At 37.3% G+C, this 57,033-nt stretch overlaps 4 protein-coding genes across 6 annotated transcripts; 3 read left to right on the plus strand and 1 right to left on the minus strand.

Annotated features, from left to right (window-relative positions):
* Window positions 1–6,846: 6,846 nt before the first annotated feature.
* Window positions 6,847–10,740, plus strand: LOC110670344 (RPM1 interacting protein 13). Of its 2 annotated transcripts, XM_021832371.2 has the most exons (4): window positions 6,847–7,707; window positions 9,180–9,266; window positions 9,375–10,357; window positions 10,450–10,740. In XM_021832371.2, the coding sequence occupies exons 1-4, from the start codon at window positions 7,381–7,383 to the stop codon at window positions 10,469–10,471; spliced, it is 1,419 nt and encodes a 472-aa protein (XP_021688063.2). In that variant the 5' UTR covers window positions 6,847–7,380; the 3' UTR covers window positions 10,472–10,740. The 2 variants fall into 2 exon arrangements, with proteins under 2 accessions (XP_021688063.2, XP_021688062.2); XM_021832370.2 differs by having other exon boundaries at window positions 6,848–7,707; window positions 9,375–10,740.
* Window positions 10,741–13,261: 2,521 nt separating this feature from the next.
* On the plus strand, window positions 13,262–16,717 carry LOC110670289 (uncharacterized). Of its 2 annotated transcripts, none has more exons than XM_021832266.2 (8): window positions 13,262–13,424; window positions 14,200–14,412; window positions 14,509–14,700; window positions 14,783–14,983; window positions 15,105–15,185; window positions 15,495–15,630; window positions 16,046–16,138; window positions 16,260–16,717. In XM_021832266.2, exons 1-8 carry the CDS (start codon window positions 13,320–13,322, stop codon window positions 16,331–16,333), a joined length of 1,095 nt encoding a protein of 364 aa, XP_021687958.2. In that variant the 5' UTR covers window positions 13,262–13,319; the 3' UTR covers window positions 16,334–16,717. The 2 variants fall into 2 exon arrangements, with proteins under 2 accessions (XP_021687958.2, XP_021687959.2); XM_021832267.2 differs by having other exon boundaries at window positions 13,263–13,424; window positions 15,495–15,627.
* Window positions 16,718–19,977: 3,260 nt separating this feature from the next.
* LOC131169748 (receptor-like kinase TMK4) lies at window positions 19,978–23,028 on the plus strand. The gene is made up of 2 exons (XM_058129072.1): window positions 19,978–22,272; window positions 22,449–23,028. The coding sequence occupies exons 1-2, from the start codon at window positions 20,142–20,144 to the stop codon at window positions 22,853–22,855; spliced, it is 2,538 nt and encodes an 845-aa protein (XP_057985055.1). The 5' UTR covers window positions 19,978–20,141; the 3' UTR covers window positions 22,856–23,028.
* Window positions 23,029–24,555: 1,527 nt separating this feature from the next.
* On the minus strand, window positions 24,556–28,241 carry LOC131169750 (alcohol dehydrogenase class-3). Its single transcript, XM_058129073.1, has 9 exons — window positions 28,071–28,241; window positions 27,834–27,970; window positions 27,160–27,206; window positions 26,748–27,073; window positions 25,850–25,932; window positions 25,650–25,725; window positions 25,194–25,351; window positions 24,956–25,117; window positions 24,556–24,853 (listed from the first exon to the last, which is right to left on the minus strand). The coding sequence occupies exons 1-9, from the start codon at window positions 28,102–28,104 to the stop codon at window positions 24,737–24,739; spliced, it is 1,140 nt and encodes a 379-aa protein (XP_057985056.1). The 5' UTR covers window positions 28,105–28,241; the 3' UTR covers window positions 24,556–24,736.
* Window positions 28,242–57,033: the final 28,792 nt, after the last annotated feature.

Below are 57,033 nucleotides of genomic sequence, written 5' to 3' on the forward strand. Positions count from 1 at the left end.
TACACATGCTGGCCGAATTTCACTCATGGTCCCTCAATAAATTTTTCTTTTATTTAAAATTTATTTACAAGTTCAATAAGTTAAAAATGTAGAAATCAAACTAAAATCATCAAGTTTGCTTACTAACCTTTTTTTTTGAATTTCTCCTCTTCAAAACTCCTTCCTTTCTTTTTTTTTTTTGTTGTCAAGCTCCTTATATAGGTCTAACAACAAGATTAAATGTTTGAGAGTAAGGTTTTTATGGTGGCATTGAAGGTTTAAGAATCTTGACTTAAGAGCTCTAATGGAGTTTTGGGAGAGAGAGTTAAGGGAGAGAGAGAAGCGAGCTTGGAAGGGAAGAAGACAATGAAATTTTTTTTTCGTTTTCCTTTCTTTTATTTATTTTGACTTATGGAAGACCCAAAAAATCAATTTACTTAATTTATTAATTATATGACTTATGGCATCATGCATGATATCATGCATGATGTCATCTTCTTACACCTTTTTAACTTTTTAATTTTCTCTTCTTTTTTTTCTATTAGTTCTTTAATTTAATTCTCGATCCCAAAGTTTTCTTTTCTCCGATTTTATTTGACAGTTAGGTCATGAGTCAGCTCTCGGGGTCAATTGACCAAATTGCCCTTCGCCGGTTCATCTCGATTTGCAATTAATTCTATATTTCTTACGGCTCCTTGACCTAATTATTTGGTAGCTTAACAGTTCTTTTTGTGATTTTCTCTTTTCCACTGTGTTCGTAATGGTCCTAAGGACCGCAGAGTCACATTTACGGTTCGAAATTTGAGTTTAAAATGGCTTTGCAGTCATTCCTGAGACGGTCACCTATCGCTGTGACTCTCGGCTCGTTTAACTTCTTATGTTCTGTTTTTCTTATTTATACTTAACTAATTGGACATTACTAATTATTTGTGTTTATGGGTTATCTAGTTGTCTTAAGTATGGTTATAATCCCATTAATTGCTCGGACCGACACCGGTCACCGGAACAGTGAAATATACCAGGCTATGCAAACGGGAGTGTTACAAATCTCCCCCCCTTAAAATAAATTTTGTCTCGAAATTTTACCTGGTACTAATCTTTGAATAGCTGTGGGTGCTGTCTCCTCATGTCCTCTTCTCGTTCCCAAGTAGCCTCCTGGCCCGAATGATGGTTCCACAGCACTTTTACCAATGGTATTTGCTTGTTCCGTAGCTGCTTCATCTCATAAGCCAGAATCCCTATGGGTTCTTCTTTATATGTGGGGTCTGAATTCACTTCAATTTCCTCTACTGATAGTACATGAGATGGGTCTGATCGGTACCTCCTCAACATAAACACATGGAAAACATTATGTATCTTCTCCAACTCTGGAGGTAGTGCCAACCGATATGCCAAAGGACCCACTCTTTCCAGAACCTCATATGGCCCAATGAAACGAGGACTCAGTTTCCCCTTTCTGCCGAATCTCATAATTCTCTTCCAAGGAGAAACCTTGAGGAAAACTTTCTCACCTACTGCATACTCAATATCCCTTCTTTCGGATCAATGTAGGACTTGATGGTACGTCTGAGTCTTAAGTCGATCTCGAATCACCCTGATTTTCTCTTCAGTTTGTTGAACAATTTCGGGTCCAATCATCTTTCTTTCACCCACGTCATCCCAACACAACGGGGTTCTACATTTTCTGCCATACAAAGCTTCATATGGAGGCATCCCAATGCTTGATTGGTAGCTATTATTGTAAGCAAACTCAATCAAAGGTAAGTGTGTATCCCAACTGCCCTCAAACTCAATCACACAAGCCCGTAGCATGTCCTCCAGGATTTGAATTACCCTCTCGGGTGGCCATGCATGCGTGGATGGAATGCGATCTTGAAGTTCAATCTAGTTCCTAGGGCTCTCTGAAGACTACCCCAGAATCTAGAAGTGAACCTAGGATCTCTGTCTGACACGATGGATACTGGCACTCCATGCAGCCTCACAATCTCATCAATGTATAACTTGGCCAATCTTTCTAAACTATAGTCCATCCGAACTGGCAGAAAATGAGCAGATTTAGTCAGTCTGTCAATAATGACCCAAACTGCATCATGACTCTTCTGTGTCATCGGAATTCCCATCACAAAATCCATCGCTATTCTCTCCCATTTCCACTCTGGTACTGGTAGTGGATGCAACAATCCAGCTGGTACTTGATGCTCTGCCTTTACTTGCTGACAAGTTAGGCATTTAGAAATAAACTCTGCCACATCTCTTTTCATACCCATCCACCAGTAATGCTCCTTTAGCCCCCTATACATTTTTGTGCCACCAGGGTGCATGGAAAAAGGAGACTCATGTGCTTCCTTCAAAATGATTTGCCTCAAATTAACATCATTAGGAACACACATTCGCCCAGTGTAGCAATAGACCATCATCTACGATTGAGAATGCGGTTTCTTGCCCTTTCGGACTTCTTCCATCAGCTTCTGATATTTCTGATCATTCTGAGTAGCCATTCTAATCTGATCAATCAACACTGGCTATACATGCCATGCAACTGCTGTCTACCCATCATCATTAATCTCTAAGCTGGCATGCAATGATTTCAACTCATGTACCATAGACAAAGGAGTAACGTAGACTTGCCATAGTCTTGCGACTTGACCACAACATTAGCTTTCCCTGGCTGATAGTCTATCAGACAATCATAGTCTTTTATCAACTCTAACCATCTCCTCTGTCTCAAATTCAGCTCTTTCTGGGTGCCCAAATACTTCAAACTCTTATGATCCGTGTAGATGTAACACTTTTCCCATACAAATAGTGTCTCCAGATCTTAAGAGCAAACACAATAGCTGCAAGCTCCAAATCATGTATTGGATAATTCCTCTCATGCGGTTTTAGCTGGCGTGATGCATAGGCAATGACATTCGATCTTGCATCAATACACAGCCTAACCCATTGTGATAAGCATCACTATATACTATATATTCTTTACCCATAGTAGGTAAAGTCAGGACTGCAGCTTCAGTCAAATATCTCTTCAATTCATCAAAACTCTGCTGGCATTTGTCCGTCCACTGAAATTTTACATCTTTTCTAAGCAGCTTGGTCAATAGAGATGCTAACATGGAGAATCCCTTCACAAATCTACGGTAGTATCCAGCTAAACCCAGAAAACTACGAATTTCTGTGACATTTCTGGGTGGCCTCCAATTAAGGACAGCTTCAATCTTACTTGGATCTACTTTAATGCCCTCTTACGATACTACATGCCCCAAGAAAGATATTTCCTTTAGCCAAAATTCACACTTGACAATTTGGCATATATTGTTTCTCCCTCAAAGTCTGCGATTACAATCCATGAGATGTCTATCATTCTCTTCTGCATTCCTCGAATAGACCAATATATCATCTATGAATACCACAACAAAATGGTCGAGGTATGGTCTGAAGATAGTGTTCATTAGATCCATAAAAGCAGCCGGAGCATTAGTTAACCCGAATGGCATAACCAAAAACTCATAATGGCCATAACGGGTTCTGAAGGCAGTTTTAGCAATACTCTGCTCTTGTACTTTCAACTGATAATAACCTGATCTCAAGTCAATTTTGGAGAACACAGCTGCACCCCTCAACTGATCAAACAAGTCATCAAAGCGGGGCAATGGATATCTGTTCTTTATTGTCACCTTATTCAACTGCCGATAATCAATGCATAACCGGAGAGTGCCATCCTTCTTCTTTACAAACAATACTGGCGCTCCCCAAGGTGACACACTAGGGCGGATAAAGCCCTTATCAAGCAATTCTTGCAATTGTACTTTCAACTCTTTTAATTCTGCAGGTGCCATTCTATATGGCGTTATGGAGATTGGGTCCACACCAGGCATAATATCAATATCAAACTGCATCTCTTTTTCTGGAGGTAATCCTGGCAATTCATCAAGAAACACATCCGGAAAGTCACATACAATAGGGATGTCCTTCAATGCTGGACTACCCACTTGGGTGTCTATCACATGTGCCAAGTATGTCTCACACCCTTTCCTAATCATTTTTCTGGCCAGTGCAGCTGAAATGCTGTTTGATGGCAGTAAATGCCTCTCCCCATGTATTACCACATTACCGTACAAAGGGAGACCAAAAGTGACTGTCTTCAGTCTACAGTCAATCATGGAATGATGCCTGGCTAACCAATCCATGCCCAAGATGATATCATACTCTCTGAAGGGCATTTCAATCAAGTCGACGGAAAACATGTCCTTGGATCACCAAAGGGCAGTCTCTATAAATCTTGGACCGGACCTCTGTCCTAATGGACTAGTTACTAGCACTTCAAAACCCATTTGCACACATAGACGACAAGTGAATCACTATGCTAGCACTAACATATGAATGGGTTGAACCCGGATCAAACAACACAAATACATCTTGATCAGAGATAGAGAATGTACCGGCTACAACATCAGAAGTCTCAGCCTCTTCTCGCTGTCTCATTGAATAAACCCTGACCAAAGCACTCCCTTGTGCCGACTGACCAACTGTGCCCTGACTGCCTGAAGCATTACCTCTACATCTGCCTCTTCCTCTGCCAATAGATTGTGAGCCTCTGGGAGTAGGACTCTAAATAGATCCCTCGGCAGTAGTAGGAGCTGGACCAAATCTCGAAGACGGAGCACTAGTGCAGTCTCTTGCTAAATGACCCTTGCCTCCACAGTTAAAGCAAGCTCCAGTGGCCCAATAACACTCTCCCCCATGAATCTTGCCACAAGTCTCACAGGGGCGGGCAGAATGTGAACCCCTGCTCGACTGTTGACCACACCTAGGGGATCTTTGTCCGTAGAATCGGTTCCTACCAAATCTTCCACCTCGACCCCTGCTGGGTCCACTAAACTTCTTTCTCTTTTCAGAGGTAGCACCAGAACTCTGTTCAACTGATTTTTCCCCCTTGTCTTTTTCTGATTTCTCAGCTTTTTCGATTTTTCTTTCACTGGGTTGCTTCTAATTCAATTCTCTCGGTTCAAGTGCTTGAGACATAAGCTCGAGAAGTTCTTTGTGTCGAAATCCCACAACTTGCATCCTTATGCTAGGCTTCAAACCCGTCTAAAATCTTTGCATCTTGCCTTGCTGGTAGTAAGGAGACTCCCAGCATAATGACTTAAGCGGGAGAACTCCCTCTCATACTCTGCCACCGATCGGTTCCCTTGTTTCAAACTTAAAAATTCTTACAGTTTCTGATTAACATATGCATCTGGGATATATTTTTGTCTGAATTCTTTAATGAAGTCATCCTAGGTCAGCACTGGTGGTTCAGCCAAGCTGTGGGGGATGGTCTTCCACCAATCATACGCATCCCCTTGTAGTAACGACACAGAATACTCAAACTTCAGCTCATCTTGTGGTCTGACTTCTTAAATACTCTGTCTATTCTTTTAAGCCATTGCTCTGCCTCTAAAGGGTCCACTGTACCCTTAAATTCTGCAGCCCCATACTTCAGTAATTTATCATATTGTCTGGCTGGAGGCAGTGATTGTGCCACAGGTGTTTGGGGTGGAGCTTGAGCAGCATACTGACCATTTGTTGAAACATCGCGACCATCTGGCACGAATGTAGGAAAGCTGCGGCATTTGCGAGGTGGTGCTCTTGATCCATCGACATTCGGTAAAGTGGGCTTCCTCTTGTGCCTCGGCTTCAGCTGCTCAACCGAAGCGATCCTTCTTCCATTTAGTCTAAAGTTAGGGTATCTCTGAACAAGTAACACATGGAGATTTCCTCCGTTAGTTCATATTCATGATGTAATGCACTGTATGTAATAATTATGGACGTTGAGCAGTTGTACTTACCAAAGAAAAATACAAATTCACAAGTTAAAACATACTTCAAAAATTTGCTCTGATACCACTAAAACATGTCATACCTTATCCCTCTGTAAAGCATAACATGATCCCATAGAATGCCTAATGAACTACCGAACTTCACCTACCGATAACTCATTAAGTACCCTACAAGGGATTTTAAAACAATTTTCTTATTTTTGATAAGTGGTGAGCATTTCTAATAAGTATTTAAAACATGTAATTAAGTTGAAACTAGTTGAAAATTTTGGCCCATTTTATTTTTTTTCATAAATTTTATAAAAATTTTGACAGAATTCTGTCTGTATTTTGAGAAAACAGTTCTTCAATACATGTAAAAAGTACTTCTAAAAATTCTTCTCAACCACCACTTCAATTTCACAATCAAACTCAATCCATTTCAATAACTCCACAATCATTTCAATCAATTTCTCAAGTTTAAAATTCAATAATTCTCAAAATGCTAATAAAAATAATCATAAGAATACTAAAATAATAAAATAATTTTTTTTAAATTATTTTTTTAATAATATCTAAAATAATACTTTTATTCAAAAAAGTAATTTTAACTTTCAAAATTCAATGCCAAACAAATCATAAGCATTGTTGACGCAGTCTAAAATTCATATATTTTTTTTTTTAAAAAAGGCTAAACTAACTTGCCAACGAAGTTAACTGTAATGGTAACGGACGACTTTGAAACGTCCAGAGACGACAACCATTTCATTGAACAAAAAGATACACAATCTTTTTCAAATACACGGACGCCCCCCTTGGAGTTGAAGTTGAGAATTGAATTTTTTTTTTAAATAATATCTTTTTCTAATGTATTTAAAAATATATTGAAAATAAGAAATTTAAATTTATATAATTATTAAATTTAAAAATTATTTAATGAATACATGCATTTTTTATTATTTTATTTTACATAAAATTATTCTATATTTTATAATTTCACTGATTCCGACACAACCAGTACACCACGCGCCACGCGGACTGCAAAAGTGCAACCTTTACAACTTTCAACTCGCGCCCACCAAAGCGCCCATCACCCGTATATTTTCCAGTCTAATTCCCTCACAATTTCATTGTATTCCATACTACCCCTGCACAATCCCTACAATTTCATCCCTATCCCACCATACCGTTTTTATCTACCACGTCCTGCCTTATGACCTGTTTGCCTATACCCATACACTCGCTCCCCCACTCTCTCTCAAATTCACATTCTCACTCTGGTCTCCTTAATTTCTCACAATTAACCCTAATTTATTTTCCATTCAGAACCCTAATTTCCCCCTCTTGTATGATTACTTGACTAGCCTCCAAAATCTCCGTAAAGCCATAGTTTTTTTTTTTTGCCTTTGTAGAAAATTTTCCGACGAAAAGAATTCTTCAATTTCTGCTCAAGAATTGTCTATTCCCCTATTTGTGCTCCCTCATTTTGAACGAATTCAAACCCTAGGTAGATTTTCTTGGGGGAGTTTAGCAAATTCTGCGCAGGCTCAATAGAAACCCGCATGATAAAGCTCGGGTATCTGAGGCCGTTTCTGTATTTCTCATGGAGTCGAATCCCGTGATTTTCGATATCAGCTCTGATGAGGAGTCGGCCTTTAATGAGCCCAGAGGTGGGGATGATGACCATGAATGGTTGACTGAACTCCTCGAGACCGTCGATAAAGAAAACGCCGATTCTGATGAGGTTCTGGTAGTGGGCGAGTATAATCCTCCGAAACCCAAGTCAAAGTCTAAGTCATCGAAACCGGTGAAAGATGTTGACGATGATGATTGTGTGGTTTTGGACGGTGACCCAGATAAGCAAGTTGATGTCGTTGATGATGCAGCCAGCGATGGTGATGATGTGCTTGTTGTTGGACAAAAGGGACAGGTGTATATATGCACATTATTGTGAACTGGATTTTAAATTTTTACCACGTTCGGTGTTTGTGTTTTATGGTTATTTGGGTGGTGCGAATTTTCTTTTCTGATTGAATTTTGCAATCTTGGTTGCTTACAAAGTGAATTAATGGAAAATTGAACTTCTGGTCGAGCTCTTTGGTGTTGATTTTCATTCCTAGGATATATAATTGCAGAGTAGAAAGAAAGTTGATTTGTTATATTGAGTTATGAGAAACTTTTTAGTAGTTTACTGTAAGTCCATGTTTTAATAGATTGCTGATGAATTATAGGTCCCCTCCACCTTTTTGTTTCAAGTCACTTACACGAGACCATAAAGTTTGTTTGGCACGGGTTTTGCTATGTTTTGCTGAGATGTGTTTTAGAATTTTATTTATGGCATTTGTGTTCCTTTTTTTGTAATATGATATGTGCATATTAGTTGGTATGGCTAGTTTAGGAAATGTATGTTAGAGCACTTTATTTAGATTTTAAGCTTTCTTCTTGTTGATTTCTGTTTCTTGATGCTGTTCCATTCCATGATATTTAGTTATGTGATCAATTGAGTGTCCTGCTGGGAAGGTTTTTTACCATCTGAAGCACTGTTCCTATTCTTCTTCTTTTGAGTACCGCATTTTGTTTGCTTATTTTATGTAGGGAATCCAATTCAAGATTTTTTTTATTTGCCTTTTCATTTTTTTTTGAAATGCAACATTAATATGTGAGCTGTTACGTGGTGCATCCAGATATCAAGGATGATATTTGGCTAAACCTCCAACTTCCATTGTATGCTGGGAGTTTTATATGCAGCTTCTTTGCAAGGTGTTGGTATATGGCATGATTTGCGCTGTTCTATCCAATTATTTGTGAAGTGCTACTGTTATAGGTTTGTTGTTCTGTCAATTGGCTTGGATTTTCTGCAGTGAATAGGCAAACAAACCAGTTTAGTTAGAATTGGTAGCATTGTTCAGTTTGGATGACAAGTTGGAAGGACAAATCTTTGAGGATAAATTTTATGTTGGTCTGTCATGTTTTTTAAACAGTTCAAATCTGCCAATCTCAACTACTGTTCTATTGATGACCCACTTTTAAAACCTCAGAAAAAAGTGATCATGTGGCTGAAGCATAATCAGATATTCTTACCTTGATATTGTTCCAAATCTTTGATATTAGTAGTGCACGTGCGATTGATATTATACGCAAGATATGGAATGCTTAAGGATATTTGAGGAGTACTAGTTTATATGGTTTTGAATGCTTTGCTTTATAATAATCGATGCTAAACCTTTTCTTATATTCCACTTCAGACTGATAATCTTTTGGCCTCATATGACTCTTGAGCTCCTGTTCTTGTTTTCTTCTACCTTTCATGTTTCTCACTTCATCTCATCTGTTTGGGATTGAAAGATCTAGTACTTATGTCTCTGATGCTTTTTCTAATTTTATTTTTATTTTTTGTTGCAGATTGCATGTAGAGACTATCCTCATCCGCGGCATCTTTGTGCTAAATTTCCTTTTGGTTCAACCCCACATGAAAGACACTGTGATTTGGTAATTTCACTTGTTTAAACTTGGGTCCTTTAAAGATACAGCATTTGTTGTTTACCATCTAATGGTTAACATTGTCCTCCTCTGATTTCCTTCATTCCTGAATTGCAGTGCCACTGTTATGTCTGTGACTCAATTGCGCCATGTGCTCACTGGGGTACAGGTGTCTCCATTGTTGACCACTGTCATGCCACTGATAAACAGGAGATATGGAAAAGTCAGCGGCAAAGTTTCAGGCTAGGGAAAAATGCTTCAGTACTAGTTTCAAAATTTCCTGATGCTCGGCTTCCTGTGGCACCACCCCAATTTAACCAAGTTGCACCCCTTGATATTATACAATTGGCACCCAACTCAGTGACACAAAATCAGATCTCCAGGCCCACTGCAATTCGTGCTTGCTCCTCTGCCCGATTGAATGCTCCAAATTTTATAAGCCAGAGTAGAAACAGACGACCAGGATGTGCTCAGGGTAGAAATGGATTCCTGCCTCACTCAGTTTCACGGCAGCCAGTCGGTATACATAATACTGCCGTTGTACGAAATAGAGGCCAACAATCTGTCTCCTCTAATACAATGTTTAAAAGGCCAGGAATCATCAGGGGTGCTTCTGCAATGAACCAGTCTGTGTATGGTTCTGTAAACAAAATGAATTGTGCTCCAGCATCACATTATACTAGGAATAGTGTTTCAATGGCCAGAACAAATGCTAAAAATCCTTCTGGGTGGCAGGATGCTTTACCCAACATGGTTCCACATGCGTATGCTCATCCAAGCCCCTCCCAGCCCAACATGGGCAGTGCCACTTTAAACATGGTGCCTCCTCGACCTGAAGTGTATAGCCAGCCTTTTCCGCAGTCAAACCATGGCCAAAACATTTATCAGAATCAAAGTCAAAATGTCGTCAATTCGAGTTTTCCTGATTTTGACTATAGTTGGATTAGCAACTTGAGTGAAAGCAATGAGCAAGTTTCAGCTGAAAATATCCATCCACATGCCACAGGGTCCAACAAAGAGCCCACATCAGTCGAGCAGTTTAGTTCCTACTATGCTGAAAACACCGAACTACACCAGAAGGACCATGATTATGAGAGCTGGTTGTTCGGCCAATCTGATGCAGTAGTCTCTGAAGATTGTGTTCCTGCTGATCTGAATGTCTTTTCTTCTGAACCTTTTGCTTTTGATGCAGGTATGCTTTGTTTCGATTTTGAAACATATTGGAATGGTCTGGCAAATGTGTAGCCACAATTGCTAATTGTGCTTATTGAAAGTTGTTAAAGCTGGGCCTTTTGCGTTTTGACAACAAAATCACTGTTGGGTACTGAAAAAAAAAAGGAGCTTTTAAACTGTACAATCATTTTAGATTACAAGTGCACAAATTATCCATGAGACAAATGATTTTGTAGAGACTAGAGAGGATGACTGTTTTGTAGTCTTGTATTTTTATGGATACAGAAATCATGTGTTGGTCACTGCTCAATTCCCCTCCACCCCGGCGCCCCCCCCCCCCCCCCCCACTACACACACACATATATATATAATTCTGATAAATGAGGTTAAGCAAGTGTTAGAGAGACCTTTCCAGAATTCCAGTATTGTTTTGGAAGTAGATTGATCTTATGGTTTTACTCATCGCAATCAAGTATATTTCATTCTTTTCGCCCTTGAGTTGATTCAAAACTTGAAAGTTACAGAAGTCATCTAAAGCATAATTAATTTATTTGGCTTCTGATAGGACAATTCCTATCATTGGATTCCTTGATACTGGTGATCTTGTACAAAAATTGACCACCCGAACATTTGTCAAGCCATCTATAGTTGATGCTGATGGTAAATCAAAACTATCATCTCAAGTTGAAGAAGTTATAAACTAGCATACTACATATGTGGCCTAAAACCGCATTCTCATTCCTAATGCACTATTCCAATAGACAATTTCGTGACTCCTTCATTAGAAACTGTAGATGTTCCTATGACCAGATTTGTTATATGTGTTAATTAGAATTAGAATTTTGTTCATAGTTAGATGAATAGGTTCTGTGATTCCTTCATTATAACCTGTTGAGGTTGTCATGAGCAAATTTGTTATATCTGCTAAATTTTGTTCAGAATTAGACTCAGATGAGTAATTCGTCTCATCTTCTGTTAAATCAGGCATTTTGACTGAAATGGCCATCTCTTGAGGTGGAGGATTAGGAGACATGAATTTTTTGTTTTAAAAATAATTTTAATAAAAAGTTAAAATTTTTATAAAAATAATGACTGGTAAAATATAGAACCATGTATTTTTGCTTTTCTCTTGTTTCTGAAAAAAATGAATATAAAATTTTCCTTCATTTTAATTTTTCACACTTTATCACTATTGAGACATGTGGAGAGACTAGAGAGGGAGGGATAGGGTAGGATGGAGAGAAGAAAAGAAAAAAAATCAATTAATAAAATTTTGATATTTAAATTTTAAGGTCGCATATCTATCATTATGATTATATAAGTTGTTTTATATTTCAATTTTTTTAAAAGAAAAAAAATAAATAGAAGTTGTCATGCTTTAAACTTCGACTTCGGTACAATGACAATTAAATTAGATTCATTTATATGTAAAATAAAAAAAAAAATTAAATCTCCATTTGCATGTAACAGTATAGTAATTACACGACTAATTTTTATAATTCATCTCTAAATTTTATCTTATATTTTATTTTTATTTTTTAATTTCAATGTATTAATAAAAAATTTTTAAATTTTAATTTTATATATTAAAAAATTTTTCTTAACGTTATTTCTGTACTGATAAATTCTCTTCTTTTTAAAGAAATAGATCGTTGAGATGATATTTGTATTTTTTGAAATAAGTTTAAATAGTAATTAGAATAATCGTTTTTTTTAATGTAAGTAAAAAATAGATAAAAATATAATTTTATTATTTTTTTAAATTAAAAACTTACTATAGTAAATAATCACTATAGTGATTATTGTGAAATAAAATTAAAATTTATAATTTTTTAATAATAAATTAAAATTATAAGAAAAAAATAAAATATAGAGTAAAATTCAATGATAAACTATAAAAAAAATTAGCTGTATTTACAAACAACTAATTAAGAAGGGAAAATATATGCTCATAATACTAAAAGAATTTGTAAAATTTCTTTCACAAAATACTTAAATTCTTTATTTTTCCTTTTAAAAAATACTATAACTTATACATTTTTTAATAATCACAGTAATATACTGAATTAAGATTTTCTTCTATAATTACTTTATTACTTTATTTTTCTTTCTACAATATACGAATTGTTTTTATCATTTAAGGGCATTTATTTTTTATTTGATTTTAATAATGAAAATTTAAAATTTTAAGGTTTTAGAAATAGTTTTAGTATTATTAAATTAAAATTTAATAATATTTAAGTATAGTTATTGACAAAATAAGATATGCTTTCATTTTAACAAATTAAGCATAAAAATCTCTTGGGTTAATTATAAAAATACCTCTAAAGATTTGTTTTTAAAACACTTTGGACCTTATTATTTTAAAAATTAATACTTTTAATTCTTATATTTGAAAATTATAAGGTTTTGATAAATTAAAAGTATTATATTCATTTATTTTGCAAAAAATATTTTTTTTATATTTTTTACAGTTTTAAGACATTATCAAAATAAATTAGTGAAAAATATACTTTTCTTATTGGAGGAAAAACCAAATCATTTTTTTTTAAATAACTATTTCTTTCTAAAAGAAAAATCATTAATATATATATATTTAATATTATTTATTAAAAATATTTTTTATAAAAAATATTTTTTTATATAAATTATTTTTTTTGTTAAATAAAGAGCAATTATGATTAAATTTTAGATTAGTGATGAGTTTTGGGATTAAAAATATTAATTTTGATGTGGAATATGGTATATTTTAATATAAAATTTTTAGCAGGTAATTGGTTTTAATATAATATATTTATATTTTCTAAAAAAAAATTATATTTTCAGTGCAGAGCAGCCGCTCCGAGTTCGCGGTGTTGGCGGACAGCGAAAAAGAAGAGCAGAAGAGAAATGGCGCTGTGGCTGGAAACTGGGTCTGAACCCAAAACGGAAAGCGAGATTGCTGACCTTCAAGCTATCGCCGCCATTAAAGAGTCTGCTGCTCTTGAACTTAAGGTCATCTCTCTCTCTCTCCCTCTTCTCTCCCCATTGGCTATAGCTATATTCTCAATTCAAGCCTACCATTGTCCAGTACTATTTCTGGGTTTGAGTTTGTTTACGATGAAATTTTTATTATTCTTTTTCTCTATTCGAAGGAACACAGCAATTCATCATTATAGGTTAATAGATAGTCATGCTTAGAAGTTCAACATCCGGAGGATTAAAAAATTGGTCCTGTTGGTCTTTACTTTGCTTTATGTAATCAATTTGATCTGAAAGCTTCTTTTTTTTTTTCTGCTTTATCAAATTTTAAAGCAAAATTGCTCTAGGGCCAATGCTTGTACTGGTTGGACGTGTAGTAATAATTTGAGTGAGACAATGGCTAACTGCGACAAGTAGAATGCTTTTACATTCTTTGCACCGTTTATATTTTGGTATTTTGGGGGGTATACTGTTACACATCAGACCTGCACACCTTTGAAACTCAAGATAACCAGAGAAGAAATAGATTGGATGAGAAAAGAAATAGAACCAGCTAACATCTTTCAACTGCTCAACTATCACAGGCCACCCTGACTATTTTATTCCTTCCACATACAATTACAGCCCTCATTCTCCTTACTAGTATTCATTACATATCCTTAATGGGTAATCTGGAAATGTTTGTTATTTGGCTGAGAAATCACCTTGGATCATGTTTTGGAAGAATTGAAATTACCCATCATTTTTAATTTACTTGTTTTTTCTTCAAGTCATTGTGCCTTTCATGATTTTCCTGTCTATCTTACAGGAGCAAGGTAATAAGTATGTCAAGATGGGTAAAAAGCATTATTCTGATGCTATTGATTGTTACACAAGGGCAATAAATCAGAAAGTTTTAAGTGACTCTGAAAATTCGATTATTTATTCAAATAGAGCGCATGTGAATCTATTGCTAGGCAATTATAGACGTGCTCTTACAGATGCTGAGGAGGCAATTAAACTGTGTGCAACTAATATCAAGGTAGTTATTTCTTTCCTCATGTTCTTAGCCATGCTTAATTTTTAAATTAAAGTCTTATGATCTTTTGTTCTATTGTGTGTCTGTTGGTTCAAAAAGGCACTATATCGAGCTTCCAAAGCATCTTTGTCCTTGAATATGTTGGATGAGGCAAAATCGTATTGTGAAAATGGACTAAAGCAAGACCCAAATAATGAAGAACTTAAAAAACTTGCTAAGCAGATAAATTCATTGAAGATGGAACATGATAAGCATGAAGCTGAAGTTTCCAAGGCTGTATCAGATGCTAAGGTTTGATACTTGTAGTTTGGAAACAAATATCTATTTATATTGATGTAGAGATTCACATCTTTTGCTTTGTTGAAACTGTCAGGACCTTCTTTCTGCAATTGAAGCTAGAGGCTTGAAGATTGGGAAGGCTATGTTTCAAGAGCTTATTGGATTAAGGAAACCGGTAATCGATAAAAATAAAATTATTCACTGGCCAGTTCTTCTTCTATATGCAGAGGTTATGTCCAGTGACTTTATTGAAGACTTCTGTGAAACGGACATGTTTTCAACTCATCTTGACATGATATCCTTTTTTCCCCCCAATGTGATTATTTTAGATCTTAAATCCCGTTTGTTAATTAATTTGACATTTGATGTGCTGTGGCCATAATTCATTGCTTGTATGATGTCCTTAACTTTCTTACATGTTTTCAGAAGGCTGTCCACCATTACCGTGGGATACAGAAAACAATTATACTCGTGAAGCTGTTGAACTCTACTATGAGGTAAGCTTTGATATATTTTCCTTATTTGGTTGGCTTTTGTTTCTAAATATGTAATCTATAAAATTTAGAAAAGAGCACTCTGAACTCTGAAGGGTATATTGTGTCAACATTAATGCAAACAAGTTTCCTTGATTTCTCGGTAAGTTACCCAAAAGTGTAGTCAAGTTACCTAGAATATTGTTAATTTACCTTAATGTTTGGTAAGTTACTACAATACCTATTGTGTTGTCATTGCCAAGCAGCAGTTTGTACCATTATCTCTTTTATATTTCCTCTTCATTTCTAACTCCCTTGTTCTTGATTAATCAGGCTGGTACTACAATATGTCTATCCAAGTCGAAAATTCTTCATTGTTTACTAGAAGGGACTGCAGGTGCTAATGCAGCAAGTGTTGGAGAAGAGAAGGAAGCATTTGAGGATTCTACTGATGGCAACTCTACTGGTAGTATGTTTTCTAATATCCTCCATGTCAAGCAACTTTTATCACTTTTTTTTTTTAAATTTTAAATTATCTTTTTTATCACTTATACTCTGGCAATCCATGTTGGAGAGTGAAATGCATCTTGTTCTTTTCTTTTCTTTTCTTTTTTTTTTCCCCAAGTCATAGCCATTTATTTTGCTGCTGGCCTTGGCTTCTGAAGTTCTACTCTGCCTCTATACATAAGATTTGGGACAGCTGTTTATATTTTAATTCTCTCTCACTCTCTCCCTCTCTTTGTTATGATTATTATAGTTACTAATTAGTTTTGGTATGCTATGAGCTACTCACTTCTGGTAAGCAAAAAAATTGAGATCTTGGGCGTGCTAACAGAATGTATTACATGCTTATTAACCTGAACTTCCTGTATTTATATTCTTAGGCACAGGCTCTTCAAAATGGGTAAAAGTAAATGAAAAGAGAACACTTCATGAAGTTCTGAAGGAACGCGACTTTGTTATCCCAGGAATTCCAGGTCTGCATTCAGTTCCTTGGTAAAGTTTTTATGCAGGTGTAAAATTCTTTTATATGCCTTATTGGAAAATTCTTTTATGTCTTATTGGTTGTTTTTCTTTTACAAATTGGCACATATGCAGTTTTTTATGTTGTTTCTAAAACCTCCTACTTCTATAAAAAGTTCAAAGCTGGTAAATGGGCTCTTCCACCATGAGAAGGTTGTGTTCAATAGCGTAAGTAGTGCAGCTTGGTTCTCTTCCAGGCAAGCTTTCTTGACAGCACCTGAATGCATAGAAACCAAATGTTAAGTACCTGAAGCACCCGTGTGCATCTGTTGGGAAGGAAAAGCAAATTTATTAAAGGAACTTTTTTTCTTTTTAATTTTTTATTATGATCCACTGTTTTTGTGTTACAAAAAAAAGGAAAATTCTATATTTTTTGGGTTTATGTAGTTGATTCAGTTTCCTTCTCTATTGTTTATATGAAGAGAGTTTAAAGAGTAGTATTATCATATGTTAGCACTTTGTACCGTAAATTCAATGTTATATACTCAACTCAATTCAACTAAACTTTTACTCCAAAAATTTGGGGTCGGCTATATGTATTTTCTCTCTCCACTCTAAACGATTTTGAGTTAAATTCTTGGAAATGTGTAATGCTTATAGGTCATGTTGTACTACTCTCCTCCAAGTCAGTTTAGATCTACCCCTTCCTTTTTTTCTATCCTGTAACCTAATGTGCTCTACTTGTTTAACTGGAGCCTCCGTATGTCTGCGCTTCACATGACCAAACCACCTCAATCTCCTTTCTCTCAACTTATCCTCAATTGGCACCACTCCTACCTTTTCTCTAATACTCTCATTATGTACTTTATGTAGTTTAGTATGGCTACTCATCCACCTTAACATTCTCATCTCCGCAACTCTTATCTTGGACACATACGACTACTTCAGTGCCCAACACTCACTACCATGTAACATGGCCAGTCATATGGCTGTACGGTAAAATTTTCCTTTCAACTTATTGGGAATCTTGCGATCACATAAAACTCTTGTGGCACGTCTCTGCTTCAACCATCTGGCTTTAATCCTATGACTAACATCCTCCTTACATCCCCCATCTACTTGAAGGATTGAGTCGAGATATTTAAAGTGATTACTTTGGGACAATATTACTCCATCCAAACTAACTCTTTCCCTATCACTAGTTCGGCCTTCACTAAATTTGCAATGTATGTATTCTGTCTTCATTCTACTTAACTTAAGGACTCTAGAGTACTTCTCTAAAACTCTAGCTTTCTATTGACTATATCATCCGCAAACATCGTGCACCAAGGGATACTTTCTTATATTAAATTCAATGTTATATAATAAGTATAATAAATGAAATGATCGTGAATAATAAGTACATATTAAAATAACCTTCAATAAAGTACATAACAAAATAAAAATAAATGCTTGATAAAAAAACAAAATAAAAATAAATATTTTTTTTTTTAACAAAAGGTTAAAGTTAAAGGGGTGTATAGAAAGCTTAAACTCATATGAGGATGAGTTTATTCACTATTAGATTGATTTTTTACATATAGATTTGTGAATTCTCTCTCTCTCTCTATATATATATATATATATATATATATATATGTATATTTTAATTAATTTTGCACATATCTTGACACAAATATTCAATCTAATAATAATTAAACTCATTCTCACATGGTTTTGGACTTATATTAGATGTACCCAAGTTAAAAAAAATAAAAGAAAAAGACATCGTTTTTTATTGCATATTATTTATATACATACTCATAATTTATTTTTTTATATGTAATTTTTTATATATAACAATAACACAATATTATCATAATATTATTATAATATATTAATTTTAATAAATATTAATGTTTAATTTTCATTGTTATACTACTAAATTAGTTTCACTATTTTGTTTCTAATGAAAATTGATTTGTATTTTTTATTTTTTTATGTGCACGTTTAATTCATGTCCTAATTTTTATATATTTAGCTTGTTTCTCTAAAATAAAAAAAAAATAACAAGAGCAATTATTATTATTATTATCTTTGCACAATTTTTTGAAGAAAAAAATTTACCATAAATTAGTAGATGATGATTGCAATCTCTTATATATTATTTTAATTATAATAAAATTTTAACCATTTTATTTTTGCATTTTTTTAAGAAAAAAAATACTAACGTAATCATTAGATGATGAATGTCAATTAACTTTTAAATTTTCATGTTAATCTTTAAAATAAAATAAATAACTCAATTTTAGTTTGAAGGAAAATGCAGTCCTCCTCAATCAATTAGTTTAAGTTTTTTTTTTAATTTTTTAATTTTAATTTTTCTATTTTACTTAAAATATATTAATTTTCATTATCATAGTACTAAACAAGTCTGTATATAAAAATGATGTAATATATAAGAGTTATTAAAATTTATTATTACTAAAAAAAATAGATATTTTCTATTAGTTAAAAATTAATCATTTATTTTTTAAAATTCATAAAAAAAAGAGGTAGCTTTTTTTTTCTCTTTCCAATAAAATTATATTTATATAATCTTGATTTAACTAAAATTTTAATCTTAATATTACTCAATATTTGATTTTTTTCAAATTACTCAAAACTAAGTTAAAATCATAGAACAGATCATCTACTTTATTTATAAAGCTATTCATTTGAATTTGAATTTTATTTTTATTTTTATTATCTTTAAAATTTAAATTATAAAATATTTTAGAAAATTAAGAATATTATGTATTATTATTAATAGAATTACTTATACGTAAAATATGTATAAATTCCCTCCCATTCATACTTTATATATATTAATTATATATTACAGATACCAATTATAATATCATATTATAAATTAATTACAAAAATAATATGTTAATAGAAAAAATTAAATTATATATTATTTTATTTATTAATATATTCTCTTATTATTTATATTTTTCATATATTATACTAAAGAAATAAATTTTAATAATCAACCTTAGAATAAAAAAAGGTTATAAAAAACAAATTTAAATTTCAATAGAGTATTCATTTTTTTTTTGAAATATAAAAATTACCCAAAAAGGTAAAATTTTGGCTTTTTAGTTAATTTTTTAAATAAAAATCTATCAAATTAAAAAAAAAGTGCATTTCTCACTTTTTTGGCAATTTTTTTTTTAAAATCCACGTAAATTTATTTGAAAACATGAAAGCAAGGATTTCTTTTACAAAAAAGAGAATATCATTTTCTCATTTTAGTTTTTTTTTAACAAAATTTTATTTTGAATTGTAATAAAAAAAATTTTATGTTAAGTATAGGGAGAATTAAAAATTTCAAATTTATATAAATTTTAAAATTAATTTAAATAATAAAATTTTAAAATAAATTAATTCTTAATCAAAATACTTTAAGAAATCAAAGAGAAAGCAACTATGTAGAGTTTCAAACATAAATATGAAAACCGCGTCGTGGAAATCATGCTTTCCAATGAAAGCCTCTATGGCACCCTCCCATCTGAACTCTCTGCCCTCTCGCACCTCCAAATGCTCTATCTCCAGCAGAACCATCTTTCCAACTATGTAGCTTATTCTAACCCAAAGTATTTGATTTGATCGATTGTAGTGAGTTGGAATCCTCATCTTCTTCATAAAAGAATATGAACATACTAATTTTTCTTATTAAATTTTTGCTTAGGCCATATTCATCATAGATGAGATTTATGGTCCACTCATTTTGTGTATACAGTTCATTTGATAACGATATTATGTTGTATTTTATTAGTCAAACTTTGAATATTGGTTGCACCCTTTTTGTTTTTCTCTCTTTTTCAATTTGTTGCTGCAAATTTCTTAAGAGTTGAGTCTTGACCTCAAACAACACGCTATGACTCTCTGCTTCCACCTCAGGCTCAGCCTCTGCCTTTTAAGTTTTCTTGTTACTCTCTGTGTTTCGAAAACACACTGGTTCAGTTCTTCACCTGGCATCTTCTCTCCCACGCAATGCTTCACCCATTCTTTTCTCTGTCATTCCTGTCTCTCCTTTTTTCTACTACCATAGCAGATGACTCCATCGCCATGTCAAAGCTAGCCACTGCCCTCGACCTCAGCGTCCCCCAGAGCTGGGCCACCGATAACAACGCTGATTACTGCAAGTGGAATGGGATCGGATGCGACGCCTCCAACCGCGTCGTAGAAATCATGCTTTCCAATGAAAATCTCTATGGCACCCTCCCATCTGAACTCTCTACCCTCTCGCACCTCCAAATACTCTATCTCCAGCAGAACCATCTTTCCGGTCCTCTCCCTTCTCTCGCCAATCTAAGCTTGCTCCAAGAACTACGTCTTGAAGATAACAGCTTTAGTTTTATCCCTCAAGGCTTCTTTCAAGGACTTACCAGCTTGACTGACTTTCGCATAAGCCAGAATACAAATTTAGATCCTTGGACTATCCCTGTTCATATTGCTGAATCTGGAAGTCTAATAATTTTCGAGGCAACTCAAGCTAACATTGAGGGGACTATACCTGACATGTTTGCCTCGCTTCCAGGATTGCAGAATCTGGACCTAGCTTACAACAATTTGACAGGAACTTTGCCTGCATCATTTGCAAATTCAGCAATCCAGAACTTGAGACTCAACTACCAGCAGATGGGGTTGTCAGGTACCATTGATGTTCTATCGTCGATGACACAGTTAAATCAGGTTTGGCTCATGGGGAATCAGTTTACTGGCTCAATTCCAGATTTCTCAAAATGCGAGTTTTTGTTCGATTTACAGCTAAGAGAAAACAAGTTTACAGGGATTGTGCCAGCCTCCTTGATAACACTTCCTCGTTTGCTAAATGTTTCTTTATCAAACAACAAACTGCAAGGTCCTGTCCCCGAGTTTCCAAGCAATATTTCGTTAGATATCGATGCTAACAATTTTTGTGTGGCGACTCCTGGTGTTCCTTGTAATCCACAGGTGAAAACAATGCTGGAAATTGCAGGTGCTGTGGAATATCAGGAGATACTGTCCGATTCTTGGCGAGGAAATGACCCTTGCAGTAATTGGGCATTCGTTACCTGCGATGAACAGAATATTAGCACCATCAACTTTGGAAAGCAACATTTTTCAGGAACTATATCTCCAGCATTTGTCAATCTTACAGCTTTGACGAATTTGTATCTGAACGATAATAACTTGACAGGTTCCATTCCTGATAGCTTGACAAAATTGACTCAACTCAAGGTTCTTGATGTCTCCAATAACAATCTTTATGGGAAAATCCCAGCTTTTTCATCTTCAGTGAAGTTGATTGCAAGGCCAGGGAATCCCTCCCTTGGGATAGACACAGGTTCAGGTGGGAATTCTACTGGAAAAGGAAGTAGAGGTAATTGGGTATTGCCATCTGTAATTTCTGGTGCTTTTATTGCTGTTATCTCCTTCATTGCTTTTGGTTTGTTGGTGCTGTTCAAGTATAATGGGGTGTCAAGGAAAGTGAACCATCAGGAGAACGTGACTGCACAAGCCAAGCAAAAGAATTGTCATGTTATTGGGGGACATGCTGATTTTTCGATGCAACTTATTCGACAAGTGACCGATAATTTTAGTGAGAACAATATTTTGGGTAAGGGAGGTTTTGGTGTGGTTTATAAAGGTGAATTGCAGGAAGGAACTAAAATTGCTGTGAAGAGGATGAAAGCTACAACAATGGCTAACACGAAAGGAATGAATGAGTTTCAAGCTGAGATAGCAATGCTTTCAAAAGTAAGGCACAGGCACTTGGTTTCTCTTTTGGGTTACTGTGTACATGGCATTGAGGGTTTCTTGGTCTATGAGTACATGCCTCGGGGGACTCTGGCACAACATTTGTTTGAATGGCGTGAACGCGGATACCCTCCTCTTACCTGGAAGCAGAGGGTCAGCATTGCACTGGATGTGGCGCGAGGAGTGGAATACCTGCACAGTTTAGCTCAACAGAGTCTGAGTTTCATTCATAGAGATCTGAAGCCTTCAAATATACTTCTTGGGGATGATATGAGGGCTAAGGTCTCTGACTTCGGTTTCGTTAAAAATGCACCAGATGGAAAGAATTCTTTGGTGACAAGAGTGGCAGGAACATTTGGCTATCTTGCACCTGAATATGCTAGTAAGTGAAGGCTTAAATATATTCAAGATGCTGAATTCTCTTCCTTTATCCTTATATGCTTCTCCATTCCAGTCTCTATAAAAAATTTTCCTGTGGCCTGCCAAAATTTTGAATTATGTTGAACTAACGAAGTTTTCAGTTTTCTTTGTTCTAATGTGAAATTAGTTACTGGACAGAAACTGGAAAAGTGACAAGGAAGGTGGATGTTTATGCATTTGGAGCAATTTTGATGGAGATGATTACAGGTAAAAAAGCAATAGATGATACAATGGAAGAGGAAGGGTGGATGCATATGCATTTGGTGACATGGTTCCGCGAGGTCCTGATAAACAAGGAGAACATCTCAAATGCAATTGACCAAGCCATCAATCCAGACGAGGAGACCTTAGGGAGCATTTGCGTAGTGGCTGAATTAGCAGGGCATTGCACCACCCCTAACCGCGACCAAAGACCAGACATGGGCCATGCAGTCTATGTCTTGGCACCTCTTGTAGAACCGTGGAAACCTACCAGCCAGGAAGAAGAGGATCAACACACTTTTGAAGTTCCACAATGTATCTTGAACTTGGAAAACAACATATAGGAAGTTTAGTACACTTATGCTAATGCTATTCAGGCATTAATTAAAACTTACAGGGTAACATTTAATTCTTAATTTTTTAACTTTTTATTAAACATATTTTAATCTAAGGCAGAAGAAACAAAATGGATTGAAACTTGAAAACATTTCAGAGAACTACTACATCATTTAATTGAAATTAAAAGAGTTCACTAGCATATTTATTATGAATTATAAAATATAATTTCATTTTTTAATTAATCATTTTTATTAATCTTATGAGTTAATAAGTTTGTATATATATATATATATATATATATATATATATATATATATATATAATGTAAAAAAAAAAAAATAGAGTGTGTTTTTATTTTTATGAATAAGTATTTTCGAATTTATTTTGAAGTTTGATGACATATTTTAATGACGACTAACTTTCATAACTTATAAATATCAAAAGTTAGCTTTTGCAAATTCAATTGATAACTTTTGTTTTTTTTATTTAAATATTTTATGATAAATTATTTAGTATTTTCAAGGTACATATAATTTCTCTTACATATATAAAATTTTATTTATTTCGCAGAAAATATTTTTTATATTTTTTTAAGTATTTGGCACTACAAAAAATTAATAAAATTTTCTGATTAAATAAAAAATTAAGTTATTTTTAAGAAAAATTACCACATTTCTCTCGTTATTTTCTATCTCAGCTGCTATTTTTCCTACACTTTCCTTCTTCTCAGTTGCCAATCAATCTATTCTTTTACTCTTCTTCTCCTCCTGAGCTCAGATGAGAACAGGTCATGACACTAATCATGGTAAATTCATCACTCCCTAAATCTGCAAAAACAGCAAATTGCCACTCTCGTTTCTTCAAGAACAATATCGTAATTGGACATGGCCATATCCCAGCTGTTCAAACATTATCCTGCTGTCAAGCTCCCATGAACAGGTTTTTAGATTTACTGAGATCAGCACCTAATAGCATTTTACTCATTTCTTCATTTCTCTCAAGATCTTCATTTCTCCATTTAATTGTCATTCGCTTCTGTTTTCCTCTTCCCTAGTCTCTCTGGGCTCATCACGCGGCATGCATCATCCTAGCTTCAGTCGTTCTTCGATCGCTTCTGTGTTCTTCCTCTGCCATCGCATGCGCGTTGGGATTGGCTTTCAAAGTTCAGTGGTTTATCCCCTCTTCTAGTGTCACATGCGCCTCTAGTACTCCACAGAGGAAGAGAACACAGCTGGTCCAGGACGAAATGGAAATCCTGTTGATTGCTGCCGCTTTTGTAAGATTGTTCGATTTAACAAATTCCTTGATTTTGTTAGCTTTACTTTTGAATTTCTTATCTTTTAATTTCTTAGCTTTGGTTTTTATTGTGTTAGTTTTGATTGTGCTTTTGTTTTCTGATTGTTTGCATCCTGTTGTGTAATCTGGATACCAGAGAGAATGGTTGAATCGACCGACCGAACCAAACTGAATAAATAAACATCAAATCAATTTGATTTGATTTGTTTTTATGTATAATTCAATTCAGTTCCGGCTCAAAATTGAACCAATCAATTGCACAGCCCGCTTTGTGATATCCAAGAATCTGCATTAAAAAATATCAGACAGAGAATTCATTTATCACTATTACAACAGTGACAAATGATGAACATGCATTCAGCTGCATATCCATCTCACCTCCACGCCAAACCTCAAAATCAGGCCAATCTTTTAATAGGTTAAAGCACGCACTTTATTACAAGACACTTATGGGCAATAGTCACATTATGCACTTTGTGTCCAACAAAAAGGGGAAATTGAAGCATTCCGTTCCACAAAACACTTGAGGGAGGCTTTAATAGATAACCTTAGACAGATAACACTTGAGCAATCCTTAATAGACAATAACCTTACACTTGGGTACTAAGCACACACCGGAGGCAACCCCCTTCATGCATCAGATCAAATGCCTTGTTGATCTCCCCAAGAGTCAAATTATGGGTGATGTACTCATCCACCTTAATTTCCTGTAATATGAGCAGAATGGATAGGGGCAACTCTGTGAGCTACATTGTTGGAGATATAAAACAAATTAAGATATATATATTGTGTAGGCATCACAGAATTACCTTTTTCATGTATTTGTCTACAAGCCAAGGCACCTGTGAACGGCTCTTGAAACCACCAAAAGCAGTTCCTTTCCAAACACGGCCAGTCACCAACTGGAAAGGACGAGTGGATATCTCCTGACCTGATGCTGCAACACCAACAATAACCGAGGTCCCCCAGCCCTGAAAATTTCCAGGCATATCAAAAGTGTTCTGCAGACCCACAAATGGTTTTGCCACCAGTTAAGGCACTACTTACCTTGTGACAACATTCCAAAGCAGACCTCATCACAGAAACATTTCCAATACACTCAAAACTGTAGTCAACACCACCATCCGTGAGATCAATGATGACTTGCTGGATTGGTTTATCATGGTCCTTTGGATTCACAAATTCAGTTACTCCGAAATTCTTTGCTGCACAGTGAAATTTACAGAATTAAGTAAACAATATAAATGCGACAAATTCCGAACAGGCACCATCCCTTCCCCCATCTCCCTTCTCACCAACAAAAGAACATAAAAGCAATAAAGGTAACAGAAAAAAGAAGAAGATCAATCAACAATAACTGAATTATGATCTCCTCATCCCAAGCATGCAGCAGAGACAAGCACCATTTTTTATAATAGAAAATTTGTTTAAGAAAGAGGAAGGTTTGCAAATTTACATGTGGGCACTGCAGAATATTAAATGGAAGTAATAAGTAGAATATACCTCTATCAAACTTCTTGCTGTCAATATCTATTCCAATTATTCGTGAAGCACCAGCTACTTTTGCTCCCTCAGCAACCTATCAAATCACAGATGGTCAAAATTAAAAAAACGTCAGCACAGAGACGATTGTTCTATTACCTGGACATAAATATACAAAACACAGAGAAAGAGAGAGCTAGATGCCCGTGTGTACAACTTACTGCAAGACCAACTGTTCCAAGGCCAAAGATAGCAACAATAGATCCAGCTTCTACTTTTGCAGCGTTCCAAACTGCCCCAAGGCCTGAACAAAAAAAGTGTTACAGATTTCCGTGTAAATACATCACAAGTTGCTCAAAGAATTTCATTTGCTAGGAAGCTGAAGATGAAAATGACAACAAAACAAGAAGAAGCAAAGATGTGATGGAAGAGTAGAAACAAGCTACAGGTTACAATTGCATTCGCTTTTCTTCCCCCTCAATCATATAAAGGTGCATAAATCATGAATATCCTTAGGTAAATCCTCGTCATATTTCTCTCATAAACTTCAATAGTCAAAACCCCCTTAGAGGCTTCAACCAGCGCAATAACATAAACCAGAAACAAACAAGGCCATACATTGAAATGGTGCTAAATATTATTAACTGATAATAATGTGTGTGTGTGTGTGTGTGTGTGTGTGTGTGTGTGTGTGTAAGCTTTTCAGAAACTTAGTTGAGGACTTTTAAATTTAAACCACAAATACCATACCAGTACATTACAGCTGAAGAAATCAACATATTAGCAACTGATTTCATCAAATGCTTCCATATTCTCAAATTAAGTAGCAATAATAGAATCCTAAACTGATGACCAGCGGGATTGCAAGTGATGAACCAATATTAGGGTAATACTTGATAGGTAACTTGAGTAGTTTTCTCTGAAGATAATGATGACAAGGAAAAAAAATTCTGACAATAAAAGAGGAAAAAAGCTTGGTACAAATAGTTTAGGCTTGAGACAGCAATCTTTTTGCCAATTGATAAGATGTTGTGTTGTAGTAAAAAGTAACCCATTCAGAATGCTAAATACAGTAGTGGAATAACCTTGGTAAAGTAAGCAATTATTAGAAATCATTACCAGTAGGAACACCACAGCCAAGAAGACAAACTTTCTCCAAAGGAGCTTGGGGATCAATCTTTGCAACACTAACATCATGTACAACTGTGTACTGGCTGAATGTTGAGGTTCCCATGAAATGGTAAATAGGCTTTCCATTTATAGAGAACCGACTCTTACGATCATTCATCATGATTCCAACACCTGTAGCTGCACGAACCTTGCCACAAAGATTTGTCTTCCCTGATCTGCAAAATTTGCATTCTCTGCATTCTGCCTGGTAACAAGGGATGACATGATCACCCGGCTGAACCTCAGTCACGCCTTCACCAACACTTTCTACAATCCTGAGCCAAAAATTCAACCATATCTCCCTTTTAGGAAAAGATCGTACAACCCATTTAATGTCAAATGATTTGCATGATATACATACCCTGCAGCCTCATGACCAAGGATACAAGGGAAAAGGCCCTCGGGATCCTAGAATGCAGATAAAGTCAGACAGTAGGTAGCAAAATCAAAAAGTTGAGAACAAAATTTAAAAATAAATAAATAAATACACAGTTACTTTTACGTTGAAAAAGTTCCCATGTCAAAACCAAAGTGAAAGGCCAGATTTATACAAAAGAAAAAAGAAAGCCCTCAAAACGCATCGTAGTGTACAGGCTTGTAGGGGTTCCCCATAGGTCAAAGTAATTGCTAAATGTTTATCTTAATTGCATTTCAAGCTATCACCGCAGATAATCACATCTCAGATGATCAACATTCAAGAACGATTTTCTTTTCTTCTTTTTTCACCCCCAAAAATGTAGAATGATGAGCACCATTTTCTGTAACAGAACCATAATTGACAATGATCGGCCAGTAAATAAAATTATCAGAAACATGAAGTGCAATGCCTGATAATATGACCCAGTTACCAATAAAATTGCATCACACACCCCCCCCCCCCCAACCAAAAAAAAAAAAAAAAAAAAAATCCAACACTATAGAACACCACCACCACAATTCATTAGAATTCAGTTATCCAACAAATCAGGAAGAAACCAATACAGCACAAAAAGCATTCACATATAAATAAAAGTATATCTAAGTGTGTATCTATACCTTTCCACTCCAAGTGTAAGCGTCGGTATGGCAAAGAGCAGTGAAGAGAATCTGGACTCGGACCTCACCGGCCTGAGGCGGAGCTACCTGCACATCCTCTATGACCAATGGCTTAGTGGGCTCCCACGCAACAGCAGCTTCATTCGAAATCCAAACAGATCAAACAAACCAAATCACTAGGGTTGTATAAACAGAAAAAAGACACACAAAACACATTAGAACAGAGAGAGTAAGTACCTTTGCAGGTGATAACCTGACCCTGAGTAGCCATGGATGAGAAAGAGAGAGAGAAAGAGAGAGAGATAGAGAGATGATAAAGGAGTGGAATGGGAGATTTTGAGAAGAATTGGGGGGTTGGTAGTGACGACAATTATAGAAATGTTGTAGGAGAAAAAATTGATTGTGGAGCTCTTGTTTCCTTCCATGGACGTGGACGTGCGTATGTGAGTGCGGCACGGTGACGGTGGGTTTGGGTTTGGGTTTGGTTAGCTCCATAGGCTCTCTGATATTTAGTGGGCTCATAACTGCCTGTGTTTGGGCTTCCTAAACCGTAGTAAAGTTGTGCAACCTTAGCTTAGCCTCCGCCTTTGCCACATAGCTTTGCCACATTTTCAAGGCTAATTTTTTTTTATTAATTTTGAAAAAATTTAATTTTTTTAATTTAACATATTTTATTTAAAAAATGAAAATATAAATAATTTTATAAAACTCAATAAAATTCCTTTTATAAATAATTTATTTCAAATGAAACTATTAGAAATTTTATTAAATACAATTAGTAAGTGGACCACAATATGAAATCAATTTTTTCAGTGGTAATATTTATAAATTAAAAAAATTTAAATAATTAAACATTAATATTTGAAAAAAAAAGTTTAAAAGTGGAAAAAAAAAACTTTTAACTAATTAATTAACACTCTGTTAAAGTAAAATAAGGATTTTTTTTGTTAGTAAAATTTTTCATAATTTCTAAATTTTCATAATTTTTTAAGCATTTGAGAGGAAGACAGTTTTTTTTTTTTTTTTTTTTTTTAGAGGTGAGGCAGAGAGCTCAAAATAAACAAACGGATCATACCGAAGATGACAGTCCCAACGCAATAGATCAATAACCAAGGATATGGTTGCCTAGTTCATTAGCCAACTCCTCAGCAACCCCATTAGCTACTCTATAGCAATGTTGCAAAACAACATGTCAAGGTCTCTTGAAAAAACTATGACACTTAGAAATCAGATTCAGAAATCGCAAATTATGATCCTTCTCGGCAAATGGTAACTGAAGGACGGCCTTGGAATAGAGCTCCACAACCAATCGACGATAGCCTAACTCCCATGCCAAAGAGAGACCATGAACAAGAGCATGAAATTCAGTTGCATCGAATTACAAATGCCCAACGGAATCGTGTAATCACAAAGCCAACCACCCATATGATCACCAAGAACACCATAGCCACCTCCTACCCGGGTTTAAAGAGAAACATTTTTAACCACTAAATTAATGAGTTAGCAAGAATATATTTTTGAAGATAAAAAGCTGGAGTTTTATTACATTTGGCCAACAATCCTCCTTTTATAAAAAGAAGGCGAAGAAAAGATAAAAATTAAATAGTATTACATAATGTGGCATTTATATTTTTTACATAATATCAAATTTGTGACAGAATAACTTACATTTTTTACGGTATTAGGACAAATTCAAATTAGGGTAGTCATACATCTTTGACTATCAATATGACAACAAATTCAAATTAGATATAGCAACAGATTTAAACTAGGATGATAACACTTTTGACTAATCACAGAAGAACATATGACTTCTGCATATGCATACGTGGTGAGTGCGGCATGTGGTTCAGCTTAATTTTAAATTTTTTTAGCATCCCTTAATACTGTTTGAGCTAAAATTCAAATTAGATATAGCAATAGATTTAAACTAGGATAATAACACTTTTGACTAATCACAGAAGAACATATGACTTCTGCATATGCATACGTGGTGAGTGCTGTGGTTCAGCTTAATTTTAAATTTTTTTTAGCATCCCTTAATATTGTTTGAGCTAAAAAGAATTCAGACAAAATCTTAAATTATTATTATAATAGTCTAAGTTATGAGAATAGATATCTTTGCCATAGAGATTTTTTCCAAACAAAGGGTAAATGAGCACTTAAAACAAGTAGTAATGGTAGCAAGTGAGAAGGAGATTACACATTGTAGACCCTTATTTTGTGATGAGTATGTGTATTGAGACCGTGGGAAACCCGATGATGAAAAATTGTATGACTGTAAGATATAATTGAAGGTATGAAACTGAATTATTAATTTTGTGGCATAATCTTGAAAAATAATAATAATAATAATTAATTTTCTTTTGTTTAAATTTAAAATGGGTAGTTCTTAAATGGACCTAATTGAGTTTAATTGGGCGTCATGGGCCTAAGAAAGCCTAGTTAGGAATTTTAAATAAGACCTATTTAATTTATTTTTTAAAAATTAAAATAAGAAAATATATTTTTCTCTATCCCTATCTTCCTATTGGTTGGAACACTTCACCCATATCCCAATCTCACCCAAATTCCTCGATTCCAGTTGTTTAAGTTATCTGAACCTTATCACACTAGGACTTCAAACCCTACCACACCTCTTCCTCACTTTCTATTGGTGCCTTCCCCTTCCCCTCTTTCTTATTGGTTGAAACACCTCATCCATATCTAAGTCTCACTCAAATTCTGTAATCCTAGTTGTTTAAGTTATCTGAACTTTATCACCCTAGTACTCCAAACCCTATCACACCTCTCTCCTAAAACCCTATAAATACCCCACTAATAAAAAATAAAAGAAAAGGAGGAAAAAAAGAAAATAAAAAGGAGGGAGAGGGGAGGAAAGAGGAAGAGAAAATTTAGAGCTATAGGAAATTTAGAGATATTCAAGACTCTTTGAGTTCTTCCTTATTTTTTTCTTTTCTTCAAGAAGATTTTCATACAAGATTTCTGAAAGCTTCTTTATTTTTTATAACAAACAAAATTGGTAAGTAGTCCTAAGATAAGTACCAAAGAGGGCATTTGCGTTGAGCTTATATGGAGTTAAACAGGAGTAAGCCAGGGATATCATTGTCATACTAGAAGAGAAGACCCTTTTTAAGGGTAACTTGCCCCAATAGCAACTGCATTTACCAACAAGTAAGTAGCTCTAGACTTCTTGAATAACCATTGGCATGAAATTGAAGTAATAATAGAGCTTTTATTTGGTAAATTAAAATTAACTTTGTGTCGACACCATATTTTGGTCGATCCCTGAAATCAATAGACTTTGAAATCGATCCCCAACACCAAGTAATTCGTTTCTCATCTCTCTTCATAGAGATCAAACCGACGCCAAGTCTCCATATCGCTCAAAGCCTCACCAATCTCTCAAACCAATTGTCAAATCTCCTGACCAGTCAATCACATTTCCGATCTCTTGTCTAGCGAAACCAAACCAACGTCAGGTCTTCATGCCACCAGTCTTATTGCCGATCTCCCTTTTAAAAGTTTGGGGATAATCGTCTGATAAAGTTAAGGTTCCAATCCGATTTAAGGATGATTCCGATCTTAAGTGTTCAAATCAAGTTTCCAATTTTAATCAAGTCCCATTTGGCGTTTGCCGATCTCTTGCTTACAATGTTTTCCGACCTCGTACACTTAGATTAATAATCACCTTTAGCTGTTGTTCTAATATGTTCAGACAATCAAGTGCTTATGCAACTTAGATACTTTCCGATCTCATCCAAGCATTGAACAAAAAAAAAGGAATTTCATTTCATTTCAAATATATACAAGTCATTATCCTCCAGCCTGTTCTACATTTTGTTCACCCCTCTATCACCTTCGGCCTCCTCCTCGCTATCCTCTTCGTCCTGGGGAGCCAGGTCCACCATCCAGGAGAAGTCCTCCTCAGGATAACGCTTCCTAAGCTCGACCAAGAGATCCCCATGAGCGTTCACATAAGCACCGGCCTCCCTTGTCACTGCCTCTTCTTCTTTTGCTTTGAGCTCCTCAGTGAGGAGAGCGACTTCAGCAGCTCGGAGCGCCCGAACCTCTTCAAAAACATGAGCCTGCTCGGCCAGCTTATCCTCATAGAATTTCATCTGCCCCTCAATTTCAGATATGTAGTTTCGAGCGAACGAAAGTTGAGATCGGAGGGAAGCAGTTTCCTAACCCACCTTCTCGACCTCCTGCCTCAAGCGGTGAGCCTTCTCCCGGACAATGTGTTGGTTCACCAAACTCTCCACGCTCAGGCTTATAGTTTGGGTCAGGATATCATCGAGGTTTTTCGGGTTTAACCTATCCCGATCCTCCCGAAGGCAGATGGAGGACCCCAAGACCTTAGCAAAGCCTGGATTCTCTCGAACCGTGCGGTTCTTCTCCAGCGAGTGGATCAGGATTTGAGCGTCGCGGGAAAGGGTCCTCACAGGTGGTTGGGAAGGACCCCCTTCCGCGCTTGAAGCAACCGGAGGAGGTGGTGGCGCCTCTTCTTGACGAGGAGGGGACCGGATCACTTCTATGTCAGGGATCGGCGGTCCCGAGGGTTGAGACGAGCCTCCTTGCATTTCCCCGGGATCATGCCTGGGCGTCTGAAGGGCCTCGGCTCGCTTCATCTCCTGCACTTTCTGGGAGACCTCTCTTTTTCGCTTCCGGCTCTCCTTGGAAGCCTCGCCACTCGCCATACCTGCACAAAGAAAAGGTCAGTGACATTACTAATGTGACACCCCTTACCCGTCTACAGTATATCCGAGTAAGATATGTCACACGGTGTACCGGAACACTCTATTTTATATTAATTAATTTTTATCATAGTTTTGAATATAACTTGAGAAATATAATTCATTTAAGTCATTTATTGACATTATAATTTATTTGAGGTTTCGAAAATTTTATAGAAAATCCGACAGAGTACCGGCTAAAAATGGAGAAAACAGTTCTTCGAAACCTGTGAAAAACACTTCCAATATTCATATTCAATCATCTCAAACTCTAATATCAAAATCTCAACATTTTTCAATTTCATTTCTCAATCATTCATCTCATGTGATAATCAAGTACAATTCACAGATAGATATTCACATTTTCCATTCACCAACACAATTTTCATTATTTACATGAACATCAAAATACATTACATAAGTTCAAATACATATGAGAAAATAGAAATTAGTTACAAAATATCAAAATGAAACCTAGTGTCCTACCAATGCACTGTGGATGGTGAGGTGACACGGACACTATGCAGAGCTGTAGGATGGACTCACCCAGTCTGCGGTCTACTGTGCTCTCAATCAGTATCTCCAGAACCTACATGTGGCAAAAGCAACGCGCTAAGTAATAATGCTTAGTTGTGCAATAATAGAATAAAAGAAAATAGCAGAAAATAAATATGTATTGAATGTATATGTCTTATTTGTTTTGTATTTGTTATATTCATTTACTTCTTTAACTTTGTCCATTTTCATTCATTTGGTTGCCCAAGTAACCTATACCGACGATCGGATCGATAAACGTAAACCGCATCGGGTATCAAGTACCTCGGGCGTCACACCATCGATCACATATGTATCTCCAGGTAATGTAACGACTAACAATGTAAATAATATTAGGCTAGAGGCCAAGTCTCAACACAATATCTAAAGGGCTAAAAGCCATAAAATCCTGAATGGTATAATGCCATGTGCGATCGCTAATCGAACCCTATTGGCATGCCAAACTATCCAAACCAATCTTGTTAGGTATACCAGGGCATTTGATACTTTTGAATTCTTCAATTTTTGACTTTCAAGTTTTGGTGTCACTATTCACTTTATTGGTCAACAAAAATATTGACTTTTGGATAGAAAATAGGTACATTGGTTTTAACACTCCCAATGCACCACATTTTGCATTTAAAACTTGTTGGAATTAATCACCAATACTATTTCCAAACTTAGAACTAAGGGGGCAGAATTTTCAATTTTTGTACCCTAATTTTACTGTTCCATTAGGGACTGTTACAGTAGGAATTTTAGGAAATGGTAAACATAAAAGTTGTTCCTTATTTTGTCTAGTTGAATTTCTTTTTTTGAATCACTCCATTTGGAGTTTTGTAGCTCCAGATATGGTCCAAAAACCACAGCTGGCCGGATTACAAAACTGCAGAATTGACCATATCTACAGTGCAGTGAACAGTGACTGCCACTGCCTTGTTGGATAGGTTCTGGTCATAATTTGGGGTAGGTTTCTTCATGAAAGTTGTTTGTCTATATCTTAACTTGTTGCTGTAAAAATTTCAGGTCAATTGGGCCATTCTACAATGAGTTATGGCCAAATGAACAATTACTGTTCATTTGGTCATTCTGCAGAATCTGGTTGCAGGGTATCCGGATTGGGGCCAGTTTTTGGTCCACTTGCTTTGGTCTTTTGGGCATGGTTTCTTCAGCAAAATTGTGCCATTATGTGTCTAGTTTCATGTCCAATTGGTCAAATACCAATTGAACTTACACAGCCAAAGTTATGGCTGTCCAAGTGGGCTGGACTCACAGCCACCCTGCTGGTTACCCTAGGCAGCATACCCAAACCAGTTTGCAATGCCATAATTCACTCCAAATTATGGTCAACTTACCTCAAATGGTCACTACTTGACCATTAGAATGTTCTTGCACAATTTCATAAGCTAAGTCCAAGTTTCACTCCCTAAACCCTAATTTCCCATTTCAATTCACACAAGATACCTTAGTTAGCACACTAATTCATTATCCATGTATATATATACCTTAAACATCATCTCTAGTCCACTCTAAGTCCATCAAAACAATCAAAATCATTCCTTCCTTAGGGCTGCCAAATTCCATGGTTTACATACACATGAGTTTTAGTCCATTTAATTTATAATTTCATACTAATTTCAAGTCCCTAACATGGAATAAAAGAAATATATGCATAAATAAGCACTAACCTCTTGTAGGGCAGATTTTTCCAAGCTCAAACTTCACTTTCTTTCCTTTTCTAGGCTGCCAAACACTCCTCCTTGGTGTGGGTATAATTTTTAGTGAAGAGAGGATAAGGTTTTGAGGTGAAATAAGGTGAGATTTGGGAGCTTTAGTGAGCTTTCATGGTGGAATGGTTATGGAATTTGAGAGCTACTGGTGGGTTTTGTGAAGGTGATGGCTGTTAGAATTTTTATGAGCTTTTGCTGTATTCTTATCCATATTTTATTGGTTAATTTAAGTGTTGATTAAATGTGATTGGTGGGTAAGTGTTTAATGACATCATATGATGTCATAATTGGTATTTTCTTCCATTTTCTTTTCTTCTTTTCTCTACTCATTTTCAATTAAATTTTTAGCAATATTTATTCATATTTTAGATCATAATAATTATTTACTTAACTGGACAAGTCGGCCAAAAATCACCTGTGAAGGCGAAATGATCAAAATGCCCTCCGTTTGGCTTAACGGGTCAAAATTGTCTGTACCGATTGAAAAATTTTTCTAAATATTTTCTTGGCATTCTAATGCCATAGGAACCTCAATGACCCTTCTCTGGAGTCCCAAAAATTATTTTATGAATTTTTTCCCGGGTCTAGGGCTCCTAGTTGCGAGAACCGCAACTTCCCTCTGGTTTACCCATCGCTTGGGCACCGGCTCATTTGACTTAGTTGTATTTTATTTCTAAAATTTTTACTAAATTTTTCTTATTAATATTTGAGTTAATTATGGTCCCTCACTTTAGTTTAAATATTTTTTCGAACGTTCTAGCTGTCCAGTCCGACACTGGTCACCGGAACAGTAGAATGTACGGAGTTGCTACCGGGAGGGTGTTACAACTAAGGCCCAAAGATCAGAGATATAAAAAGTACCGAGGCCGAGGTCAGAGAGCTGAAGCCCGCGTTCTTCGCCAGTAATCAACTCCATTGTCCAATGATGCAGTTCGGCCATTACTGCATCTAAACAAGAGAACTTATGTCGAGTCACCTGATCTTTCAGTTCCATCACCATTAGGCCTTCTTCCCTATTCAGGGTGATGCACTTCGGAATTAACGGGCCCTGATGCAGCCAGCTGCGTGGGAAACCCTCAAAGCCATTCGGAATTTTGCTCCTCAGAATAAAGAATGGATTCTTCCAATTCTTCAGGGAGGAGGGCAAATCGGTAAAAAGCCCACAATGTGGCTTCGCCTGGAAGAACCAATACTCGTCGTTCTTTCGACGAGTTAGCCTATGTAGTTCGGCGAACACTTTAGCTGTAGGATTGAGTCCTTTGGCTTGGCAAAGGCTTCTGAAGGCTACTAGGATCCGCCATGAGTTCGGGTGAACTTGGGCTATGCACACTTGGTGAAATTTTAGAACTTCCTTGAAGAAGTCATCGAGAGGGAACCGCAGCTCGGCTTTTAATTGCTCTTCGTATACCATGATCATATCATTCTCTTCGAAGAAGTGATTGGCTCGAAGATCGCCATGACACTTAATGAGTTCGTATGAATCGGGCTAAATGCTATACTCTTGGCTGAACGACTGCAGGTCGATTTCTTGAAGGATTGATGGCAGCTCGTCCATAGGGAGGTTTTCTCTCCCTAAAGAATGTGTTTGCCTCGAGGGTGCTGCTTGACCACGGGCTGGAACGGAGGTCCTAGGAGGTTCAGGTCGCCCGCTCGCTCCGACCACTTCTACCACATCTGACGACCACGAGATCTGACAAAATAAAATTTTATTTCCAAAAGGTCAAATTACATCATTTGGGCAATCTCCAGAGATCGGGTTACATTAAAAGTCGGATTACATCATTTGGGCGATCTCAAGAGATCGGGTTACATTAAAAGTCGGATTACATCATTTGGACGATCTCTAGATATCGGCAGTACATCCCATCTAATAAAGACCTGTGTCAAAGCCTAGTCTCGTGGCTGAATCAAAAGATGTGTTAGACCAGCCATCGACATCGGACAGATGTACAGCTCAGATGGGGGGATTATGACTCTCATGAGGATGAGAGAGGTCGTCATCAATGTTATCACTCGGAACCGAGCCGCTGTTGGAACACCCAGTGTGATGAGAAGCCAAAAGAGCTTCGAAGGGTGGTCACCAATAATAGGAGGGAAATTAGCAGTCTTCTCGCCCGAAATCAGTTCGCCGATCATATCGGTCGACCGACTCGAGCTTGACACGATCGATATTCTCGAGCTGGATCGGTGAATTAGTCCGGTTCTCTCACTGTCATCAAATATGGCCATAATGATTTTCTGATCACCAGGGTCGAAAATTGTCAGTCGGTGAATGGCCGGGAAAAGATCAAAAGCAGCTATCATGGCCGGGATTGTTACCGGAGCAGTTAGAACGGGAAAAGTGAGAAAGAGGAGAAAATTAAATGCGGGAGGATTTATTGATGAGGGTATATATATAAAGAAGGTCTGAGCATTTATGGCTAGCAGAAAATGAAGCGGACGTCTCGGAAATTGAAAGAATAAATGCCTTGACTGAACCGACTCGGACAAAGGAGAAGACTATGGAATGAGAGAGATTGGGAGAGGGGCCCGACATGAGAGTTCGAAAAAAGAGCATATTGGAAAGATCGAAAGGGAGGGGAGATCGGAATGCAAAGAGAATAAGACAACTTCCCATTACTGTCATCATAATCAGAGCCGAGGTAGTTAAAGCGTTGCAGACTGTCGCAAGGTGTTTTGCGGTCGCCTGAACGAACCCTCACCGAAGTGGGAAAGAGTGAGGAGTCGCCACTTTAATTTTGAGGGAAACTAAAGAAAACCGTTTGTGAAGATAAATTGAAATGAAACCACTTCAAGGCAGAGATTCTAGGTTCGGGGTCCGTAAACGGGTGGGGAAGGTGTTAGGCACCCCACCTCGTCCCTTAATAAGGGTAAGTAGATATAACTTTGCATTCTTTATAAATTAGTTAGGAGGGCTTGAATGGAAATGTTAATCCTTTTAACAAAAAGGAATATTTGATTTTTCACTAAATTTGGATTACCCAGATACATAAGTAAATGAGACAACCTTAGTGAACCGATGTCGTGTAACGGTTTTGGATTATTTTGTTGGAATTTGATTTGAGATCGGATAAGAACTCTCCTCCGATCTCTTTAAATATTTATTAAAATTTTAATTGAGAACCGGATAAGAACTCTCCTCCGATCCCTTTTAAATATTTATTAAAATTTTAATTGAGAATCGGATAAGAACTCTCCTCCGATCCCTTTTAAATATTTATTAAAATTTTAATTGAGAATCGGATAAGAACTCTCCTCCGATCCCTTTTAAATATTTATTAAAATTTTAATTGAGAATCGGATAAGAACTCTCCTCCGATCTCTTTAAATATTTGTTGAAATTTAATTGAGAACCGGATAAGAACTCTCCTCCGGTCCTTTATAATTTTGGTTGGAGATCAGATAAGGGCTCCCCTCCGATCTCTTTTATTCGAATGGGAGTCAGATAAGGATTTATCCGACCTCTTGAAATTACGCGTATTGTGGGAGCCTAAGACTAAGGATCCGACATCCAAAGATGCCGTGAACCAAAAAGGGGTCTTTTAACTCATTGGTTCCTCGTGATTAGACAGAGGATACCGGACTGAACTTTCCTGATCTCCTATGTGTTCGCCTTACCAATACCCTTTTGATACCCGGTCTGTTCCATTCATTTAGCTAATATTTAGTCTTATTTCGCTTTGTGACATTTTCCCAATCGTTTTCTATGTTAGCCTAATACTTTACTATTTTCCTGACTTGTTATCCGGACCTTCTATTATTTCAAAGAAACGCTTAAGGTACCATTACCTACATTTTATCCAACCACTTATACATTACTCGGGACTAGATGACTTGCGTTCAGAAATAATAAAGATTAACAAAAGTATGGATTGGCCGACACGGAAATAAACTAGAGCATAACCTTTCTTTGTATTTTTTTTAGCGTGATATGAACTTAAAGAAAATAACATGCATAAAAAGGACAAAGGAAATACGTAAAACAAGAACTAAACTTAATAAAATGGCAATATGAACACTGACCTGTAGGGAGTCGAATCTATTGAACTAACTACAGAATCACAAAACGTAATAAGATTGCAGGTTGATAGCCGGGAGACTAAGGTTCGCCTTGAAACAAAGAGTGCTTCACTAAATGCAATCGAGTCAGAATTGTACCCGAGTTTAAATGAGATTGAGCATGGACGATGGAAGTGGAAATAAAGATAACAGGGAACTGAAAATGTGAGCGTTACGGGATAATGAACGAGCTGAAAATGGAGAGTTTCAGGGTTCAAAATCCTTTTTAAGAAAACACTTTAGAAAACTGGTTTCAAAGTTCTTCTTATGAAAGCTTAAAAAAAATAGCAGAGTAACGAACTGAATTAAATTTCAGAGTTCTTCCGCTATAGTAACTACCACCTTTTTTCTGTCCGTCCCTCAACAGTTTTTCATGCAGGTATTTATAGGAACCGGGGGCTTCCCATGAAGGGTTAGGATTTTCCTTGAGGGAGATGGAGGGTCTGGATTTTGAAGGACATGATCGGATGCTTGAGAATTAAAGAGAATTAAAATGAACGGTTGAGATCATCCTCAGAATACTTGTCCTTTTCCCCTTTTAATCTGACGGTCCCAAACTTTGCTGACCTGGGCGATCCAAGGACTAGGAATAAAAGGCACCGGCCTTGTCGTCTTCCTCTTTGATCCAAGGGCTCCTGGCTCGTCCTTACAAGTGGGCTCAACAGTGGAGATTGGGATGTACAGGACTGTCATGACATACTCTGACACCTGTCAGCATTTGTGGGCGATTCTTAGGCGTGCAGTGGAGATTTCGTCTGCAACGCTTTAACTACCTCGGCTCTGATTCTGACGACGGTTATTGGGATTTGTCTTATTCTCTTTACCTTCCGATCTCTCCTCTTTTCTGATCTTCTTAACACGCTCCTTTTTTGATCTTTCATACCGGTCTCCCCTCTTTCGATCTCTATCATTCCGATCTTTCCCTTAATCAGGCCCGGTCCGGTCAAAGCATTAATTCCCCTGGATTCCCAAAGCGTCCGCTTCGTTTTCTGCTTAGCAATAAATGCCCGATTTTCCCCTATATATACCCCTGACAGAAGAGACTTTCCTCATTCGATTTTCCTCTCTTCCTTCTTACTTCCCTGTTCTAGCTGCTCCGGCAGTAGTTCCGGCCATGATTGTTGCTTTTGATCTTTTTCCGATGGACCTCTTTATTCCCCGATTGAAAATTATGATGACTGCACTTAATGACCGTGAGAGAACCGGACTAACTTACCGATCTGGATCAAGGACCTCGATCTTATTGACCTCGAATCGTTCGACCAATACAAACGGCGAACTGATTTTGGGTGAGAAGACTGCTAATATTCCCCTTAACACCAGCGACTGCCCCTTGGCGTTCATCCGGCTCCTCTCCACACTGGGTGTTCTGACAGCGGCTCGGTTTCGAGCGGTAACATCGATGACGACGTCTCTCATCTTCATGGGAGTCATAGTCACCCCATCCGAGCTGTACATCTATCCGATGTCAACAGTAGGTCTCCTGGTCAAACACATCTTTTGACTCAACCACGAGACTAGGCTTTGACATAGGCCTTTAGATGGGATGTTCCACCGGTCTCTAGAGATCGCCCAAATGATGTATTTTATTTTCAATGTAATCCGATCTCCGGAGATCACTGAAATAATGTAGTCCAATTTTAATGTAATCCGATCCCTAGAGATCGCCCAAATGATGTAATCCGATCTTTTGGAAATAAAGATTTTATTTTGTCGATTATCATCTTATTATTGTTGCATTAACTATTTTTCGATCTCTGAAGTATTTACCCGATCCGATCTTTAATTTAAATGACCCTTAACCGATCCACAATTCAAAATATTCATCTTAATCTGCCGATCTCTAGTTAGCCGATCTCTTTATGGAATTTCCAGAAAACTCATGAGACGTGTCAGAAACAGCTGGCAGATCCCGCTAACCGATGCACCGCTTGGGATGCCGTGAGCATTTAATGCTCGGACGAGTATAAATAGGGGTGGGGTTAGCCAGTTACTCCCTTATGTCATTTTCAGTCTCTTGCGAACAACTTCAAAATTCTCTCGTTTTCTCAAGTTCTTCCGACACCGATCAGACTCCGGTAAGGGCTTTGATCTTTCTTTTAGTTTAAATTCTTTATTTCCTTTGAAAATGAGCGGTGCCGAGGGTCAGAGAGCGACGAGCCCTCCTTCTATTCAGTTCTCGTGGTTTTCTGATAAAGTAGAGGTGGTCGGACCGATCGGGCGACCTGAACCTCCTCCATCGTCTGTTCCCGCCCGTGGCCAAGCAGGATCTTCAAGGCGAACACATTCTTCAGGGAAGGAAAATCTTCCCATGGACGAGCTGCCATCAATCTTGCAAGAAACCGACCTGCAGTCGTTCAGCCAGGAGTACAACATCGAGCCTGATTCGTACGAGCTCATCCGGTGTCACGGTGATCTTCGTGCCGATCACTTCTTTGAAGAGAATGACATGATCATGGTATACGAGGAACAGTTAAAGGCCGGTCTACGGTTTCCTCTGGACGACTTCTTTAAGGAAGTTTTGAAATATCACCAAGTGTGCATCGCCCAAGTTCACCCGAACTCGTGGCGGATCTTAGTAGCCTTCCGAGGCCTATGTCGAGCTAAGGGGCTCCGACCTACAGCTAAAGTGTTCGCTGAACTGCACAGGCTAACTCGTCGAAAGGACGACGAGTATTGGTTCTTCCAAGCGAAACCACACTGTGGGCTTTTCACCGATCTGCCCTCCTCCCTGAAGAATTGGAAGAACCGCTTCTTCATTCTAAGGAGTAAAATTCCGAACGGCTTCGAGGGTTTTCCTCGTAGCTGGCTGCACCAAGGCCCCTTGCTCACGAAGCACATTGCCTTAAATAGGGAAGAGGGCGCAATGGTGATGGAGTTGAAGGAGCAGGCGTCCAGAGAGAAGTTCTCTTGTTTGGATGCAGTGACTGCCGAACTGCATCACTGGACAATGGAGTTGATCACCGGCAAAGATCGCGAATTTCGGCTCTCTGACCTCGGCATCGGTATTTCCTATATCTCAGATCTTTGGACCTTAGCGATCTCACTGACCTCTTCTTTGTGCAGGTATGGCAAGCGGCGAAGCTTCCAAGGAGAGCCGGAAGCGAAAGAGGGAGATCTCCCGGAAGGTACGGGAGATGAAGCGAGCTGAGGAAATGCAGACACCCAGGCATGAGCCCGGGGAAATTCAAGGAGGCTCGTCTCAACCTTCTGGACCTCCGGTCATAGAAGTGGTCCGATCTCCCCCTCGCCAAGAAGAGCCGCCTCCACCTCCTCCAGTTGCTCCGAGCGCAGAAGGGGGTCCTTCTCAACCTTCTGTGAGGCCCCTTTCTCGAGGCGCTCAAGTTCTGATCCACTCGCTGGAGAAGAACCGGACTGTTCGGGAAAACCCAGGTTTTGCTAAGGTATTGGGATCCACCATCTGCCTTCGGGAGGACCGGGATAGGCTGTCCCCGGACAACCTTGATGACATCCTGACCCGATCCATGAGCCTGAATGTGGAGTGCCTGGTGAACCAGCACATTGTTCGGGAGAAAGCTCATCGCCTGGGTAAGGAAGTCGAGAAGATGGGTCACGAGGTGTCTTCTCTCCGATCCCAACTCTCATCCGCTCAGGATTACATATCTCAAATTGAGGGGCGGATGAAGTTCTATGAGGACAAGCTGGCCGAACAGTCTCGTGTTCTGGCCGAGCGAACCCGTGTTCTGGAAGAAATTCAAGCACTTCGGACCATGAAGTTGCTCACATCGCTCACCTTACTGAGGATCTCAAGGCGAAAGAAGAAGAGATGGTGACAGGAGTGGCCGGTGCTTATGTGAATGCTCACAGGGATCTCTTGGCTGAACTCAAGAAGCATTACCCCGAGGAGGACTTCTCCTGGATGGCAGACCTGGCTCCCAAGGGTGAGGGTGAGGATAGTGAGGAGGAGGCTGAGGGTGAGAGAGGGAATGAGCAGAATGTAGATCAGGCTAAGAGTGATCCTCCAGCCGAATGACCTGTACAAACTTTAATATGAAATGAAGTCTTCTTTTTGTCCAGTGAATGAATGTGATCGGAAAATCTCTAAATTATTTAAACACTCGATTGTCTGAGTATATCAAAATAACTAAAAGTAATTATTAATCTAAGTGTAAGAGGTCGGAAAACACAATAAGCATGAGATCGGCAGGAAACCAACGCTCAACGGGACTTGATTAAAATTGGAAATTTGGCTTGAACATTTAAGATCGGGATCATCATTAAACCGGATTGAAACCTTAACTTGATTATTCCTAAACTTTTAAAAGGGAGGCCGGCAATGAAACTGGTGACATAAAGATCTAGTGTTGGTTCAATTTTGTTTGACAGGAGAGATCGGGAATGTAATTGACTGGTCAGGAAATTTGACAATTGGCTTGAGAGATCGGTGAGTGACTTGAGAGACCGGTAAGGCTTTGACTGATACGAGGACTTAGCATTGATTCGATTCTTTGTGAAGAGAGATCGGAAATGTGGTTAAATGGCAATGAGAGATCGGAAATGTAATTGGCTGGCAAAGGGAGACTTAGTGCTAGGGATCGGTTTCGAAGTTTATTGATTCTGGGGGTCGGCCAAAATATGGTATCGATACAGATGAGATCAAATCTCCTCCGCACGCCTCATTTGCAGAATCGCCCACATTGCTGACAGGTGCCAGAGTATGTCATGACAGTCCTGTACATCTCAATCTCTACCGTTGATCTTACTTGTAAGGACAAGTCCGAAGCCCTTGGATCAAAGAAGAAGATGACAAAACCAGCGCCTTTTATTCCCAGCCCTCGGATCGCCCTTGACAAGGAAATTTTGGGCCGTCAGATTAGAAGAGAGAAAGGACAAATATTCTGAAAAGGATCTCAGCTGTTCATTTTGATTCTCTTTGATTCTCAAACATCAGATCATGTCCTTTAAGATCCAAACCTTCCATCTCCTTCAAGGGGAATCATGACCCTTCATTGGGAGCACACGTTCCCTATAAATACCTGCATGAAAACTGTTGGAAAAAAAAAGAAAGAAAAAGGGTGGTGATTATAGTGGAAAGGCTCTGAAAATTGATTCAGTTTTGCTACTCTGCTATTTTTAAGCTAGAAAGACTTTAGAAACCAGTTTTCTAAAGTATTTTCTTTGAAGAAGTATTGGACACTGAAACTCTTGATTTTCAGTTTGTTCATTGCTCTGCGATACCCTTTCTTAAGTTTCAATTCTGTTTTCACCACTTTTATATCCACTTTTATTTTCTGAGTTCAATCTCATTCATTATCATTCCGGTTTGATTACATGCTAACTAGGCATTCGTCATTTCAAGGCAAGCATTAGTCTCCAGACTATTAGCCCGAAACTCTGCAACATTCGTAACTCCATAGTTAGTTCAATAGGTTCAACTTCCTACAGGTGAGTGTCTGAACCATTGCCTTATCCAGTGTTTGCTTTTATTTTCTTTTTACACTCATAATTTTCGTTAAAGTTTGTTTTATGTTAGAAGGTCCCACGTGGGTGGTTACTCTTGAGTTTATCTTTGATATATCAGTTCATGTTATTTATTTGTTCTTGGTCTTTTATTATTTCCTAATGTAGGTGTTCTGGTTACGGGTAACGTATAGGTAGTTTGATAAAATGTTGGTAGCAGTATCTTACATAAGAGTTTTTTTTAATAAACGTTCAGATAATAAATCAGAGAATTATGAAGTCGAACCACTAGACTAGCTCGAGAAGATGACTGGGTAAAGGAGGGGGGTCGGAGCAAAATTGAATTTTAGACTAGCAAATGAAATAGAGCAAATGTTACCTGCCGAAAGGTATTGGTAAGGCGATCACATAGGAGGTCGGTAAAATTCAGTCTGGTGTCCCCTATCTAGTCACAAGGTACCAATGAGTTAAAAGAAGCCTTATTCGGGTCCTCAGCATCTTCGAATGTCAGAACCCTTAGTCTTAGGCTCTTATGATGTGTAGTTGTAATCAAATTTCAAGAGGTCGGAAAAGTCCTTATCCGACTCTCATTCAAGTAAAAGAGATCAGAGGAGAGTTCTTATCCGATTCTCAATCAAAATTTCTAGTAAATATCTAAAAGAGATCGGAGGAGAGTTCTTATCCGATTCTCAATCAAAAATTTTAATAAATATCTAAAAGAGATCAGAGGAGAGTTCTTATCCGATTCTCAATCAAAAATTCTAGTAAATATCTAAAAGAGATCGGAGGAGAGTTTTTATCCGATTCTCAATCAAAAATCTTAGTAAATATCTAAAAGAGATCGGAGGAGAGTTCTTATCCGATTCTCAATCAAAATTTTTAATAAATATCTAAAAGAGATCGGAGGAGAGTTCTTATCCGATTCTCAAATCGAATCTTAACAAGTATGCAAAATAATCCCATAAATGAAAAACCGCTACGCGCCATCAATTCACTAAGGTTGTCTCATTTACTTGTGTATCTGGGTAATCCGAATTAGTGAAAAATCAAATATTCCCTTTTATCAAGAGGATTAACATCTCCTTTCGAACACCCCGCTAACTATCGATTTTAATTTATAAAAAGCGTAAGGTTAAATCTGCTCACCCTCATTGAGGGACGAGGTAGGGTGCCTAACACCTTCCCCACCCGTATACGGACCCCGAACCTAGAATCTCTGTTTTCGAAGTGGTTTTACGTTAGTTTGTTTTCATAAATGGTTTCCTTTAATTTCCCTCAAAATTAAAGTGGTGACTCCTCATTCCTTCCCACTTCGGTGAGGGTTCGTCTAGGCAACCGCAAAACTCTTGCGACACTTTGTTTTTAATTTAACTGACTTTTGCATATAATTAATTTAAATAAATACTTTGTAAATTAAAATTAATCTTGTTTGTAAATTAAACTAACATTGACATGTAAAATAAATTTAATTTAATACTTGGTAATTGTAAAATAAATTTGCATGTTATAAATCTTTATTAGGTTGTGATTGTTTGGGCCTTATGTGATATTAGAATAAATTACACATGTACATAATTAACTTAGTTCAATTATCTTTAGGATAACTTGGTGAAAATTAATTAATTAGGTTAAATAGAAACGTAGGGTTATTTGAAATTAAATTTGTTTGTAAATTAAATTCTCAATAATAAATTAATTTTAATCATCTAGTAAATATCATTTAAATAATTAGCAACCCCATAGATAGGAATTACTTGTGCATGAAAATTGTGTGTAAACAACAACCCTTTTGTGAATTACTTGCGTGTGTAGGATTAGAATTGCATTTTTTAGGATAAAGTTTAATAAAGGAATAATAAACAAAACTTCTAAAAACATTAGTAGAGGACTGGCACTTAAATCAATGAAGTTAGACCAAGAGTAAGGGGTTCCTAACACCTTCCTCTTATGTACTCACTATCCCGAACCTAGACATTGGGCTATGGTAATGACGGTTGTGGAAACTCTGCAAGGAATAAGTTGCCATCCATGACCCTTAGAAGAAACATTGAATATATTCCGGTTATTACTCGGGTGGCGACTCCTGTCTATCTATGCCTTCATGGCATAAATCCTTAGTACTGTGGTAGTGTTATGGGAAGACGGTACTTACCAGTGATCTGATTCTATTAGGATTGTATGAAGTGCATGTCTAGGAAATGCTGTATAAGGAGGTAGTACTTAAGTGAGACCATTGTGACTCCACCATCTTTCCTGAGCATTACCTAGTGTATTTTACATGATTCTAATGGATGATATTTCGCCTCACGCCCCCCCTCCTACAGTTTGGAGACTCCACTAGGGACTAAATGGATAGTTACTCTAACATGTTTCTATTAGTTTAATATTATTCCTCTGTTAAACTTTTTGCATTACACTATACTATCACACGGATCACCCTTACCCTTTTAGCCCCATTAGTACTAGCCAAGGATACCATGGTTCTACTCGAGCTATGACGAATTGGTGAATGCTAGCACCCCATGCCTGTACCTTTGAGTATATAAAAGAGCCACAGATCCGGCCGTTGTGCTTAATGGACAAGCCCTCGCATGGGTGACCCTTTTCCTACCTGATGAAGCCATAAGCCATAGATTTTAACCCTAGGTACTCCGTAGATTTTTGTTGTGCTAGATTTATAACCTTACTGTTCAAATCATAAGTTCTAGTGGTAGTTGAGATGAACCTAGGCCTATGCATAGGCCCAATGTGTGTATGGGCCCAAGTCCATTTCAAAACCCATGTTAAGCAAGAGGATGCTTACTTATGGTTAAACTTTAAGGATATAAATCCTTTGTTTATGAGGGAAGGATCGTCCTGGACCACCCCCTGTTGGTGTGTCCAGTGTACCATAGCCTAGGATAGAATTTTTTTCTTACCCTGCACGTGAGAGTTGAAGGTATAAGGGGGCGAAGATTTAGTTCTGGAGATTTTTTTTTTTCAGTTTTGATTCAGTTTTTGGTCCGATTTTAGTTCAGTTTATATGGTCTGGTTTTGGGTTTAGTTTTGGTTCTATTGGTATGGTTCGGTTTTGGTTTTAACCAAAAAAAAAAAAAAGGTCCATTCATGCATTACATTCATGTACATAGCATGCTTAGGTTAACCCTTAAATCCTATTTTTTTGAGCAAACATAGCCTCAAAACACACCAAAGAGACTTCCAATCAGGTCACTTGGGTTAGGGAAGGGAAGATACTAGTAAGGATTTCACCTGCACTACTTAAGATGGAAGAAACTATGGCCGTGCTTGATGAAATATTAAACGCCAAGATGTTTGAGCTAGAAGAGACAATTATGGTCAACTTTAGAAAGAGGCCCTAAGGTAGGCCAATTAAGTGGCATTAAAGTTATTAAGGTTTAAATTGTGTCTCACACCCTAAGGAGATTTTTTCCAATTCAGCCAACCCTTATCCGAAGCTTTGGAGCATCTCAAAGCTCAAGACCTCCTACAGCTCTTAGTACTCAGACCACTACCAAATCTACTCCCACCTAGCTATGATATCAACCAATGTTGTCGGTTTTACCAAGCCCACAGTCATGACACCGACTGATGCTTTCAACTTAAGCATGATATCTAAGACCTAATTGATACCAAAAGGATAATTGACGCAGAAAATCAACCAAAAAGCCCCATGCCAATCTAAAATTTTCACCTACACCAGGTCTCTACATGATCTCCATCACCCCAAATAACCCTAACAGAATTATTAACTTTATCCAACCCATCCAAAAGCCCAATGAACTTATCCAACCCATCCAAAAGGCCAGTGAACCTATCCAACCAATCCCAAGCCCAATGAACCTCAGTCTATAATGGTTGTTAACATTTGTGATAATTCTAGCTATGATGAGGGTCCTTTGGATGTTTGGACTAATTCTGATGAGGAGATAGTTGCATTACAACTAGATGGTTCAGTTCCACTAGTGTCTAATTTTCAAGTTGTTGGGATCTATAAAAACTAGATGGATCTAAAAATGGCTACTATGAAGAAAGGGATGAAGTTTTTTCTTAGCATAGGCCTAGGAGAAAGTATAGATGGTCTGGTGATTTTTCTTGAGATGAAAGGGCATATTACGAGTTATGGTTTGGGCTATGAGTCAACAGAAGAGGAAGAAGAGCCAAAGCCTCCTAAGTTCTTGAAAGAGGGGGCAATTACCTTGACATATGATTAGGAGTTATTAGATGTGAAAGAATTATAGCAGAAAATCAACACCATTGATCTAAAGACTGCATGGAAGCCAAGAACCTAAAGTTACACTCTTAAGTTTGAGTTTGTCTTTTGTAATGCTCACAGTAGTGATACTGATGTTTCCATTTCTGATGTACTTCATGAAGATTTCGAGGCAAAAATTACTAATATGACTAGTTCTTTTGCTTACTTATTTGATGTTTATTCTAACAGGCATATACATGGCATTCATAATCATTTAGAATCAGTTTCTATTAATGCATTAAAATCGATCTCTATTACTTTGGGTACACCAAATAATCCTAAAGACATTAAGTTAGCTGAAGATTTAACCCAAGAAGAAAGAGATAAATTTATAGCTTGTTAACAAAGTACTAAGAAGCACATGCCTCGAGCTTAAAATCAGATGGCCAATTCCCAAGCCACGCTGGTGTCCGCATAGGAAAAGAGTGATCAAAAGTTGACTTAGCTAGTTATCCTAATGAAGAGTAAAATTTCATGCTATGAAGGATTAATAGTAGCACATATGGACTTAGAGGGAGAAGGAAAATGATATGAAGACATAAGGAGGTCTCTGGAAGTGAGAGAATACTCACAATAAGCCTATAAAAGAGATAGAGCAATAATTCATAGATTAGCCACTCAATTTACTTTAGCTAGGGGGCAATTCTACAAACTCTTATGTGTGATAAAAAAATAGGCTGACCAAAAAATGAAAGAAGTACATGCAGGAATGTGTGATCCCTATATGAATGGAAAGGTTCTAGTTAAAAAAAAAATGTTCAAAATATATAAGGATTGGCTAGAAAATCTCCTTTATGTTCTTTAAGGTTATCGTAGTACTACAAGGACATCCATGAGGGCAACCCCATTCTCTTTAGTGTATGGGACTGAAATAGTGCTACCCATTGAGCTAGAGGTCAAATCCTTGAGAGTGATACTAGAAGCTAAGATTCCTGAAAATGAGTGGGCCCAGTAAATATATGAAGAACTAGTTTTGATTGATGAGAAGAGGATGCAAGCCTTGTATCATATGCAGGCTTATCAGAGAAAGATAGCCAGGGCCTTTAATAAGAATGTGAAGCCAAGAAAGATCAAAGAGTGAGATATAGTTTTGAAATAAGCTCAGCCCATCCCTTTTGATTTAAGAGGAAAGTTTTACCCAAGCTAGGATGGTCCATACATAGTCAACAAGATCTTGCCACAGTAAGAATATCAGACCTGGATGGGAATGAATTTCAAGAACCAGTCAATTTAGACAGGCTTAAATGGTGCTTTGTGTGAGACAGGCCCGCTAGGCTGAAAACCTGCAAAAGGAAGTCTAGAGAAAAGTAAGGGTCAAAGAAAAAAAGAAAAGAAAAGAAAAAATACTAGATTGAAAACCTGCAAAAGGCAATCTAGGCAAAATGAGGGATGAGAGAAGATCTGGATGAAAAACCTGAAAAGGCCATTTGATAGGTTATAAAGCTTATTTCTAACTTTGGAAGGTTAGAAATTTGGCAAAACTAAATGTAAGAGGGAGTAATGGTATACCTGAATAAATAAAGAAGTTTTTATTGCATTGACAGGAATGGGTTTTATTTAATTATGATCGAGAATGTTTGTGTCTTGAGGGATACATCAAATGATTAAGTAATTGAACTGCATTATTTTGATTTAATTTATGTCTTCTGAGCATGACAAGATAGGTGCTTGATATGAATGCCCTGTAATTGTCTAATTTAAAAAAATAAAAAAAAAGAAGCTCGCTAGGTAGAAAACCCGAAAGGGCCGCATAGGCAAAAGTTAGAGCAAGCCCGCTGAGATGAAAATCCAAAAGGACATTTCAGGCAAAAGTTAGGGCACAGAGAATAGAGTTCATGGAAGAGAAATGAGTCAAGGCAGAAACCATGGGGGAAGAGAAGAAAAAGAAAAATCAAAGAGCAATTGTATTGTGACCTTAAAGAAGTCTTTTCGATGAATAATTTTCCTCAAAAATTTTGAGGCTAAAAGAAAGTTTTTGTAAAAAAGGGTCCCTCAGAGGACTATATTTTTTTTATAAAATCTCCAATAAAATTTGCTTGCCCATGATAGGAAGTAGCATATAGGAAGCACAAAAATCACAAAAAGAGTTTTGAGACCCAGTCACCTCAATTTTTTTAAATCATGAAATACATTTTTTTTTATAAGTCCTTAGACGTTGTTTAGGGCGCACGACATAGTTGTGTAAGGCATAGAAGAACATGCATCATCACAGTTTCAAGTGTCGAACTACGAGGGGGTCTGATTCTTCCTCAGGATAGTGAGGGGGATACGTAGGTGGTTTAGGACTGCGGTCCTAAATACGAACCCATAATATTTCATCACAGATATTTTTTGGTAAATCCTTCGACGTTGTTTAGGGCATATGGCATAGTTGTGTAAGGCGTAGAAGAACATGTATCAACATGTCACCTGTAGGTGTGTAAGGCATAGAATAACATGCATCACCATAGTTTCAAGTGTTGAACTACGAGGGGGTCTAATTCTTCCTCAGGATAGCGAGGGGGATAAGTAGGTAGTTTAGAACTGCGGTCCTAAATATGAACCCACAATATTTCATGGCAGATTTTTTTGGTAAGTCCTTAAACGTTATTTAGGGCACATAGCATAGTTGTGTAAGGCATAGAAGAACACGCATCAACATGTCACCTGTAGGTGTGTAAGGCGTAGAAGAACATGCATCACCACAGTTTCAAGTGTCGAACTACGAGTGGGTCTGATTCTTCCTCAGGATAGCGAGGGGGATACGTAGGTAGTTTAGGACTGCAGTCCTAAATACGAACCCATAACATTTCATGACAGATTTTTTTTAGTAAGTCCTTAGACATTGTTTAGGGCATATGGCACAGTTGTGTAAGGCGTAGAAGAACGCGCATCAACATGTCACCTGTAGGTGTGTAAGGCATAGAAAAACATGCATCACTACAGTTTCAAGTATCAAACTACGAGGGGGTCTGATTGTTCCTCAGGATAGCGAGGGGGATACGTAGGTAGTTTAGGACCGTGGTCCTAAATACGAACCCATAACATTTCATGACAGATGTTTTTTGGTAAGTCCTTAGACGTTGTTTAAGGCACATGGCATAGTTGTGTAAGGCGTAGAAGAACACACATCAACATGTCACCTGTAGGTATGTAAGGCGTAGAAGAACATGCATCACCATAGTTTCAAGTGTCGAACTACAAGTGGATCCGATTCTTCCTCAGGATAGCAAGGGGGATAGGTAGGTAGTTTAGGACTGCAGTCCTAAATACGAATCTACAACATTTCAAATCACAGTTGCCATTATCATGAGACCGTAGCTAGTCTCATGACGCAGAGTGTATCGACAGAGCAAGATGCACTCAATTTTCACATGACACAGTTATCATCATTATGAGACCGTAGCTAGTCTCATGACGCAAAGTGTATCGACAGAGCAAGATACACTCATTTTTCACATGACATAGTTATTACCGTTATGAGACCGTAGCTAGTCTCATAACATAGAGTATGTTGACCGAGCAAGATATACTTGATCTCCATAGCCAATGTTTCATAGTTATTAGAAATTTGAGTTTCACTTTGACGAAACTTGAGTAATGCTTTCACATTGATTTCAACTTTTGCCAAAGTGGGGGGCAAACTATAGACCCTTATTTTGTGATGAGTATGTGTATTGAGGCCGTGGGAAACCCGATGATGAAAAATTATATGACTGTAAGATATAATTGAAGGCATGGAATTGAATTATTAATTTTGTGGCATGATCTTGAAAAAAAAAATAATTAATTTTGTTTTATTTAAATTTAAAATGGGTAGTTCTTAAATGGACCTAATTGAGTTTAATTGGGCGCCATGGGCCTAAGAAAGCCTAGTTAGGAATTTTAAATAAGACCTATTTAATTTATTTTTTAAAAATTAAAATAAGAAAATATATTTTTCTCTATCCCCATCTTCCTATTAGTTGAAACACTTCACCCATATCCCAGTCTCACCCAAATTCCTTGATTCCAGTTGTTTAAGTTGTCTGAACCTTACACACTAGGAGTTCAAACCCTACCACACCTCTTTCTCACTTTCTATTGGTGCCTTCCCCTTTCCCTCTCTTCCTATTGGTTGAAACACCTCATCCATATCTAAGTCTCACCCAAATTTTGTAATCCTAGTTGTTTAAGTTATCGGAACTTTATCACCTTAGGACTCCAAACCCTATCACACCTCTCTCCCAAAACCCTATAAATACCCCATTAATAAAAAATAAAAGAAAAGGAGGAAAAAAAGAAAAAAAAAAAAAAGAGGGAGAGGGGAGGAAAGAGGAAGAGAAAATTCAGAGCTATAGTAAATTTAGAGATATTCAAGACTCTTTGAGTTTTTCCTTATTTTTTTCTTTTCTTCAAGAAGATTTTCATACAAGATTTCTGGAAGCTTCTTTATTTTTTTATAACAAACAAAATTGGTAAGTAGCCCTAAGATAAGTACCAAAGAGGGCATTTGCGTTGAGCTTATATGGAGCTAAACGGGAGTAAGCCAGGGATATCATTGCCATACTAGAAGAGAATACCCTTTTTTAAGGGTAGCTTGCCCCAATGGCAACTGCATTTACCAACAGGTAAGTAGCTCTAGACTTTTCGAATAACCATTGGTATGAAGTTATAGTAATAATAGAACTTTTATTTGGTAAATTAAAATTAACTTTGTTTTTAATTTAACTGACTTTTACATATAATTAATTTAAATAAATACTTTGTAAATTAAAATTAATCTTGTTTGTAAATTAAACTAACATTGGCATGTAAAATAAATTTAATTTAATACTTGGTAATTGTAAAATAAATTTGCATGTTAGAAATCTTTATTAGGTTGTGATAGTTTGGGCCTTATATGATATTAGAATAAATTACACATTTACATAATTAATTTAGTTCAATTATCCTTAGGGTAACTTGGTGAAAATTAATTAATTAGGTTAAATAGAAACGTAGTGTTATTTAAAATTAAATTTGTTTGTAAATTAAATTCTCAATAATAAATTAATTTTAGTCATCTGGTAAATATCATTTAAATAATTAGCAACCCAATAGATAGGAATTACTTGTGCATGAAAATTGTGTGTAAACAACAACCCTTTTGTGAATTACTTGCGTGTGTAGGATTAGAATTGCATTTTTTAGGATAAAGTTTAATAAATGAATAATAAACAAAACTTCTAGAAACATTAGTAGAGGACTGGCACTTGAATCAACGAGATTAGACCAGGCGTAAAGGGTGCCTAACACCTTCCCCTTACGAACCCACTATCCCGAACCTAGACATTGAGCTATTGTAACACCCCAAATTTTATTATTTATGAGTATTTTTGATATTTTAATTTTATTTAAATTTTAGGAATTTTTTTGAGATTTTTCGGATTTTAAAAATCGGGTTCGATTTTCCGAAAATATAAACTTTGATGATTTTTAAAAATTAATTTAAAGACCACGTGGCAAAACTAAAAATATATTTGGAGTCTACGTATTTTTTTGAGTTTTACGAAATTTTTCGAATTTTGACCTCGTTTCCCCGAGGCAGAGTAAAAATTCAAAATTTTGTATTTCGAATCGAACCGGCCGAATCGAACCGGACCGGATCGGACCGGTCGAATCGAACCGGCTCCCTTTCCTTTTTCTTCTCCCGCGCGCGTCGTCCCTCTCTTTTCTCTTTCTTTTCTCTCTCCTCCTCCCTGCGCGTCGCTCGATTTCTCGGCCAAATCCGGCCGATCCGGCCACCGATTGGACCGGGTCTTATGTCTAAAATCATCTACTCGGCAAGAGCTTTCCATAGACACCAAGAACGCCCAAATCCATCGAGCGGTTTGTCCGATTTTTGTTCGGGACGATTTTAGCCCAATTCGACTATTGGGCTAGATTTCTGAAAACCGTGAATCCACGAGGAAACCGAGGCCACCAAAGACGCTCCATTCGTCGAGAGCTTCGCAACGACATAAATTTCGAATTTTTCCGACACCGCTTGGTGGGTCCCACGAACTTCGCAGTGTAATTTCGAGCATTAAATGAGCTTAGAAAATTCTGAAAAATTTATGTGCTAACCCCGTGTTATGGGCTTCGTAGGTATCCTCGATTCGCGGAAATTCGGCATTGGCGGGTTTGCAAATTTCCGGGCGATGCACTGCGACCTAAAAGTCTCCGAATTGGGCCGAGGTTTTGGCTAGCCCCCCATTGTCAGACGTCCCGAGCGCGTCCCCAAAGTCGGAATCGGCAAAGGTAAACCCGAACCTAGTTTTTACGTAATTTTCTAGTGCTTAAATAGGATTAAAAATCCATAAAATATTCGTGGTAGCTTAGAAAATTACGATTCTTTTGCAATAGCTTAGTAATATTGCTAAGGACCGCGGGCAAAGTTTTATAATTTTTAGAGCTTGTTTGGGCGCTTTTTGCAAAAATGATCAATAATAAGGACTAAATTGAAATTTTGCGTATTGTGATGGATGATTGATTTGATGGGCGGGAGGGGCTGTGTAATATGATTGAACTGTTGATGTATGGATTGTGAGTATAGAAGTGCTTTTTAGCCCTTTGCAAAGTTGGGTAGGTCCTAGGTATAGGGGAGACTCTGCCGGATTTTCGGCACGACTTAGGACGTAATTGGTCTTTTTCTTTATTTGTATTGAGTCAGATTGTATTAAATAAATGTAATATGATTGTCGTGTGAGCGATGACCTTCTTCCTCCAGCACCGCCACGATAATTTGTCGTCAAGTCCGTGAGTAAAATATTAATTTTAATTATAATTTCGATATTATTATATGTTCAAGATGCCCATGCATCACTTATATGCATATATTTATGTAGTTAAACTCTAGGCACGATTTATGTTGCATTCATAATCATGATGTACCATGGATGTTGTTGTGGTAATTTGGAGCAGCAATGCGTTGGCGTGCGTGTGATGTGGTGTGGACTATGGATAGGACGGGGTAGTCACGGCTTGAGTAATTATTGACCCGCCTTCGAGGGGTAGTCACGGCTTGAGTAATTACTGGGACCCTCGAATTGGTTATTAATAGGAAGTCCGAAATTGAGTAATTCGCTTGCACCAGGTTGGATTTAAGAGAGCTGTATAGGGGATCAGCTCCCATATGTTATGATTGATACTACAGGGTGTGTGAGTGCTCCAAATTACCTTTTTGATGTTATGATGTGAAAATGTTGTGTATGTTGCATTTCACTCTACAGGTTGCATTAGTTTCAGATAGTTATAGAGATTATAGTTAAGATTGATATTTTACTCTATGACTAGAACGCTCACTCCTGTTCAAAAATTTTTACAGGCCACAGGAGGATATTTTGTTATGGGTTAACCTGCCTTTTTACCTCGCAGGTTGTTTATCAATATTGTGTAATTTTAATTACTCCTAGAATTTCCGCATGTGTTAGCAGTAATTATTTGAAATTGGTCTGTAATATTATATTCATGTTGGACCTGTAAACTTAATATTTTAAGTCTGTTTGATGGATTGGATGAGGGAGCAGAGCTCCCAGTTATTAATATGTTGATGAGTATGTGGAGGGTGAGCTGAGCTCCCAATGGATTGTTTATTGTGTTTACAGGTCGGGTGAGTCGAAAACTCCCCGTTGGAAAGTCCATTTTATGGCCGGACTCTGTCCGTTTGTTTTCTTGATATTGGGCCCAAATGGGCCTTAGAGTTGGGTTAATGAATAGTTAAGGCTTACTACGGGCCTCGGGGGCTTTAGGCTGGCCCAGGTCCTAGTGCCGGTCCGGCCCATAGGTTGGGTCGTGACAAATGTGGTATCAGAGCTTAGGCTCCAGATTCCTAGGGAAAAGTTGTCTAAAGTGTTGGGAAAAGTCTAATAGGAGTCACATGCGGAAAAATAGGGTCCATATTCGTCTTGCATTGTCGTCTTTGCTTCTAGTTTCTGCTCCATATGTTATGTATAAATATGAGTCTATAGAGCTGTGTAATGTGCAGTTTTGAATTTTGTGGGCTAATGCTGCTGAATTTCAGGAAAATGCGTAGAAGCAGGAGAGCTGCCACTGCACCAGAGCCAGATGTGCCTGACGAGGTGTCAGCACAGGATGAGGCGCCTGCCCCGAGGAGGCGGGGTAGGAGGCCTAGAGCTGCTCAAGTAGAAGAGCAGCTACCCACAGTTCAGGAACAGTCTTTCATGGCACAGGGTCCTATGGACCCCATGGCAGCTACTCTAGCTGGGTTACAGAGAACCATCGACATGATGGCGCAGTATATGGTCCACCCTCCACAGCAGCAGCAGTCCACCGCACCAAGAGGGGAACCTTACAAACAGATCATAAATTTTAAGAAGTTGGTGCCTGGTACCTATGATGTGTCAGACGATGCATATCGGTTTTTGGATTCCTGCAGACAGGCAGGAACAGAATTACAGTTGACTGATAGAAGATTGATAGAATGTATGCAGCACGTCATGGGGCCCATGCCTAGGCAATGGATGAAT

Source organism: Hevea brasiliensis, chromosome 10, assembly GCF_030052815.1.
Source record: "Hevea brasiliensis isolate MT/VB/25A 57/8 chromosome 10, ASM3005281v1, whole genome shotgun sequence".
NCBI lineage: Eukaryota > Viridiplantae > Streptophyta > Magnoliopsida > Malpighiales > Euphorbiaceae > Hevea > Hevea brasiliensis.

What these genes read in the sequence shown, in the direction of transcription:
- LOC131169748 (XM_058129072.1), top strand. Translation starts at nt 20,142, where the DNA reads ATGCTTCACCCATTCTTTTCTCTGTCATTCCTGTCTCTCCTTTTTTCT. An exon ending in TCTTGCACCTGAATATGCTA is followed by an intron (nt 22,273 to 22,448) that starts GTAAGTGAAGGC and finishes GTTACTGGACAG; the next exon opens with AAACTGGAAAAGTGACAAGG.
- LOC110670289 (XM_021832266.2), top strand. Translation starts at nt 13,320, where the DNA reads ATGGCGCTGTGGCTGGAAACTGGGTCTGAACCCAAAACGGAAAGCGAG. An exon ending in CTGCTGCTCTTGAACTTAAG is followed by an intron (nt 13,425 to 14,199) that starts GTCATCTCTCTC and finishes TCTATCTTACAG; the next exon opens with GAGCAAGGTAATAAGTATGT. An exon ending in TGTGTGCAACTAATATCAAG is followed by an intron (nt 14,413 to 14,508) that starts GTAGTTATTTCT and finishes TGGTTCAAAAAG; the next exon opens with GCACTATATCGAGCTTCCAA.
- LOC131169750 (XM_058129073.1), bottom strand. Translation starts at nt 28,104, where the DNA reads ATGGCTACTCAGGGTCAGGTTATCACCTGCAAAG. An exon ending in TGGCTGTGGTGTTCCTACTG is followed by an intron (nt 25,933 to 26,747) that starts GTAATGATTTCT and finishes TTTTTTGTTCAG; the next exon opens with GCCTTGGGGCAGTTTGGAAC. An exon ending in CTTTGGAATGTTGTCACAAG is followed by an intron (nt 25,118 to 25,193) that starts GTAAGTAGTGCC and finishes GGAAATTTTCAG; the next exon opens with GGCTGGGGGACCTCGGTTAT.
- LOC110670344 (XM_021832370.2), top strand. Translation starts at nt 7,381, where the DNA reads ATGGAGTCGAATCCCGTGATTTTCGATATCAGCTCTGATGAGGAGTCG. An exon ending in TTGTTGGACAAAAGGGACAG is followed by an intron (nt 7,708 to 9,179) that starts GTGTATATATGC and finishes TTTTTGTTGCAG; the next exon opens with ATTGCATGTAGAGACTATCC. An exon ending in ATGAAAGACACTGTGATTTG is followed by an intron (nt 9,267 to 9,374) that starts GTAATTTCACTT and finishes CCTGAATTGCAG; the next exon opens with TGCCACTGTTATGTCTGTGA.